Source organism: Curcuma longa, chromosome 4 (assembly GCF_044706935.1).
Source record: "Curcuma longa cultivar G26 ecotype Majalengka, Jawa Barat chromosome 4, ITB_CL_G26_1.1, whole genome shotgun sequence".
Taxonomy (NCBI): domain Eukaryota; kingdom Viridiplantae; phylum Streptophyta; class Magnoliopsida; order Zingiberales; family Zingiberaceae; genus Curcuma; species Curcuma longa.
Window position 1 is genome coordinate 2664229 of NC_133864.1, and position 65477 is coordinate 2729705.

The following is a 65477-nucleotide window of genomic DNA, read 5'->3' on the forward strand; positions in this document are numbered from 1 at the left end:
CGAAAAACTTACGAAAAATCAGAGTACGAAGTGCAGCGAAAATAAAAGAAGCAAATACTTTTATTTACTTGATTCACAACCACAGGCTGCTACTCCAAGGCCCACGGTCCTTGACTATTTTTAACGGGCAATTCATTATTACAATCCCCTCTTACAAGATGGAGTTTTCACTTTTACAAAGGATCTTAAGAACGGCAAACTTTTATCACCCTAAGAATTTAATTACAAAAATAAATGTAAATTTTATTGACAAATAAAGTATATGTGTAGTGCAAAAGTCGATGCAACTCCTCGGCGTTACAATGGCAAATCGAATGTGTTGGTCGTGCGCAAAAGGTCATCGTAGTAGCATATTAGTTGTGTTATAGGATTTTCCCTCGCAGTTGCATATATAAGCCGATCTAGACGCCTAGAACTCCTTCCGGGCATCTCCATATCATCCCGTCGATCAACTTCCAATGCTGACTCAACATCTTCCCAGGCCTATATCTCTTTCGAGCGCCTGGATGCTAATGTGGAGGTTGTTGGATCAACTATGACTCTGTAATGCCTTATCCATATCCGAGCTCCTAGAGCCTTTTCGAGTGTCTGGAAGCTGAGGTGTTCCGACCATTAGGAACTTGCCATCTCATCTGCCTAGCTAGCCCGATCGACTGACATCCGGGCGTCTGGACTGTCCAATTGCCTGGATCCAGATTGGGGCATCTAGAACTCAAAGTTTTAACTCCTCCTATCCTACATCACAAGGTTAGTCCAGAACAAACAAAAGCAGGAACTTGACAGTTTTAGCAAACTATCTAATCTTGACTTTTTGGGTTTCTAGTGAAATCCTAGGTCAGATCAACGTCTATTGTTCCCTTCCCAGTAACGCATCCTCACCCACTCCTCTCTGGAGAATTTATCTTTGTTAATCCGGTCCTCCAAACCTATTGGACTTTTGCTCAGCCTTTGACCCTCGGCCCCTAGGACTTCCACTGCTAGACGTCTAGTCCTCCAGACCCGCTTAGACTTTCCTATCTGGTGTTTTGATATGTCAAATCTTTCTGCCTAGTCCTCCTAACCAGGACTTCCTTTGCATAGCCACAACTAGGACTTTTCTGTGCTACTTGCACACTTAGTTTAGCTCATTAGTCAACTTCACAAACTTAACTTAAATCCTTTATCGTTATCAAAATCCTAGTTCGATCATCTGGTGTTCCCTGCGCCAACAGGTCACAGTTGATCAGACACTTAATTAAAAAAGAAGTTTGATCATAATTAATCAGATGTTAGGCATGAGATGTCAAATCCCAATAAGTCAAGGTTAATCGGGCATTGGACAATGAAAAGTCTCGACAAGTCATGGGTGATCAGATGTTGAGCAAGGAAGTATTGGTAGGGTGAGGTCAACCGGATACCGAGTGAGTATTGGTGCAGGGAGCACTAATCTACCACCAGAGTTTCGATGTTTGATAATATACCTAGGTCTGATCAGTTTGGCCAAGGGTTGATCAAAGCAAGACCTAATATTTTGATGTGAGTGAAGTCTAGTTTGGTCAAAGTTGATCAGAAAACTAGCGAGAAGTCCTACTTGTTAAACCAGATAAGAAGTCCTAGTTGGAGGCTAGGTAGAGGAAGTCCTGATTAGAGGCTAGGCAGAAGAAGTTCTAGTTGAAGGCTAGGCAGAAGAAGTCCTAGTGAATGAAACTGGGCAGGAAGTCCTGATCTGAGAAATTAGGCAGGTGGGAAGTCTTCTAAGTGACCAACTCTAACTGGAGGTTAGACAAGGAGAAGTCCAAGAAGGTCAAGGGTGATCGGATGTTTGATAGATATGAAGTCTACCGAGTGACTAATCTTAACTATAAGTTAGGCAAGGGTAAGTCTAGTAGGTTAGACCTACAGGGTAAGGTTTAGGTAAGCCTAGTAGGTTAGACAGACTATAATTAGACTTAGGTTGTTTGTTTGTGTGTATGTTTATCTTGTAGGAACCAAAAGCTAGAAGTAAGAATCAGGAAGCATAAGAGGAGCAAATAGAAGCAGTCAAACCAAATCTAGAGTTAAATCAAAGTTGAGTAGATCTGGATGCTCGGATCATGCTCCGAGCGCTCAGATCATGCTCCGAGCGCTCAAACCATCCAAGCACCTGGGGTCGCCCCAAGCACCCAAATAAAGTGGAATTAGCCTCGATAAAAATTGACAAAATCAGATCGGATCAGATCGGTCCGAAGCACTCGTTAGTGTTAGCCCTTAGATTAATTATGAGATGATTGAAAAAAAAATTTTGTATCATATTTCATTAATAAAATCCGTGTAAAGTTTATGCAATTATTATATTTGCTTCAGATTTGTGATTTCAGATGAATAAGTATAATAATGTTCCTAGGGTAGATAGGTTCTAGTCTACAACATATCAATTGGTTGAATTGATAGTGGGAGGCTATAGATATATATATATAGAACACTACTCTTAACTATTCCTAGTCAAACTTTAATATACAAGGGCAATATTAATGCGTTGAGACTAGCATATAGGTCAACTGATGACTTAATCTCACAAGTCATGGATATAAGATATCAAGTTGACACATGGGTATATATTAGAGAATATGTACTAAATTGATCCGCCATGAGAATGTTTCATGGATCGTTATATGAGTGTCATAAATATTCTCATAGTGACTATTAGTATAAATAGTCCTTAGACCTGAAGTCACTACGGTTTCCTACATAAGGAGTTGTGTACTTTAGTATTGACAAACGTCACCTGTAACAAGGTGGACTATAAAGTCGATCACTGGGTATGCAATAAGTTATGCGGAGGGATGTGAGTGATGTAGATGAGATCTATCCCTTTCATATGATGGAAGTGATATCTATGGGCCCCTTGATTAAGTAGGACTACTAAAATGCATGATCATGCTCAAATAAGTCAATATGAGATATTGAGCTCATTTGGTTAAGTGAGTCTACTTAGAGATCAAGAAACACAAAGATTGATAAGGGGATGACACGGTCTATGTCTCATGGATCAATCTAGATATCGAGGATAGAAGGACCAAGTTATACAAGATAATAGACACAGAAAGGTTAGGTCAGATCTCGACATTCTCATCACTTGGGTAGCAATGATGCATTGCTAGATGTCACTCATTGCTTATGTATCTAAAATATTATTTTAGATACATTGCTAACGTTATGAGAACCTATTGGGTCACACACAAAGAACATGTTGATTTGGAGATGGATTTATTTTAGTTTGACTAAAATATGATGGACCCTAAGATTATAGGGTTAAGTCTAATCCGAGTTAGACTCATTGAGTTAGACTCAAATGAATCCAACTATTGGATTATTGGATTGAGTCTAATCCGAATTAGACTCATTGGATTAGACTCAACCACTAAAGAGGATTAATGTCCATTAATAGAGATTAATGGAGTATTGATGAAAAGGAGAGCAAAAGGTAAAAACCTTTTGTATTCATTGGATGACTCTTTGTATTCATTGGATGACCCTTTGTATTCATTGGATGGTATTCATTGGATGACCTTTTGTATTCATTGGATGAGTATAAAGGTCAATTTTATACATTTGGTGGATGATCACTTCTAGTCTCCTCTTCTTCTCCTCTTGGCAAAACCATCCAAGTTGCTAGCACAACGAAGGTGGTTCTTCTCCGAAGGCTAAGTTTGTGTGACGAACGAAGGACGTGTTCATGTGGATACCGAAGAGGCATGACCATTTTGATCATGCTGAGATCTACCGAATCAAGTTACTGCCGGGATTGTTCTGTTCATGCAACAAAGGTGACAACTCGATCAAACATGTATACTACATTTGCATGGATCTCTGGAGGGATCAATTTTGTTCCACTATATTTATTTATTATTTTTTGTAAAAGATCCCTACAATGGTATCAGAGCCACTTGCGAAATGCGTATACATCATTTTAGTTATGTTTCATATGTGATATAGATAATGAGCATGTGTTTATTATGATTTGCATGATTGTATGAGTGGTTTTGTCGAGCAAACAGTTTGTGTTGATCAAACTAAAGGATTGTAGCATCTTCATACATAATATGAACGTGTGCTATAGTCCGATTTCGTTCGATAAATCTTTCATGACCTTATGAGCGGGATTGCAGTTGTGTAAGGTTGTGGCTCATAAATCGTTATTTAGAATCATAATAAAAGTATGTTATAGTGCATGGTTAAGATCTATTATGAATGATGTATGTCATGGTGCATGGTTATGACCCCTTTTACCCAATGTGATTGGATTATATGTGTGTGCATATTGTAATTCATAATACAACCTATGTGTCGTGCCTTTTACCTTTATACTTTTAGTTGTAAAATTAGACTCCCCTCGAATGTAACTCAAGGTTTCTTTAAATTTGTAATGTACAATTAAGAATAGTACTAGTTTACTGGACGACAATGGAAAGGGAGGAGGCCAACAACACACGACAACCAAGGAAGCACTTGGAGAAGATGCAATTCTCTAGGTTGACCTTTCGATCTTCTCATTGGCTTGAGAAGATCGTAGTAGATGGCCATAACCATGTCATGTTTCTAATTATGCATATATGTTGATGTGTGTCATGTTTGTATGTGATGCATGTTTAATTAGTAGTATTATGATAATTAGATTCATTTTTATATGCCTACCAAAGTTTGGTACTCACTTTTACCTTGATCAATTGTAGACATGTTTGCCAAAGCAAAGTGACTCAATTTATCTTGGTAGAGTGTGACAGGACAATTGTGATGTCTAAATATTAAACTTTGGGTGAGACTTAACTAAGTTACCTCAATTGGATTGAGAACTTAGAGGCATATCCCTTGCGTTGGGCAAATGAACAAATAGTCTTGTTCACATAACTATACAAGAGTTACATACGATGTAATTGGTACATGTTGCCTACCTAAATTATACGAGTCTTGGCGATTAGCCAAAGTTAACTCAAGATGAGGTATAATATGGATCTTGTCCCACTTGAATGTCATTGCTATTGGGTTTGGAGCTAGTAGTGTGGGTAAACTCCGGTTGCCCACATCCATGACTTGCTCCTACCAAGCTTTACAGTTCAGTGGGAGAATCATTTAATTAAAGACCTAATTAAATGATTTAAATATGATATTTATTTTTGCATTTCTTATTGTAGATTACCATATCATCAAATACGTCTAATACTCTCTCTCTGTGATATGTCCTTGATAAGGACAAGCTCAATGAAGCTAATTTCCTGGACTGGTACAGAAACTTGAGAATTATTCTCAAGCAAGAACGAAAATTGTATGTCCTAGAGCAACCTATTCCTGAAGCACTCGCCACTAATGCTATTCATCCTAATAAGGATGCTTATAAGAAGCATTAAGATGATGCATTGGATGTGTCATGCCTTATGCTTGCTATCATGAACTCTGAGCTTTAGAAGCAACATGAGAACATGGATGCTCATGATATGGTTGAACATCTTAGACAACTATATCAGGGAAGGCAAGGCACGAGAGATTTGAGATATCTAAAGCTCTATTTCAATGCAAGATGCAAGAAGGAAGTCCCAGTAGAAACTCATGTACTTAAAATGATTGGGTACGTTGAGAACCTTAAAAGATTAAGATTTTCATTGGGCCAAGAATTAACCACTGACCTTGTTCTGCAATCGTTGTCAGAAGGCTATAGTCAATTTGTCATGAATTATAACATGAATGAAATTGACAAGTCAGTTGCCTGAGATGTTAAGTATGTTGAGAACTGTTGAACTCAATCTTAAGAAGACTAAGCCTAGTACCATATTGATGGTGCAAAAGGGCAAAGGCTCCCCGATATGGAAAGACGGAATATAGAATCTAAAAGGATAATGAAAGTTGTTCGTCTTTGAATCGGGTTGGACCTGAAGAAAAAAGAATTAAAATAGAAAAAGAAAGTAAAAATTCTATTTTTCGATAGATTGTGGGGCACCTTTTTCTTCTTTTCCTTCGAAATATTATGTTATGGGCAATTAAGCAACCTATTACTGGACTGAGTCCAATGAAAAAAATAAAAAGGTAATTAGTATCAGGCATTCGTTCCAAAACGGATTATATCCTCTTGAAAAAGAAGGGAAATGATCAAAATTTAATTTTCAATTGGAACTAAACTAATTCTGTCAATTGATTTTTTATTACCGTCATATTTTCTAAAAATTTTAATTTAGGTAAGTGCTTTATCAGCATATGTAGCAAAGGAACATATCTAATTTAGCTCTTTCATGCTTACTATAACTAGTTATTTCGGTTTTCTACTGGCTGCTTTAACTATAACCCCAGCTCTATTCATTGGTTTAAACAAGATACGACTTATTTGAAATAAATTGAATGAAAAAATTGATAAAAACGAATATTTCTCTGAGATTCTTGGTATTCTATGGTTCTTTTACACATCAATTGTCAATTCTTGGTCATTGAGATTCATGGATAATTCAGATTAATATTTTTAAATGTATCTTACCTATTTTTTTATCCCCTTAAACAAACCGAAATGATTGAAGTTTTTCTATTTGGGTTGCAATTAAACTTTTTTGTTTTTTTTTTGTTCAAATATTTTATTGTGATTCGACATCAAATAAACTGACTCACGCTCTGTAGGATTTGAACCCACGACATCGGGTTTTGGAGACCCGCGTTCTACCGAACTGAAGGGTATTTCTAGATATATTACTCAAAAGAATCGACACAATACGCCTGGTCGATTAGAATTGAGAAAATTTTGTCGCTATTGTCACAAGCATACGATTCATGGGGATGTTGATTTGGAGATGGATGTTTAATGCTCGGGGATGCCTATCCCAAGCCACTTCCCGAGACCGATTGGGATGTTATTAAATGAAAGTTAAGTGTTCAAGCAAAGATATTGATAATCCGGGAGTACTCCAAAAATGAATCTAACTGATTAAGAAGCAAGATCAACCACACGAGAAATAACCTGAGTAGCATCAATCATCATTTACATGATTTTCTCAAATTGCTACTTCAGGCCAAATATATCCGCTCAACAAGGTCGATAATTGTTCCTTGTGCTACATCGATAATTGTTCCTTGTGCTACATCGATATTTACATGATTTTCTCAAATTCCAAATCATCATTTACATCGATAATTGTTCCTTGTGCTACATCACTTATAAATTTGGGGTCACATATTTTACTAACTAAATGAAACTAGTCTTGATTTGGAATCGCTTAGGTATCTAGCTAGTAAGAGTGTGCGATAAGACAATTGGAAGAATATCTTATCTAGTAAATGAAACTAGTCTTGATTTGGAATCGCTTGGTTTAGTTTTTAGCATTGCCAACCTAAATCTATTTGTAAAATTCCTTTAGAGAAAAAGAAATAACTTATTTGTGTATTTCAAGGGTATAAAGAGACTCTTAGAACAGTAAATAAATCAAACATTAGCAAATTTGATATTCCACTTAATACAAACTTATTTAGATTTATACACGAGGTCAATTCAATGAATAAATTTTAAATAAATAAATTTTAAAATATATATACGTTCAACTTGTTAATATTCATATATAATATCTATAAATAAAAATTATAAATCATATTCAACAAAAGAAGCTCTCAAAACAAAAATAAAAATAAACTTGCAATATTAAATTCACTAACCAATCAAACAAATTTAAAAATATTAAAGTTTCAACAAATCAAACACATTCAAATTGATAACTCGATAACATCTAAAACAAACCAAGTTCAATCTCATCAAACAACAATTAAACTAAGTTTGAACCATCATTTTAACAACTTAGTTCGTTTTAATCTTGACTTAGTTACCTTAAAAACAAACTCGAACAATACAAAGTTTGAATTTACTTGACTTGTTGACACCACTAAGTAATCATTTAACATAACTGTGTAATGATATATCACCTGGTTCCACTTATGGCCTATTTGGATGGGATAAAAGAATGTTCATTAACGGAAGGGGAAGGGAGGGGAAGGAAGAGAAAGAGAAATATTTATGTTCATCTTGTTTGAGAGGAAGGAAAAGTTCATTAACGTAATATGTGTTACCTTGGTTGGGAGGAAAGGAAAGGAAACGAAGGTTAAATGTATAAAATTATAAAAATACCCTTCTTAAAATAAATCTACATGTGAAAAAAATATGTATAGTTCATTAAATCAATATAAAATTTTTCTTGTCAAAACTACCTTATGAGATCAACTAAAATAAATATTTACGATTTAAATAAATAAAAAAATTTAAAAAATAATGAATAGACATACAATAAACATGCGAAGTATAGAATTTGTATACTTTGGTACGATAAAAGATAAATCAGTATTTTTATATATATTTTTATAAAAATTTATTAATATAAGAAATGAGTGAAAAGATCGTGTTCAACTAAAAAATTTTAAAAATTTTAAATTAAATAAATTATTTGAGAATTAATAGGTTAAAACATGAATAAAATTGGAACAAATAATATTTAGAATTAGCTTTCCCTTCCTTACACCCCAAATTGGAGTGTAAACAAATCTTCCTTTTCATGGGTAAGGAAGGTGAAGACTTACCCTTCCTTACCCTTCCCTCCTCTTCCCTCACCTCTTTACAAACAAGGTTTAAAATTTTCCTCCCCTTATTTATCCTTCTTTCCCCTTCCCTCACTTCCTCCCAAACAAAGCATTAGTTGAGATCTGAATTTAATATTGAGATCCTGCTTCTTTGGGATTTGCCATATAATTTGGATAAAAGTTACATATTAGAATTCTTTTCAACTTAAGGTGATCAATGAGATATCTCTTACACTTTAATTTTGTATAAATTAATTTTTTATCCTTAAACTCATTTTCAAATTGACTTGTAGAAAAGTATTAATTCCGATGGTACAATAAGGTATTACATAGCACTCCCTATAGAAAATCATCTACATAAGTACAAACTAGGCCCCACTTACAAAATCTTAAAGTTTATACTAAGATTAAAAAAACACTTAAATCACAAGTCGATTGAACTTATTCGAAAACTCGACATTGGCTAGCCATTCTAAAAAGATAAGAGAGGGTTGATTATTTTTTTTTTCTCTAATGGGGAATAGGACTAAAACCCAATAGAAGAATCTAACAATGACAATCCAGCTATGCTGATTGAGTATCCCCAAATCATGATTCAAAAAGTAGAAAAAAAAACTAAACTACAAGATTCAAAAGGGCCCTAAAAGTAATTACTCGAACTCATTTTCACACCGATATAAACATGTCTTGCAAACGGATAGAGCTTAAGCAAAAGTCATTGTGTAAACAGCCTTCTCCCACTTCGCCCACCAAATGTGATAGGCTGAAGACAACTCTTAGAGGGCTTTTGTTATAGCCTGCTAATTGGGCTTCTCATTTGAGGCCCACTAAAGCCGCTCATTTGGGGGCCGTATCATATTAAATTAAATCATTCATAATTCTCCTGATCTTAATTGAACAGGATTAGATTTAAACCAGGTTTAGTGGATCGTTCGGCTATATCATCACCTAACACGTGGTTGCACGTGGCCACTCACCGACTGCGCCTATCGCGATTGCTCGTGAGGGAAAGCAGAAAATAAACTTTTTTTTTTAAAAAAAAAGAATATTTCTCTTTTATCCAAAAATGTAAAAAGAACGCAGAATTGAGCCAAAGGTTTTTGTAACCCTGATCCAACTTTCCAATACTAGTCCAGGACGAGTCCATCAACGCCGGCGCCACCGTCCATCGGGGCTTCGTCTTCGACGGGAACGGCGGCGGCGGCGGCGGTGGCGTCCAACCACTGTTCAAAAGGTACGCACTCGGCCTTGTGCGACGACCTCCAGTGCGTCGCCTGGCACGCCCTCGAGCAGTACCTGACGATGCTGCACGCAGCGCACAGCCAGAACTCGTGACGCCGCGTCTCCAGGCGGCCGCATCCGCCGTTGGAACACAGACTCAACTCCTCTCCGTTCAAAACCTCGCTCCTCGCTGTAAACCACTCCGCCAAGAAACGGTTAGCCGGGTGCGGCTCCGGCGGCGGAGTGGAACGCATCCATAAATCTAAATCTTTAAGAAGAGAGCACCGGCGATTGGCATGGCGGTGAAGCGGGGAAGAGGAGGAGGAATGCAGGAAGGCGGCGAACTCACGGGCATTGGCCAGGAGGAGGAAGCGGCGGCCCTCGGCGAGATTGCGTCGCACGCCGTAGCCGTCCTGAAGGCAGTGGCCTAGAACTCGCATCGCGTCCACGTAGCCGAGGGAGGCAGCCCGCGCGCAGAGCGCGACGCCGGCTTCGGGATCCTTGTCGATCTTGGATTTTCCGCTTCCGTTGAATTGGATCACCGCCAACGAGAAGAGCGCTGGCGCGTGGTTTTCTATCGCTGCCTGCGCAATAAGCGAGAGTCCACTCTTCCGATTCCTTAAGCAGTAGAAGCGGATCTGCAAACGCAAAAGAGGAAAACGATCGATCGAAACCCTTCAAAGCTCGTTCCATCTCAACCAAACAGACAAACAGAGGGGCAAGAAGCCTACCATGCCCAGGATGTAACGAGCTTCCAGGTTTCCGGAATCGGCGCAGCGTTTCAAATATCTGTGGGAGAAATCAGACCAGCTCTTGGCTCTCACGGCGAGCGACTCCGCCGATGCCCTCGAAAGAACCAGAGGATCAAGTCCAAGACGATTGAGTCTCCTACATCTACCAAATCCAAGAACAAAACCACGATTTCCTCAGCAAAAGCCACAATATCCTTCGGAGAAACGGAGAAGATGAGAAAGAAAGATAGCGTACACTACGAAGACGGCAACCAGATCGGCGGGTCTCGCGGCGGAGGCGCTCAGCTTGCAGAGGACCGCCACTACGAGCTCGTCCGGAAGGACGTCGAACAAGTCGCCCTTCTCCGCCGCTCGCGTCCTCTTCCGCCCGGCATCCACTCCTCCTCCGGCGACCCCCATCGCCCTCTTCCTTCCTCAATGACCTCAGCTCAATCTCCGGCGACTCGGCAGTAACAACGAAGGCGACGCCGTGATTCGAGGTCGCGTCTTCTCTATCTCATTCCCTCTCGTCCGAGAGAGAAAGCAGCTCCCTTATATGTTAAGCATCGGAGCAAAAGGGAGAAGACATTCCGTCCGCGCACTCCGCGTACACCCACCAATCATCACGAACATTCCAACGGGTGCATTGATGGGTCACGAATTTAAGTTTTTTACGAATGCCAAGGTCGCAATATCGTTACCCACTCCAATACCCATCACAGTCAAAGGAACCCGAAAGAATACAGCGACTATCTAACCGTCAATATATATTTTCATCGTACCAATGCGGTGGGTATGATTGGGTGAAAATTAGATTGCGAGAGAGGGTTGGCTAGGAAAACGCCGGCTTGTGACGCTGGTCATTTGAATAATTGCGCATTTTAATTCGATACCTTCTTTTTTAATTGTGTGGGCCCTGTATATTAATTGGAGAAGACGTTAAATATTTATATATTTGATTCGATAATTTTTCTAAAAATCCCACAGTTGCACGTCTCTATTTTAATTTTTTATTTTTCATTTTTAAAATAATTTTCTTATTTTTTAGAGAACTAAAGATATTTTATAAAATAGAATTTCAATAAAGCGTTAAATAAATAGAAAAGATTTGTGGGGCGATTTGAATAATATTAAATATTAATTGCATAGTATGATCAAAATTAAAATTAGCCCACTTAAATTGAATAATATGAATTTATTTATCTTCTTCTTTTCTTCATTTTTCTTTTTTCTTTCTATTATTGTGGATTCTCTATCCCTTTTTTTATCCGTCCTTTAAAGTAAACAAGCATGAGGGTATATTCTTATTGGTTATTAGACTTCTAATTTATTTCAACTCAAATGGTCCTTTTAATTTTATATATATTATGAATGGGACAAATAAAGATAATGATTCTCTCTTAGGAAGAGAGTAAAAGTCATCTTCTCTAGTAATTTCTTTGAATTTATTGTTGGAAGATTTAAACAAAAATTAAATGAAGGTAAAATTTTTCTTTCAATAACCATTGAAAGTTACATTGTCCGCTACTAATATACTATAGTCTTTATGTTATTCTACTATTATAGTACAATTTTTTCATATGATTCTCTAATTTTTCTATTTAAGTATCAACTTATCATTAGTCAATTGATACAAATTAATTGATATTTCAATTGACTCCATATTAAATAAAAATATTTTGTTTGTAGATTGATTTATTTGAATTGAGTACTTGCTCGACTTAGCCATCATCGACCAACTATATATTGTTATCAATTAACTAACCCTAAACTCAATTTTAAATAGAAATATTATGCTTATTAGGCGATCTACTTGAATAATTAACTACTTAATTAGTCAACTAAATCATTTACTGTGATATTCCTAATGATCAAAATCTTATCTAAGTTGGGATAAACCTTCTCTTAGGTACATGTCTCTCAACTCTCAACTCACTTAAAAATTTACCTTTAATTCCTTTACCACTAAACCTTCTTCCGTCATGTTATTTATCCCTTGGATGCACCTACACCCATGACTCGCTTCATTTGTTATTCTTCAAGCTTTACTTACGTAGTATGTCTCCTCCAACCCCACTACAGTTAGATGTTCTTTATCCATCGAACCCTTGAATGTCCCATAATATTTTTCTTCAATCTTCATAATCCTCGAGCCATCGATAATCATGACCATGCCAAATCTCCATGTGTATCATAATCGAGTCCGTACAATTTCATACATATATCAAATACAAATATAATCTTAACTTAAACTTTTTATTTAAACATCAGAACTTATAATTGATCTGGATCACAAGACGCATAATTGCACTAAAAATATATTTTTCAAAAAACTTATTTAGAAGTATGTAGGATACCATATTGAAAATGACTTTGTTATTGATAATCAAAGATGTGAACCAAAATATTAGTATTGGAGGATGGATAGTGTCTTGAACTACAAATTATAATTTTACTTTTTCTTGCACTTGCGCAATGCAAAATAATTTGTTAATATATAAATATTAGGTATTCAGCTTATACCGACTAATCTTAGGATAGAGATCCAGTTCCACATTTCGACCGAGGTGGTTCTTAATGTGACACTCCAGCATCACTAGTTGTTCGAACATGCACTGCATGGATTTCAAATCCTAATTTGCTTATGAAAAACATCTCACCTCTTACTATCATACCACTTGAGAGAGAGGGGGAGTAATTTATTAATGATTCATATCATGATTGTGTATTTATTCAAATTAGAGAAAAAAAAAGATAATACTAGAATACCATCAAAATCTTTGAGTTAATTCAAATGTTTTTGATTGAATCATATAGATAAGATCACAAACTTATCTGCTAATAATAGATGTCATATCTAGTCAACTTAACAAGATTTTAGTTATCTTTAGTCCAAGTTAGTTGACTCAATTGACCACTTTAGTGAGCCTATCTATCTAATGAACTTTTGAATTGACTCAACTAACGTTTTATTTCAATTTGACTCAATTCAAACAAAAAGCAAACATTTCTCAAATAAAGGATTTTAATTGACTCAACACTCTAGTCGACTAGAGTTATCATCGGTCGATCAATCTATTTGAGGATCAATTTTGTTTGTCTTAAACCTCATAAGCCCACACAAACCGCTAGGATCAAACTTGATCATAAACTATGACTGAGAACCAATTGATCCTTAGTCACTAGCTCCCAATCAAACCAATTAACCCTTAAATATAAACTTTGAGATTACACTTTCATATAATCTCTCACGACTCATTCTCTTTTAAGCCTTCACTTTGTTGTAACTTTTAAGTTGCCCAAAAGTAGACCCCCCTTCATATCCTCATTCTTTGAGATGCATTGAGTCCTCAATTTGTTTTACATGTCATCGATAGGTCATCTATATACTATCGTCAAAGTTATCAAATTAATTTTATACTCCGGTCTTGTGATCCTTTAGATATTTCATGTTATCTTTCATTAATCTCTAAAGACTTTATCGCCATTAGGTCAAACCAACTTATCTACTATAAGAGACATGAGTCATTGTGAATTTCATGTGCATCCGGTTTAGTCCTTGTAAATTTCACATAAGTAATACAAGCAAACCTAAGTCATAATTTTTTTTATCAAATAAATTAAAATATTTTGATAGAATACGATCACTTAAAATACTATTGAATTAGAGACAGATCAAAGATAGAACTGTCCTAGGCTCTAATCTAGTGAAAAAAAATTTACATTGATATCAAAGAGAATTGATATGTTTTATTATATTTTTCTGTTTTTTTTTCTCTAAAGTCCAATCCACCTTTAATTCTTGGATACGTCGTGATTGGAATAATAATAACTATAAGCATAAATGACTATTTTTTAAAATAATTAATTTTATCTCAAATATAAAGATAAGAATAGGTATGTGTGAGAGTGAATCATATCTTATTATTTTATCTAACAAAAAATAATCTCAAATTACAGTTCTTTTACTAATTCGTGCAAAAATAAATCTTTTAAATGATCAATCAACACAAGAAATCATTTTTTAACTTCCCCCTCTAAAGCACAACCACGAATACTAAGAATAGGGTCTTTGATTTCTTGTCAAAGTGCATGCAAACCCTAATTATTATACAAACCAAAGGCATATGACTAAATCATATGAACTCAGTTTACATGTTTTGATGGAATTTGAGATAATTAATTATTATTTAAGATGGTTATTCAAATTGAGTTTAAATAATGTTTGAATTTGATAAAATTATTTTTCCTTTACACATTCTCTAAGTTATTCAAATGGTTGAAGCCTCACAACTCTTATAATCATGGCTTTATGGTGTAGTAAACCTTTTACTAAGCATTAAAAAACTATTATTAAATCTAATTATTATTGTTTGCCTAGTGCAATCACCGACCCGGGTAGCGGACCTCACGCAGCCATGCGTAGGGCCCCCACGTGAGGACCACAGGCAGCCACGTGCAATGGACCAATCCTCTATTTTAATTTTTTTTCTTTTTTTTTAGTTCGCTCTCTTTTTTTCCCCTATTTTCTGTCTCATCCTTTTTTCATATTAAATAATATCTAAATAAAAATGAATTTATAAATAATTTTTTTCATATTAAATAAAAAATATCAATATAAACTAATTCCAAAGAAGTTGACAAAGTGCAGAAGACGACAAATGGATGGAGCGTGGAGCCAAATTGGGAGGGGGACAGACTGGCTTTTGCTCGAGTCGAGTCGAGACTGCCCCGTCGAGATCGGACCGCCGCAAGAGAGTGAGCCAAGGTGCGAAGGATCCTGCCTGCCTCGTCCGCCTCCGCCTCCGCCTCTTCGCCGGCGGGGGATAAGGTTCAGGGAGTTCGGCGGCGTTTGAGTTATGGCGCCGCGGCGAAAGAAGTGGACGGAGGAGGAGGAGCGCTCCCTCCTCGAGAAGTACGCCAGGATGGTGGCGGATGGCTCCCTTTCCTGCCTTCGCAGCAGGGAGCGCCGCTTCCGCCCTGTCGCGGCCCATGTCAACGCCGCCCACCACGCCGTCGACCCTGCCTCCTATCCCTTCCTTTGGTCATGGAAGGACGCCGCCACCAAGGTCCACAACATGCGCCATCAGTACCTTCTCGTCAAACGCAAGTTGCTGGCCCTCGACCCGTCGCGCTCCGCGGTTGTGGATTGGGTCGAGCAGCGAGGGGTCTCCCACTGGCCCAATTTCGTCCTCTACCGCTCCGTCTTCGGCGACGCACCCTTGCCCGATCCAGCCCCCGGAAGCGCCTTCAACAACGACGGCGAACTCGGGTTAGGGCTAGGATTCGACTCCGAGCCTGAAGGCAGAGACGAAGGATCCGATCAGGAGGTTGAGGAGGAGGACGAAGGTTTCGATTACAATGAAGTGGTACCCATCGTGGCGGAGCTGCCTCCGCCTCTGCCACCGGCTGCGGATATGAGTAGTATGAAGGCGAGAAACGCAACGCGGGCCGAGATGCGGCTAAGGGAGTGGGAGGCGAGGATGGAGGAAAGGGACGAGGAGCGGGAGAGCGCGAGGAAGGAAAGGGAGACAGTGGCGTTGGAGAAGGAAGAGGAGAGGGAGCAGAGGAGGAGGCAGGCACGGCATCAGTGGAGGGAGGAGGAGCTGGAATGGGAGGAGCGGATGGATGGAAGAAGGCAAGAGTGGAAGAAGCGGGTGGAAGGGATGCTTAGGGAGCACAGAGCCGAGATGGAGGGGATCCAAGCAAGGATCCTTCACGAGCAGCAGAGTCTGATAGGGCAGCTCCTCGGCGTGCTGTCACAGTGGCCTCCCAGCCCTGTGTTTGGGGGGCTCTCGGATGGTGGTGGCAGTAGCACAGCATTGGGAAATCACCACCAGCATCAGCAGGCACACAGCCAGCCAGTTCCCTATCCGTCTCAGATGATACAGGGGCTGCACCATGTGACCGGAATTGTTCCAGGCGAGCATCGGGCTGGCGGAGATGGGCCTGATGATCACTTCATGGTTGATTGACTTCTTCGATCCAGATTAAGGATTGCAAATGGATTTCTCCAATAGAGAATTCTTTGCAAATGGATTTCTCCAATAGAGAATTCTGATGTCAGATGTTCTTCAGAACCAATAGAGAATTCTGATATCAGTGTCTGTTAGGCAGGCCTCTGCCATGGTCATTCTTTCATGTCTAACCTGTAAGGTATGATGCTATGTATTCATTAGCTGTCATATTCATATTCGTTATACTCCATGTGAACTAATCTCTATATACAAGTTGATTGGCTTCTCAGGGTTTTCTAGTAGCTCAGTTGCTTGATGCCATTGTTGCAAGCGAAGAATGACCAGGTTGGTTAGCTATAGTCGGTAGTTATGGTTTTCATATAGCTATATATGCAATTGCTGCTTCTGTTCAAGATCTAGTAATTCATGGACAAGCTTATGCCATACAAATTTCATAGAAGAAAGAATTATAGTGAAGACATGCGAGATTCACAATGATCAGTTGCTATAGTTTCACTGTTTTCGAATTAATTGCCATGGAAACTGGTTTATTATTTAAAACAGGACTGGCAAACTGCCCGTCTCACAGCTCGGAACAACTGAAAACCCCTTCAAATGCCTGGGTGGATATATCTGGGTAGTTAGGCAACCATTTGTTGTTGGCCTTTTAGAACTTAGAAATATCCAAGTGAGTGAGAAAATTTTCCACCTTATCTGGAATTGAAATTCATATAAAACTCATGGAATGTGGTTTCATGCTTAGCAAAGGAAGTAGCATTGTAGATTTTGGTAAGTTGCAGATTGCTTATTTATATGAAAGTAGACACCAATCGATTACACTTTCACATTGGCAGTCCAGTAAACATGGGAAAATGAACAATAAATTGCCTTTCTTATCTAATTATATAATAAATAATCTTTTTGATTTTGTTCGGTTGAAAATGTTTTCTTGTTATAATGACAAAAATTATGATGCATTTTTATAATGGTCTTGTTTGAAAATGATGTTGCATACGTCATAACCATCTTTCTGATACATTATTTTCCTTCTAATTGCAAGGTAAATTGTCTATAAGAATTAAGCTTATGCTTCGTCTACTCGGAAGCAAGGATGAAAAAGGGAAAAGAATCAATGGTGAAAAAATATCCTTAAAGAAAGGGAAGAGAAAGGAGGAGGATAGAAGAGAAAGAAGGAAAATGTGAAAGGAAAGGAGGAAAGGAATCCTTTGGCAGCCATGACTGGTCAAGTGAGCTTGAACTTGTGGCCGCAACGATATGAACTCGTGACAACCACAAAGAGGTCAGTTGCGGCCTTGCCACGAGTTCGTGACCTCTCCGTCATTGGACAGAATTTGAATATGTTCGTCTATTTGTTTTTCAATAAATTGAATAGAGCAAAGTGTCTCAACTGTCATGCAATCCATCATTTCTCTAATTTGCACTTCCGAGTAAACAAAGCATTAGTGTCACATAAACACATGCTTAAGAAGTGATGGTTTACATTTGAGTTGTGGTTGACTAATGATTTTATTTTAGATTCTTAGTATGTCATAACCATTTTTTCAGTTACATATTTCCTTCTAATTTAAGATAAATTGTCTTTTCTTGTTAAATGGTAAAGTTGTTTCCATGTGACCTTGAGGTCATGGGTTTGAATTGCGAAAATAACCTTTTACAAAATATAAGGTAAGATTGTGTATAATTGATTCAATATGATCCTACCCTTCTTCGAGATCTCGCATTGGTAGAGTTTTATGCATTGGATTCTTCTTTTGTTTTTGTCTTTTCTTGCTAAAGGAAGTTGACGATTCTGCAAGCATATGATGCATTGGCTGTATGATTCTTGTGCCAAGGAGAATGACATTTTAAAGAGTTCTAGTTGAACATGAAATTGGTCCTCCTTGGTCATTGTGAAACCTAATTTGCTTGAAAACTTAAGTTGCAGTTTCTATTCTAACACCATCAAGTCTAATCATTGTATCCATCCTGAAAAGATTAGGCTGATGGGTTGGATGAACATTACAATTACTGTTGCTGTAATTAATAAATCTTTCATATTGTTTACCTCATGCTGTAGGGTATACACACTTTTATACACCTTCACCCAGTTGTAGATCACACTTCTAATACTAAACCAACTAGTTGAGGCAAGGGAGAAGTCGATTGAAGAGCAGTACCAAGAGAGAATTTTGAACTTGCAAAACTTGTGATGATTGTTAAACCAACATTGTTTATCACTTTTTGACAGAGTAAATGCATCTGAGTTCTCCATGCAATATGGACCAGCTAACTGCCCTGCAGTACTCCAACCAAACAACATGAATACACTGGAAAATCACTGATTGTCCACGTCAAGGTAACTCTCATATGAAGTTTTGCTCTTTTGAAATGTCATTAGCCTACACCCACTTGTGACAAATGTTTAATGTTTTGCTTTTTCGAAATGTCTGTTTGACGTAGTCAATAATTTAATTTATTAAAAGTTGTCTGAGTTGTTAATTTTTATAATTAGTTGGGGCTTTTAAAAAAGTTGTTTATTTGTATAAAAAAGTTTGTTAGTTTTTTATTAGAAAAATTAGGGCTTTTTATTATTTTATAAAGAATTGATCGTGGCCTCGTACTATAAAAAGAGGTTAGGATTTCATATATTCTGCACGTTTTGAGTTAATGCAATTTGTAAAAGCTCACATCAACTTGATAACGTAGTTCTCATTTAAAAATAATTTTTGTTAAATTTAGTAGGTTAATTAATTTTTGGGCATTCTCAATTTGACTCGCATATTATTTTTTTCAATGCTTATCATTATCTTTTAGTAACCTACCTCTTTTGTCATTATTTTCAAATTCCAACTTGCTTTTTTAAAATTATTGTGCTATTTAATTTATAAATTTCATTACTTGTCAAACCTTCACATCGACGATGATGAGAAACCCCACAATTAGATAGGTAGATAATAGGTGTGAACTTTTGAAAGATGAGCTTAAAACCCTTTGATCTAAAGTGGAAGACTTAGAATGGTTTAAAGTTTCTCTTGAAAGCGTGATCAACAAGTTGATAAAGGACACAAGTTCTGAATCTATAGATTATATATCACATATAGCCCAACATTCACTTAGACAAAATTCACATCGAGGCTATTAATCAATTATTGACGAAGGAAACTACTTCTCAGACATTCAAACTTGATCTAGACCTGGATCTAGATTTGAAACTAGACTGAAAATGGATACTACCCATCAAAACTAGATTCTCCTAGTTTTGATGGTTGATTAGACCCAAACACTTTCTTTGACTGGATCGTTGAGATTAAGGATTATTTTGATTGTCTAGTATGACCAAATTGAACAAGTGTGATTTGCAAAAGTCAAACTCATAGGTTCGGTAAAAAAATATCCAAAATCAATGTCTTGCTAATGGGGAAGAACCAATTACCCTCTTGGTAGATATGAAACGAATTTTAAGTAGAAAGTATGTTCCAACATACTTTAGAAACCAAAAATATACTATTTGGATCAATCTAAAACAATCAAACATGAACATAATTAATATCTAAATAAATTTGAAACTTTAAAAATGCTTTGCAATCCCAAATCAGACCCTAGGGAGACATTGATAATTTCATTAATGGGTTGAGACTTGAAATTCAAAGACAAGTAAAATTATTTGTCCTAATTTTGATCAAAAAAATATGTCAAAAGGCTGAAGAGATTAAGCAATTTATGGAAACACCTACCTTGCAACAATCAGCCCCCTAATAGATAGTGCTCCCATAGTTTGTAAAATCGCGATCTAGATCGTATGATCACACGATCTTACAATATGGAAGCACTAAATCACTCCTCGATCGTGTAGAATCATTTTTTATGGTGGAATCGGAGTAGGATCGATCAGATCATAGAATCAGAGCAAGATATGTAGGATCAAAGTAGAATCAAAGTAGGATCGATAGACTTGGAGCAGAATCAGTAAGATTATAGCAAGATCGGTAGGATTGTAGCAATATCAAAGAAGTCATAACTTTTGACTCGGATTGAATCACAGGATCCGTAATATATCAAATTGAAGCTCATTAGAGATCTACATTTATTATAGGGTATAACACGTAATGATCCACTCTTAGGCCCAAAAAATATTATTTAAAATATTTTTGGAGGTTACGAAGAATTTTAGTCCTTTTACTAAGATTATTTTTGTCTTTTGTATCTTTAGGGTTTAGAAATTATTTAAACATTTAGTTAGTTAATGTTAAAGTATTATTTTTATTTTGAGTTAATATTATTCGGTTAAACTTAGAGAAGAACTCTGATGTTTGATGATTTTATATGTCTTCCTTGAAAATTCTATGTTAGAACTAGTCTACAGAATAATCATTATTCTGTCTGACGTTAATTATTAGTTAATTTAAATTTGTATTGGTTATAATCTCATATGTGATGTCGAATGTCAGCGGTAACTTATATATACAAAATTATTAATCTATTTATATGCAAGTGACTTTTTTAGATTTTTTTTTTCTAATTATTAATCATGTACTATAAAATTTCAAGGAGTTTTTATTAGGATCATACAATTCTATGATCCAATCCTAATCGATTCGATCTCGATCGATCCAATCTTGATCCTAAATCGATCTCCCATGTACTGTCATATAATGAGTAGAGGTGGGTACACAAACTCCTAAGAAAATAGAAAATTCTAATATTTAATGTTTTAACTGTCATAACAAGGGTCATGTGACATCTGCTCATATAGAGTCTTGACCTTAGAATAAGAATACAATTTTGAGGATGAAGTGACATATAATCCGATCTAAGGTAGTGATGAGGAAGTTGACTCTTTTGACCAACACTAAGAAAATTGAAGAATAAATCATTGGACTTAATGTAGTGCATCTTATCCTGTCAATACCCACATCAGATAACATATGGAAACACACTAGCATTTTTCACACATTTGCTAAATGTGAGAGTAAGGCATGTAAGATTGTGATCGACGATGGGAGTTGTATGAACATAGTTTTTTCACACAAGCCTTTCTAGGATTCAAGCCACCCCTGAATCACACCTAAATCCATATAAGGTAGCATAGGTAGATCAAACTTCCCTTCTTGTAGCACAAAGGTGTTTAATTTCTAGAGAGATGGGTCCGTATAAAGATAACATATGGTGTGATGTTCTTCCTATGAGTGTAGCTCATATCATCCTTGGTTGTTTGTCTTTATGATCTCTCTATTACTCACTACGGACGTGAAAACACCTAGTTATTTAAGCACAATAATCAAAATATTCAACTATACCTAGCCAAGCCTAGAAAGTCATAGTCTAAACCTAAGTCGACAACCAAACCAACCCAACCAACATTTCACATAACCTCTTCACCTGCTCACGCAATCTCAATTTGAGAAAGAAGGCAAGGAATCCAAAGTGATGATAGTATTAGTAATCTAAAACCTCACAATTACTCTAAAGATTCACTAAAAGACCTTTTCCTCGAACTCAGAAATATTAAATGAGTTGGATCATATAACTAGTGATAAATTACCCATTGAACTCTTGCCTCTGCGTATGATCCAACACTCTATTGATTTGATCTCATGGTTACAATTACCTTACCTACCACATTGTCATATGAATCCTTTAGAGTATGTTGAATTGAATAGGCAAGTTGAAGAACTCTTACAAAAAAACCTTTATTAGAAAAAGCATGAGTCTATGTGTTGTCCTCACCTTATTGGTTCCCAAAAAGGATGGCTCTTGGAGAATGTGCATAGATAATCACACCATCAATAAAATCACAATTAAGTATAGGTTTCTCGTATCGAGATTTGATGGTAGGAGCTTGTTGATTTTCCAAGATTGACTTGCATAGGAAAATTATCTTTAAGATATAAGATGGGTTGTATGAATGGTCAATCATGCCTTTGGGACTTTCCAAGGCCCCTAGTACTTTCATAAGGTTAATGAATCAAGTCCAAAAAACTTTCATAGGAAAATTCTTGATGGTCTATTTTGATGACATTCTTATTTGTAGTGTGACGCGCGATGACCACTAGAAGCACATTCATCTTGTCTTAGAGACCCTTAGGACTAAAAAACTATTTGTCAACTTGAGAAAATGTTCTTTCTTACAATCTCAGGTTCTATTTCTTGAGTTTATTATTTCTGCAGAAGGCATTTCAATAGATCCAAAAAAGATTAGGGTAATCCAAAAAAGCCAAGGTCACTTTGAATGATGTAGTTTTTATTATTGTTAATTTCCCTAGAACGTAATGAATTAGTTGCTAGTTTTTCAGAAAAAAATATTAACTAATATGATAACTACTTACAGATATTTTTCTTCAGTGGGATGATAAACTTAAGATGTTGGAGCTATTGAGCCGTCCGCCGCAAGTACTTTCGGATTTAATCTAATGGTTGGTGGAAAATTTTTGAAAGACTGGATTGATCATCTCCAAAATTAATATTTGATGTTAGTTTAAATGGGTCAAGTTTAATCTCATGTGACAACTATACAACTTAGTGCATCTGCTAATTTATTATCCACGCTAGAACGATATTTAGAACAAAAATAATACTCTTGGAGGATCTTAACCCACCTAACAAGTTTAATATTTAATTTATTTTGAGATTGAATGAAACTTAACGTTTTATGGTCTAAACGAACTGTAGGCCAGTAGCCAGACTCATAGTGAGACGGATTAACCCATCAGAAATTTGCCATTTAACGGGTTGGGCCGGACCGACATGTGGTAAGAGGGGGAGGACGATTGTTTTACAAATGATGCATGAATTGGTTATTTTAAAACGAGTGATGATTTAGGTATTTGAAAAACACTGTGGTTCAGTAAAAATGCGCTAACGCAGTCGAACCCCAAAACCAAAACCCTCGGTGGGGGGACGACGAAGCAGCGAAACAAACGAAGACTTCGGAAGCTGGCCGGTGACCCGAAGAGTGTAGGGCGCGAGCAGAGGGGAAGAGAGCGAGAGCAAGGATGAGTACGGTGGACAAGATGCTAATCAAGGGCATCCGGAGCTTCAGCCCGGAGAACAAGCACGTCATCACCTTCTTCAAGCCGCTCACCCTCATCGTCGGCCCCAACGGGGCCGGCAAGACCACCATCATCGAGTGCCTCAAGCTCTCCTGCACCGGCGAGCTCCCGCCCAACTCCCGCTCCGGCCACAGCTTCATCCACGATCCCAAGGTCCGTCCCGTCTTTCCAACTTCATTCTCCATCTGTTATATCTTTGGTTATTCCCCGACGTTCCTTCTTTGATTCTTTGGCAAGTAAAGGTGGCGGGCGAGACTGAGACCAAGGGGCAGATCAAGCTTCGGTTCAAGACAGCAGCCGCCAAGGACGTTGTTTGTATCCGCTCCTTCCAGCTCACCCAGAAGACCTCCAAGATGGAGTTCAAGGCCATCGAGAGCGTCCTGCAGACCATCAATCCTCATACTGGAGAGGTTCCTCCCGTCTCCTGTCATACAGACGTGCGTTGTTTGCGATCCTTATTCATGTTTATCCCTCCTTACCTGCTATAACGCAGAAGGTCTGCCTTAGCTATCGATGCGCTGATATGGATAGGGAAATCCCGGCATTGATGGGCGTCTCCAAGGCGGTTTTAGAGAATGTGGTATTTGTACACCAGGACGAGTCCAATTGGCCTCTGCAGGATCCTTCGACTCTTAAAAAGAAGTTTGATGACATATTCTCTGCCACTCGGTATTTTCCTGCTTCTTATCTAAATGCCTCTTAAGCTTCCAGGTTGCTGATGCTCCGTGAGATTCTGTGTCTAATGCAGAGACTAATTTATCCATTCACTCTGGGAGCTATGTTATGAAATAGAAAATGGTTTTCTTAGATTTTCATTGATCACATCCTATTAAAGAACTTCCTATGAAGCTTTGTTGAGGCATCTACTCAACTGTGCTTGCCTTGTGGAATAGTTCATAAAAACTTAACTTATGCATAATTTTCAAATTAATCATATAACTAAATTTGAATTTCCTCACCTAGTCCTGAGTGGATATTGATGTGCTTCTCAAGAGATAATGGAGAAAATGTAGCAACCTCCAGGTGTTTCAATTTTTTTCTTTCCAAATTTTGAAATTGTTTCTATTGCAATACTTGAGAAGTTTAAATATGAGACCAGTCAATAATTTCCCCCCTTTTTTATCTTTCCCAACTTATGTTTTTATATTGAATTGGAGTTGAGTCTTCACTCGATCTCACTGTATTATTATATATTCATGATACATGGCACTGCTGTTCTATTCATGTTGTTACCTTGTATGTTGTATCACAACATCTCTGACCTTGTTTATCATTATCCTAGCTACACCAAGGCTTTAGAGGCAATAAAGAAACTTCACAAGGATCAAGCACAGGAGATAAAAACCTACAAATTGAAGTTGGAGAACTTACAAACTCTGAAAGATGTAGCTTATAAGGTTCTATAACTATCCTATCTCCTTTTGCATCTTATATCTCAAGTAATAGATATGTGATCTTTCCATTGTACAAAATAAGTGCTTCTATTTCATGGACTACATTGGCAAACCTCTTCCAATGAGAAACTTGCCTCTGTTGGAGAAAATATTAGTAGCTATAATCTCAGATTTTGAATCTTTAGTTTGAAGAAGGTTTAAATGCTCAAATTTGACATTTTCTCATTTTTGTTTGAATTTGAAATGACATTTTTGGTGCTGTCTCATAGTTTTTGGAATATTCTGAATGAAGATTAGCATAAAATTTTATCTCATGTTCAAATATGGTAGTAGTCTGGATTATGGAATAAGCTCATTAGGTCATCTAGATCACCAAAGAATCACATACAAATATACAACTAAAGGGATTAATAGCTAATCATTATTTGACATGAACTAAAATAGATGATGCATTTTGATCCCCTAATCTACTCATGCTGTTTGCAGTGGTGCAGTGTGCCATTGTTTGATTTTTATGTTCCAGAGATCTTAGTGTGGCTTAACTGAGACCAGAAAATCCTTTTTGCACGACTGAACTAGTTGGCACAAGAGATCCTAAAATGGTCCCTTGAATTTGAACATTTATTTTTATGTTCCAGAAATCTGTGTCTAGCTCAACTAAGACAGGAATATCCTCTTTGGATATCTAGATTAATTAGCACAAGAGATCCTAAAATGGTCTAACTTGAATTTGAACATTTATCCAATCCTGATCCTGAAATTGAATAAATTCTTCACCAGGCACTTCTTAATTACTTAATCTTAGCAGTTCATACAAATTTTGCTGAATGGGCAAATTATTGTTACCATATAACTTTTCAGAGTACAGACTGAAAGCAATAGCAATATGATACATCGGAACTAAATCAATGATGCATCTTAACAGGATCAAGCTTATCATCTTTAATAAGGCTACACAACTGAAATTGAATGCCAGTGGCAAATGAAGGCTAACTTGAATCCAACGCAAGAGCCATTGATTCTTACTTGTCGCCAGAAGGTTTTTTGCAATGTAGTGGAAGTCTTCTTTATCGAGCAACAATTCGTATCTTGATCTCAATGGGGAAGAGTCCAAGGAAGAAGAAGATCAAAGTCAAGATGTCAAATTGAATCAACTTTTCTCTTCTTATACCAAGCCCATCTAGTAGGGACCATCCACCATAAAGCCCATAACCTGTTAATAACTCATTAATGTTAACGAACCGGGTTATTGGATCTACACATTGAATCCACATCCAATATCTAAATCCCCTTTAATGCCACAAGCATTAGATCACTTAATTGAGGTTTAATTTTCTTAATGGCAATTAGTTGTGTGTGTGTTAATCAAGTGTAAGCCCATCTTATGGAAATTCAAGTTGTGGACTTGATGAAGCCTACCCATGTGGACTTAATTAAGCCCACCCATTATACACCATACAATTCCTTAGTTGAGCTCAACATTATGGGTTAAACAACCGCTTAAACAATCTGGTTCATTAATTCAATTAGCACAGAACTAAAGAAGTCAGTTACTATAACTGTAACAAGATCCAACAGTAATCACAGTTTTAATTTAATTATGGCATAGATCAAATGTGGATGTGTAATATGAAAATGACACGAAATGTGATATGTATATGTCCACTTTTAAGAGTCCTTATGACCCAAAATGGATTCGAATCATGTTTACTTAACCTTATACTAAATAGCAGTAGCAAACTATGATTCAACATTATGACTCATATTTACAAAATCATATGCAAAACCGCAATAGTAAATAAAGTCCCATATCATATTTATAAAATCGTATGTAAAACTGCAATAGTAAATCATGATGTCCTTATATTCAGAGAGTTAAAGCCATATACACATATAAAACTTTAGTATATACAATAAGTAAAAAAAATACATGTGTTCATTAATATAGAGCATTACACCAACATGCAGATTCCTACGAAATGGGTACTTTGACAAAATGAATAACTCCCATATTTAGCACATGCTGATGAAACACTTTGTGTGACAAACCCTTGGTGAGAAGATTCGCTAATATGAAATCTATCCTTATATGCTCTATCATAATTTGACCACTTTGAACTCTTTCTTTAATCGCCAAAAACTGTGTCGATATGTTTAGATTTCGACAAACTGCAGTTATTTTTGGAAAATAATTCTGCAGTTTTATTATTACAGTTGATCCTCAATGGTCTGCCAATGCCCCCAATAATGTATAATCCTATGATAAGGTTCCGCATCTATATCCCGTAATTGGAAGCTTCGTTGTAGGTTATAAATTCTGCCTCTATAGTGGAAGTGACTATTAGTGTCTAGTTGACACTTTTCCATGATATAGTCTCTCTCGCTAACATGAAGACAATATGAGGTGGACCTCCTGTTATCTAAGCATATAGTAAAATCGGAGTCTGAATATTCAATGATCTTTAGGTGACCTGATCTTCGATAGGTGAGCATATAATACTTTGTTCTTCGTAAATACTGCATAATCCTCTATACAACTTTTCAATGTTCTGATCTAGGGTTACTCAAATGTTTGTCCAACATCTCTACAATGTATGCAAAATCCGGACGCGTACATACCTGAGCATACATCAAATTCCATGTTGTCGATGCATAAGGGAATTGTTGCATTTCCTTAATCTTAAGTTCATGGCACGAACATTGTTGCAAGCTAAATTTATCACCTTTTGATACAAGAGTGTCTTCAGGAGCATAATTTTGTATGACATACTGAATGAAAACTTTTTCTATATAGATCTTTCGTGAAAGTCCATGTACCTTGAATGATCATGAATAATTTGTATGTATCACCAAGATCCTTTATTTTAAATTTACCTGATAGAAATGACTTGGTTTCTAGCAGCAGACTCTTATCATTGCTTGCCAATAATATATCGTTCACATACAGAATAAGTATGATAAACTTGCTCCCATTGAATTTGATATACAAACATTGATCAACTAGATTCTCCTTTAAACCGTATGAAGATACCACTTGATCAAACTTCCGGTACCATTCATGAGATGCTTGCTTTAACTCATAAATGAACTTCTTTAATTTACATGCTAGGTGCTTTGAATCTCCTGACTTAAAGTTCTTCGGCTGCACCATGTATATAGTTTTCTCAATGTTTCCATTGACAAATGCAGTCTTAACATCCATTTGATGGAGCTCTAGGTCATAATGAGCTACAAGTACCATGATTATCTTAAAGTAGTCTTTCGTCGAAATCGGTGAAAAAGTCTCTTTTAATCAATGCCTTCTTTTTGAGTGAATCTCTTGGCGAACTTTATACTTTTTAACATTACCATATGAATCCAGTTTGATTTTAAATATCTATTTACAATCAACAGGTTTCGCCTCTTTAGGCAATTCGACAAGTTCTCGAATGTCGTTGTCCGCCATAGACTTCATTTTTTTCCTCATGACTTCGATCTATCTTTCCGGATGAGGACATTGCTTGACTTCTTGGAAAGATGAGGGATCATCTTCTCTTCTAACTCAATGTCAAACTCATGCTCTTGAAGATAAACATAGTCATGAGATATTGTAGATCTCCTTTATCTAATGGATCTCCTTAGTGCCACTTGCACTTGAGGTGGTTGGGAATCATACTCAACCGTATGAGGGAATACCTCTATTTGAGTTGACATTCCATCCATTTGAATTGGAGGAGATACGAGAATATCATGGTCAACTATATCTTCCTGTTGTGCAACTTTAACTGTATGTGAAATGGTAATTATTTCACTATCAGTTGCATCAGTAATTACCCTATTAGGATCACTAATGTTCTTCTCAAATGATATTTTCCTAATTTTATTACTCCCACCATCCTCAATAAATTTGACATTATCCGTCTCGAAAAAGGATCTACTCGAGGGGTTAAAAAACTTAAGATCCCTTGAGTTTTCAAAGTATCCTACAAAATGACAACTAATAATTTTTTAGTCCAATTTTCTTTCGTTCGGCCTATAAGGTCTAGCATGAGCTGGACAACCCCAAACATGTAAATGCCTAAGATTAGGTGCTCTACTTGTCCACAACTCATATGAGGTTTTCGTTACTGTCTTACTAAGAACTCTATAAAGTAGGTAAACTGTAGTCTTGAGTGTCTCACCCCGTAAAGACTTTGGCAGAGAAGAAAATGCAATCATAGTTCTCACCATGTCTTTTAGGGTCTGGTTTCGTTGCTCTGTCACACCATTCTACTGAGGGGTTCCAAGTATGGTGTATTGTGCCATGATTCCGCACTCAACAATGTAATTGTAAATGACCTAAGACATTCACCTGATTCATCAAATCTACCATAGTATTCATCACCATGGTCTGATTTGACAGCTTTAATCTTCTTACTAAGTTAATTTTCAACTTTGACTTTGAAGTTTTGAACATGTCTAGGGATTGCAATTTTTCGTGAATAAGGTACAAGTATCTATATTGGGAATAGTCGTCTATAAAGTTTATAAAGTATGCTTGATGGCTCCAAGAAGCCTTAGGGAACGATCCACATATATCCGAATGTATAAGCTCTAAGACCTTATTACTCCGTCTTGAACTCTTATTACTTTTGTTAGTCGTCTTCCTCTTGATACACTCAATGCATATTTCAAAATCTGACATATTAAGAGAATCGAGAATTTCTAGTGATATTAACCTTTCCAGACATTGTTTAGAGATATGCCCTAAATGCCTATATCACAACATGGATGAATTCTCGTTTGTCACATCACATTTTACACCTATACTATGCATCACAAAATTGTCACTATGAATTTTAGTGTCTAATTTATATAGTTTGTCAATCAAGAAATCAGTACCACACAAAATAGAATTTTAAAAAATATTAAATTTTCCATTTCCAAATGAATTGTATCTGGATTTGTCCAAACATGAAATAGAAATTAAGTTCCGTTTAAATGATGACACTACAAATATATTTTTCAAATTCAAAAGTATATTATTCCTTAAATAAACTTTAAAGACACCTATTGTTTTTACTTTCGCCTTCTTGCCAATTTCTATATAGATGAATCTTTCAGCATCAATTGACATTCAACTCCAGAGGCAACTATGCATAGTTACATTTATATAAATAGTTGCATCAGTATCTATCCATCAAGTATTATTATGTACAGTAGCTAGGTTGACTTCTGAATTGACAAAGTTGAGAAGTTTATCTTTCTTGACTTGCCAGTTGGCGAATCTGGGGCAATCCTTCTTCAGGTGACTTTTCTTTTTACAAAAAAAATAAGTTGGGTCAAAATCTTGTTGTTTTTGTACCTTATGCCCTGAAGCCTCAGTCACTGCAAGTTGTTTACCCTTACTCTTATCCTTTTTCTTTTTCTTATTCAAATATTGAGATGAGGATGCAAAGTGAATACTTTGAGATGTGTCGTGTCTTAATCTCTCTTCTTCTTGTACACTCTGAGTTTTAAGTTCATTTAGTGCCCATTTTTCCTTTTAAGTATTATAACTAATTTTAAAAGTAGTGAACTATGTAGGCAGAGAGATTTAGACAATGTTCATGAGTACACTTTTGGATATTTCAAGCTTTAGTGTCTTAGGCCTTGTAACCAAATTTGACATCTTCATGATGTACTCTCTTATGCTATCATTCCCGTTATACGCAGGGGCACCAACTTCATAAGAAGTGTGGTAGTCTCAACCTTTTCGTTTGAGACGAATCGGTTTGCTAACTCTTTAATGAAAGTTTTGACATCCTCATTTTTAGTTATCGAATTCCTAATGGATTCCGAAATAGACATCTTCATGATGGCTAGACTCATGCGATTAGATCACTTTGACTTTTTAAAGATCACCTTTTGATCCATTGTGGAATTATTAAATAAAGGTGTAGAGCGATCGTGCCTAAATGCAAAGTGTAGGTCTATGCAACCTAAAAGTACCATAATATGCTCTTTCCATTGTCTATAGTTTGTGTCGGTAAGTATGGGGATCTTGTTCAAATTAGCAGATATTGAGAGTGCTACATAAACAAAATCAAAGAACATAACTCAATTTAACAAATAATGCATGTATCTTTATAGTCGTGCATTAACAATATGCAACAAATAAGCGTCCAACTTTATGGGCATTAATTGAGATACCTAGTACAATATTACATAAAGTCTTTGATTAAAATATAACTTGCTAGTGGTACTCTCCAAACAACTCATAATTACCTTCATCTACCTATAACTCGCCTTCTTTTGAGCTGACATATTATGCGAATGATACTTTATTTATTAGCTTCCTTAATTAGTTTATGTTTTCAATTAACACTCATAATACTTTTAAGCTGCCACATAGTGCCTTTTTTTTTTGGGCCGACACACTATACGCATGACTTAGAAGCAAAACTAGATTTATGAGTTTCCTTAAACATACATTTGGCATAAAGAATGACTTTCCTTTAGGCTAACTATCTTTAGCATGGATATACATCTGCCTACACAAGTACCCCTAACCTCCCCAGTAGTTCTCGCTTTGGCGATAGTATTGACTCGACTAAGTAGCAAGTATGAAGAAAAATCTAGGAAAAAATTATTGAAAACTCAGCTTATCGGTTATCAATCGATTGATGTCAGCTACCAATTGATTGATACATTGCTCAATCGATTGCCAACAATTAGCAATCGATTGATACATCTTATGTGCCATTTGCAGGACATGACAATTGATTGTCCACCAATGCCAATCGATTGGTCAACAACAGTCGAGTTCCCTAATTGATTTAGAAGGTTATTATTCGCGAATTCATCCACCCCAATCGATTGACGTCTCTCAGCAATCGATTGGTGAACACTAATCGATCACATCAATCAATTCGGAAACCTTCTGTGGGCAACCCATAAACATCAATCGATTGGTGTGAACCAATCGATCAATCCAATCAATTCCGAGACCTTCTGTATCTAACTCTAAATTCAACAATCGATTGGCTTCTCATGACAATTGATTGGTGTCAATCAATCGATCCACTAATCGATTTGGAATCCTACTGTGCCCAAACTCAAGTTCAACAATCGATTGGTGCTTTTGGCAATCGATTGGTAACCAATCGATCAACCCAATCGATTCCAACCCTTTCTGTTTGCAATTTTGGGCATCCCAATCGATTGTTACTTATGAACACCAATCGATTTGGCCCAATCGACTTGGGAGCATTCTGTGCCCAAATTTGCACCTACCAATCGACCAATCGATTGATATCAGAAAATCTGATTTCTGAATGCGATTTTTCAACTCAGAAGCATCTAAAATCACACCGTCAATCGTGCTCTTCGTGGATAATGCAAAAAACTCGATCCATAGGTTAAATCCTAACCTATCCATGCTACATACGACGTATACACATTAATTTCACTTATCCAAATGGAATCGAATGCAAAATCGATGCATATTTACCTAAGCTCTGATACCAATTGAAATCAATGATAAAAGCAATCCTAAGCTCTGATACCAATTGAAAGCAATAGCAATATGATACGTTGGAACTAAATCAATGATGCATCTTAATAGGATCAAGTTTATCATCTTTAATAAGGCTACAAAACTGAAATTGAATGCCAATGGCAAGCGAAAGCTAACTTGAATCCAACGCAAGAGCCATTGATTTTTTACTTATCGCCGGAAGGATTCTTGCAATGCAGTGGAAGTCTTCTGCAGGGATCGGGTAACAATCCATATCTTGGTCTCAATGGGGAAGAGTCTAAGGAAGAAGAAGAAGACCAAACTCAAGATGCCTAATTGAATCAACTTTTCTCTTCTTATAACAAGCCCATCTTGCAGGGACCATATATCATAAAACCCATAACCCGTTAATAATCCATTAATGTTAACGAACCGGGTTATTGGATTTACACATTGAATTCACATTCAATATCTAAACCCCCTTTAATGCCACAAGCATTAGATCACTTAATTGAGGTTTAGTTTACTTAATGGAAATTAATTGTGTGAGTGTTAATCAAGTGTAAGGCCATCTTATGGAGATTCAAGTCCACATAAGCCCACCCATGTGAACATAATCCTACACATACACTTTCTTTCTGGATTTAGTTGCACAGTTTCATCGTGAGAATTACTACTGATATCCCCATTCTTTCATGCAGTTCAAGTTGATTGCTGATGCAATATCCTTATTCCATGGTGTTTTATACCATTAATTTCAGCTTCGTGAGAATATTGCTCAAGATCAAGAGAAATCTGAATCCTTGAAAGCTCAAATAAAGGAGTTGGAGAGGACTGTTGAAGGCGTTGAGAATGATATACTACATGCTGAAACCACTGTCAAGGAATTGCGCAAGTTGCAAGATCAAATTTCAATGAAAACTACTGCTAGAAGCACATTATATAAACTTCAACAGACACAATATGCTGCCCTCGCTGAGGAAAATGAAGGTTCATTAATCCATCAATATAAACTTGATAAACTGTTTGATTTTTTTCCCTATAGGTGCAACTTTATTGACTCATATGGGATGTTGGTATGCTGAATGTCGAAAGATCCCTTGTAAAGTATTTACTCACATGTTTAGTTTGGCACTCTTAGCTTGTTGAATCAATATACCTCTTTAACATTCTAGCATATATTATTGATTAGAAGCTGTATGCATAAAAAAGTATAAATGTTGCAGCAGCAAAGGTATTTTTAAAATTTTAGTCACTTCGTCCCTTGTTCCAGTAAGTGGGTTGTTGGTATATAAATGTTAAAAATTTTATTTTTGAATGTGACAGATCATTCAAGTGTAATTGTTGGGGTTTTATAAGAAAAGCACCGTTTTAAATTTAAATTATACTGCCATTACTGGTCAACGGTGCATTTCTTTGAACCAAACGTGGTAATCATGGATGCTTGATAATTTATACAATCATATTACATTAATCACATACATTTCAGAATGAGTTGAAACCTTGAGCTGGCAAGACATACCAGCTGATATGGGTTGTTAATCATTGAATTTGAAGTCCTTGGGCCAGTTAGTAATGCTTAGTTATTCTTTTCTCTCTTTTTATTTTATTTTATTTTTCTTGATTATATGGGCTAACTAATTATCTGGTTTAATACTTTGCTCAACGGCTGTCCACTGTCTGGCAGGTTTACTCAGCTTTGAGGGTATTTTTTATGATAAACTTCTAATGCCTGTCATTTGTGCAATTAGATACTGATGAGGAACTGAAAGAATGGCAATCAAAATTTGAGGAAAGAATCACTTTGCTTGAAACTAAAATTAATAAACTGGAAAGGGAGATGAATGATGAAGAAACCAAAAGTTCCTTGCTTTTGCAAACAATAAATGACACTACACGTGAGATAGGAAAACTTCAGGCCGAAGCAGATGTATGTTACCAAGATTCACGTTAAGCTTTCTTCATATATATTCTTTCTAATGGCTTCAGTTTACAGATTGATACATTTTTTAGGCTCATATGTCTTTGCGGCGTGAACGAGATTCAGCAATACAGAGGATATTCACAAAGTACAATTTCGGTTCACTTCCTGATGCTCCTTTTAGCATTGATGTTGCTCTGAACCTGACAAACCGAATAAAGACAAGACTGTCAGATGTTGAGATGGAATTACAAGAGAGAAAGGTGCATCACTTTTGTGTTCTATATGTGACTTCTGTTTTGACAAAACATGTTTATATTTATCTATTGCAGTCAACACACATTCTCTAAATTCATGCTTTTATACAACGGATCTCTTCATATTATGTTCTGCTTTGCTATGTAATTGGGGCACTATATGGTACACTTAATTATATTTGGAGTTTTATTCGAATAAGAGGAGGCAACTAGGTAACTGGAGGAGCTATTTTGTGGCATCTTCCTCAATCGATGAAAGTTAATTGAGACTTTGGCCCTTTCAGAGGTCTTCACATGTTGAAGAAAACATTCATAGAGGTGTTTGTGAGCTGAAGAAAACTTATGCTTAGCTGTGTTTCAACTTGTGTGATCATTAAAGAGCTATTAGTGAGTAATCGCAGTCCTTGCGGAGTTCTACTGATTCATTTCAGAGCTTGAAGAGGCCCCTTTGCTTGTAGAAGATGTACTCAAGTTGTGCGAAGCAGTTTAGAGTTGCCCCAGAGGAGAAGCTATTTTGAGTGCTCTCGTTTGCAGAAGATTCTCACAGAATGCTTGCATGTCATGGAAGAAAACCCACAGTTTGCATATCTCGACCTGTTCTGCATGCTGGTTATTGGTGGAACAGATTGTTTCTCTTGTGCTGTCCAGGAAAAAAAAGATATTTCAAAGCAAGAATTATTGGTTTAGTTCATTTTCTCTCTATTCCATCCAAGTAACACAACATAAGTTGTGTTAGTTTATGTTAAATTTGATTGATTGACTATTAGCTTGAAAATCGAAAATATTAGAAACAGAGCCCAATCTATAATTTTATATTTTTAACATTCCCATTTAATTTTGGGTGGATGAACTGGATAGTTCCAGCCATAGCCCAACACCTTGGTGTGCATTTTTTTGAAACCATAAACAAACTGATCTGAGCTTGACCATATTCAAATTTGCTTATTAGAAAAATAAACGAGTTCGAGCCGAGCCCAAAATTAATAAAGCTCTCACTTTTCAATCAAAGATGGTTTACTTAAAAACCTTTTCAAGCTTGAACTAGGCTCAAGCTTTTATAAGCTAAATTAGAGATAATGTTGCTCTTATATGTTATCTAAAACTTGATGTGTCATACCTCTTTATATCTTGTTAAGGTCCCCATATACTATGCATTTTCAAAGTAGATAGCAAATGGCACCATAATGCCAGTGTAGCTGCATATTGCCCTTCAAGTTGATATGTGGATAATGATTCCCAAGTTCACTAATCTGCGCATGCTGGGCATACACTAACCTATAAGTTAGGTTTACGTGCCCTATGATTTTGGCAAAGTTGTGGCATTTTTGCAACATCATCAAATAGCAGGGTATTAAGGTCCTTGTACTGTTGCATCTAAAATGGAACTTTTCCCCTTAATTGTTGCAGTCCAAGTATGCATTTAGATTCAATTCAACTATTTTTGACTAAGACTATTTTTGCTTATATAGAATTCAAATGAGATGGAGCTTAAATTTTTGTGGGATCGTTATGTTACTGCAAATGCTCGTTGTAGCGAAGTTGATAGCCAGAAACAGGCCAAATGCGAGGCTAAGGTTTGCTATGAAGAATATGGTTCATCTTGTTGAGGTCTTTATTTTCTTGCTGAAATTAAATATTTTCTTTCCTGCAAGCATTTATCAGTCAGGCATTTTGAGACGAATGAAAGAGAAAGAGAATGAACGAGATCTTGCAGAACGTGAGTTGTCAAGCCTTAATCTGTCTCACATAGATGAACGAGAGAGAAACTTGGTATGCACTCAGTGTGTTTTTTTACTACAATAATCTTGATTTTTTTTCTTATGAAATAAGTGGAACTTAAAATGCTAATGATTTTTTATGTTGATAGCAAATTGAGGTTGAGAGAAAGACTGTTCTACTAGGAGAAAAGGACTACGAATCCATCATCAGTCAAAAGCGCACAGAAATATTTAGTTTGGACCAAAAGATTAAATCTCTATATCGTGAAAAAGATATATTGGCCAGTGACTCAGAGGATAGGGTTAAGCTGGATATGAAGAAAGAAGAGTTGGAGAGTTGCAAGAGGAAACTGAAAAAACTGTGAGTTCTTTACTCTTTCTTATATATTTTAATTTATTGCTAACTGTATCATTCATGCCTATTCTCTATGATGTAATTATGTTCTTTCAGATTGGAAGATAACAAGGAAAGAATCAGAGGTGTGCTGAAAGGAAGAGTTCCTTCTGACAAGGATCTCAAAAAGGAGATAACTAACGCACTTGGGTTGGCTATTAACTTTTCCATATTACCCGTTTTACTCATCATATGTATGTAGTAGGAAGGTTTTTAAAAGTGTATGCAGAGTCAGATGACTGCTTAGTGCATATGAGCTCTATATGTGATTGACTATGGAGATGCATCTGAGGAGCCCATCTAGGATTCTTTTAACATTAGCAATCATAATAAATAGTGTAAATCTACCATTATAAATAACAAAAAGCAAATAAGATCTGTTACTGTCCTTCCTTTAGAAAGAAAGATACCTTCTTTGGAGTAGGCAATGTCAATACCTAGGAAGTAATTTGACTTCCCCAGATTGTTGATTTCAAACTCATGAGCTATTTGTTTTTTGAGTCGAGTATGCTTAGCTCAATTCTGTTACAATTATTTCATCAACATAAACCAAGCAATTTCACCTTTTTTTGAATGCTTGATCTATAAAGTATGATCTCCCCGTGTTTTACCCGTGGTTCATATTTTCTATTGCTCATGTAAAGTGCTCAAACCACATCCGTGGAGTTTGTTTTATGCCATATAGTTCTTTCCCAAGTCAGCAGATTGTCTCCTTTGAGATTCTTATGAAATTTTAGAGGGAGTTCCACAAACACCACTTTCTCTAGGTCCCCATGAAGATGCATTTTTGACATCATATTGCTATAAATTTTAATCGAAGTGAGCTACCAAGGATTAAATTACTCACTGTTTCAATCAAAGCATTCATTCCTGTATCTTTGTGATATGCTTTATCTACCAACCTTACCTTGCATCACTTAAGAGACCCATCAATGATGAGATATTTGGATTTGGGTGCTTGGTATAAGTTCTGCTACTCTTTCATAAGGTTAAATAAGTATGAGTACTTGATTGTGGAGATGGTTTCAACTCAGTTCCAGAACTCAGATCTGATAATTGATTTTGCAGTTGAGCCTGATCTTTCTTCCTAGTTCTTGTCTAGGCAATAATTTCATTTGTGGGCCCCATAGTGGGCTCAAATGGTGGCTTAAAAGAAGAATAAGATGGTTGTGACAGGGCATGTTCTTGTGAAGGAAGATATTCAGGTGCAGGAAGAAATGTTGCTGAAGGTACAAAGGCCATTCATCCTTTATCGTCCTGAAGATGCTTCCCCTGGCTACAAGGAAGTTGAGGTGAGAAATAGGGTACCATTTCACAAAAAGCTACATTCATGGATGTGGGTAAGAGGATGTGATTGGATTATTCTAAGAAAACACACTTTACATTGATCTAGTTGACTCCAACGTTGGATATGAACAAAGGTTAAAGAACTAAAGACTCCGGAGGTAGTAAACTTCTGAGATGAGAAATCTGGATAGACTTGGACAAAATTGGAGAGGGCCATGACTGCAAGGACTTTAGGTCAAATTCTATTAATGAGGTAAGAAGCTGTGAGGACTGCCTTGCCTTTTTTCTTGTAGCACTCATCTGAAAGAGAAGTGATCAAATCATGTTAAGGAGATGACAGTCTTGCAGTCTGCAACTTCATTTATTATGAGCTATCAACGTAGACTACAAATTTTGGTAGAACAAGACTCACATGAAGAGGTAAATCCAAGTGTTTTAAGAAAGGGGGTGGGGGTGGGGGGAAGGGGTACGATCATCAATAAAAAATATGAACCAATGAGTTCCATCAATGCTTGGGAATTTTGAAGGGCTCCATATGTTAACAAGTAAATGAAGGATGACCTAGTCTAAAATGTTTTAATCATATTCCATAGCAGGAGAACTAGCTGAAGCTTTTACTAACAATGAAGGATGAAGAGAAGTGACTCAACATCCCTAATCAACTAATGAAGGTCTTTTGAGCATCCCAGTTTTAGCTGTTCTTCACTATGGCTTTGAGCTTTGTGTCACTTGTATCAGATTCATATCACTCGGTATCACCTTTTTTTTGCTTGTGCATTGTGTCGATCTCAGTGGTTTCTTGGACTAGTTTGTGTTTGCTTGTAGCAATAGCTGAAAGTAGTGTAGAGGGAGCTATAAAGCACAATCTAATTAAAATTAGGTAAATTCCTGCTAATGCATACATTCAGTAGTTTCTCTGATTAATTGTCTCATCGATTATTCATTTTAATGAAGCAAAATCTTCTACTTGATGGTCTAATTGATTATGTTCTTCTATGTTGGTTACTTGGTTGCCACTTAAATTTGTTTATTCTAATTAAGGTCTCTAACGAAAGAGTATAATGACTTGAACTCAAAAACTATGGAAGCAGAAAAAGAGATGAAACTATTGCAGATGAAAATACAAGATTCTAAAAGTCACATTGTGAAGCTTCAAAAGGATGTGGATGGTAATTTATAATTTTTCTTTGCAGCTTTGATTTTCAGTACTCTTCTCTCTAAAGACCGGAGAAGTCAAAATTGAACTTTTCTCTATCTTTATTGTACTATCTAAATCATCATCCTAAATTTCTTATTTTGCTGGAATATGAAGCGCATCTGATTATTTCTAGAATGAAGATTAATAATCAGATCAGCGAGTGATTGAATTGGCCATGTTAACATGCACAGAGACAAAAAAAATCTTTCCAATACCTTCATGTTTGTTAACATTTTGTTTATACACAATAAGCATGTATTATACAATAGCCAACTAGCCATATGGTTGAAAAATTGAAAGGGAGGAAATTTTCATATCTGGGATGTTAGGGGACAATGTAACTTTGTCATTTAACTAATATCAGAATGTTAGTTTGTGCAGAGTACAGCATGCAGAAAGTCAAACATAATTTTCTTTTCTGACTTTGTGAATGTTTGCTGTGTTGCTGCTTAGATACTTTTGTCAATTCTGAATCTTGCTTTTGATGTATTGAATTCTAGCAACTACAAAAAATTTCCTCCTGCATATGTAGATCTGGACTGTATGTGCATCAAACTATTCACAAGGTCACTCTGAATTGTGAAATATCTTGGTGGCCATTAGCTTGTTTTTCTTCTGTAATATTTTTCATTGTTAACTAATTTGTTGAGTATTACTTTGAATGTTAACCTCATGCAGCAAAGAGGAGGTTTCTTGACTCAAAGCTCCAGTCTCTACTCCAAACACCAGGAGATATTGATTCATTTCCTAATGTTCTTCTTGAGTCTATGGAGAAAAGAGATGTGCAGAAGAGGTTTACACTGCATATTGTTTTGATATTCATGTATCATATTTCATCTGAGATAACATCAGTTTTTGTTTGGTTCTGATTCTCCATGCAGCAAATATAACATTGCAGATGGTATGCGCCAAATGTTTGATCCTTTTGAAAGAGTTGCACGTGCACATCATATCTGCCCATGTTGTGAACGGCCTTTCTCTCCCTATGAAGAGGATGAGTTTGTTAAGAAGGTCAGTGGGTTAAAATATAGAACTAAGCAGATGTTAATTTGTGCTTCTGATGTTCCTGAAGTATCTTTGATGTGCCTTTTTTGATACCAGCAAAGAGTTAAAAGTGCAAGCTCTGCTGAACACATGAAACTATTGGCTATTGAGTCTTCAAATGCTGATACAAATTTCCAGCAGTTGGACAAACTCCGAATGATTTATGAGGAATATGTTAAGCTTAAAAAGGAAACAACACCTTTAGCAGAGAAAAACCTTGAAGAACTGATGGAAGATGTCACTCAGAAGTCTCAGGCATTTGATGATGTAATATAACTCATCTTTTCAATCTAGTGCTGTTGGTTGTCTGCATGATGATTCGTCACTGATCAACTGGAATCATCTTAACTTTGAATTTATGAGTTTCCCTTTAGCTCCCTTTTGTATAACCTATTTCTTTATCAGCTATTGTAAGTTACTTCGAGCCTTCATAGATTATTCATCCTTTTCCCATCATACCTTCACAAATTTGTTCAATCATACACCGGCTTGTGTTTTTGTTTACTATTTATTGTTAATTTAGATGTTTCTATACATCATGTTTCATATGGCCTTTTTGGAGCTAGTGCTTTTGTTGTTTGTCCTCGCACACTTTTCTTCAGTACAGCCTGTTTGTATTCCTTTAACCACAACTAAAAGTATGCTGATTTGGTTAGAAGCAACGTTCTGAGTTTCGAGTCATGGTAAATTCATGTTCTTAATATGATCTATGTATATACTTGTGGTTCTCAGTTATACATGTTCTCAGTGTGATTGAATTTTGTTGTCTTTCTTCAAACTAATATTTCAAGTATTGAAATATGCCAAATTTGGAAATGTCAAATGTGTGAATTGATATTTTAATTGTTAAATTCTGCCTTTTTGTTTGACATGTGAAACTATTACCAACTTTGTCTGAGCTATTGCAAAATGTATCATAAAATTTTTGCCTCTCTAAGGTTGTTATTGTGCTCAAAATGCAGCTTGTAGGTGTTCTGGCTCATGTTAAAGCAGAGAAGGATGCTATTGATGTTTTACTTCAACCAGTAGAGACAATTAACCGACTTTGGCAGGAAATGGAAAATTTGAAACCTCAAATTGAAGATCTAGAATATAAGCTAGATTCTCGAGGGCAAGGTGTCAGATCTATGGAGGAAATTCAGTTACAGCTAAATTCTATACAAAATAAAAGGTAATGTATTTCTGAGTCGATTTAGATGACCATGTCTTTAAATGCTGTTGCAGATTACATGTAGCAGACTGCACTATTTGTTCAATATATTAGTTGTACAAGCAAATTGAATTAAATTCTATGAGATCTAGACATCTAGTATATAGTATACCAAGAATACAATCATTTTAATCCCATGTCTTTTTCTGTTGCTTATCTTTAGGGAGTGGTCCTGTGAGAATAATGCACATTAGACTATTTTTTCAACTGTTCATTCTGATGATGATAATGCTGCTGCTGCTGATTGTCTAAATGAGTGTTAAACTAGTTACAAACTGACATTCGACTCCTTTAATTTTGAGGTTCTTATGTTTCTTGTCACTAGGGAGTCACTAAGTGCTGAAGTAGAGAATCTGAGAGAAGAACAAAAATTCCTCACTTCTGATTTATCAAATATTCAAATGAGGTGGCATGCCCTGAGAGAGGAGAAACTTAAAGCTTCCAGTATATTGCACAAAGTCAAAAAGGCTGAAGAAGATTTAGTTATCTTAGTTGAAGAAAAAGCTCAAGTTGAACTTGATGAGAAGGTATCTTATAGCTTATTTGATGCTTATATACTTTCTCATGTGTTATATTTCTCTTTGGACTTTCAGTTTAGTTGTCTGCGACTCTTCCATGTTAAACAATAGTCTAGGCGGTTGTCCTAGATTGCTAGTTCATATTTTGAATCTGTATAAACATCAAATCATCGATGGTTTTTTAGAAATCACTCACTCATTCTTGACATAAGAATATTATTATTGTTGTAAATAAGATTGTTTTGTGTTCTTTATTCAGTTTGCTGCTCTCTGCCTAGTTTCAGAAAATGAATTTGGTTTTTCAAATTAAACAACATTTTAGCCAATTAGTTCATGCATTACTGCTTGATCAAATTACATGGCCTCTACTAGATACATTATGTAAACAAGTCCTGGATGATTTTCTTGATATAATCATAGCTTACTTTTTGAAGGGGAGCCTTGGCATAATAGTAACGTTGCTACCGTGTGACTTTAGAGGCCACGAGTTTGAGTCTCGAAAAGAGCCTCTTGTAAAATAAGGTAAGACTACATACAATAGACTCTTCCCTAGGATCCCGCATTAACGGGAACTTCGTGCACCGAGTTGTCTTTTAATCATAACTTGCCTTTTCCTTTCTGTACTTAACTAGGTGGTTTTTATACCACAAAGTTGTTAAATTTGTATTATTTCTCATGCTTTATGTTAACATGACTTGCATGGTTTTTACAATTCTTCATATTCTTGTCATATGCTTACCTTTCCCTTTTAACTATGCTATGTGCTAGAATCGGAAAACACATTATCCTTGTGGTTTTCAAGTTCTACATTCCAATTCATTTTTCTCTTATAGTTGTGAATTATATCATAGGTGTAGTGTTAAATATGCTAGGTTTGTTAAGAATAAATATTATAGGAAAATTAGTTGTTTAATATTTGAAACATGGAATCTAGGAACACACTGGTAAAACCATAGAGGTAGTAGATTCGATGATTAGGAGAAGAATTAATATTCTGTGTGTACAAGAGGTAAAATGGATAAGAGAGAAGGCAAAGATGATAGAGAATTCGGATTTTAAGTTGTGATACATAGGAAGAAGTAAAACAAGAAATGGAGTAGGTATTATTGCATATAGTTCGCTAAAGGATGAAGTAGTAGGAGTAGTTAGAAAGGGAGATAAAATTATATCTTTCAAGATAGTGGTGGCGAAAGAAACTATTAATGTAATTAGCATATATGCACTTCAAGTAGGATTAGATGAAAATTCCAAATCTAAGTTTTGGGACGATTTAGATGAGGTATTACAAAATATTTTACTAAACGAAATGATTTTAATAAGAGGAGATTTAAATGAGCATGTTAAAGTGAAAAATGAGGAGAGTATGATAGCGTGCATGGGGGTTATGAGTTTGGAACAAGAAATGAAGAAGGAAAAATTATATTGGATTTTGCGATAGCATATGACTTTATATTAGCAAATACATTTTTCAAGAAAAGAAAAGAACACTTGGTCACATTCAAAAGTGAGAATAATAAGTCACAAATTGACTTTCTTATGATAAAAAGGATGAAAAATTTATAAAGATTGTAAAGTTATTTCTGAAGAAAACTTAACTATCAAATATAGATTAGTAGTATTGGATATGCGCTTCAAGCATAATATTAATAAAAGGCAAATGTGCATGACTCTTAAAATTAAAAGGTGGAAGTTAAAGGATGGAAAATAAAACATATTTAAGGACAGGGTAGGAGAATAAGTATTAGTAGAAATATACGGTGACTCAAATACGATATGAGATAAGATAACATTAAAGTTGAAAATAATAACTAAGAGTCTATTCGGTGAGTCAACGGGTTGTGCGCTACCAAGTAAAAAATCTTGATGGTGGAATGAGAAAGTATAGGAGAAAGAAAGTTAAGAAAAAACAAACAACCTATAAAGTTTTGTACACTTGTAAGAATGAGGAAAAATAAAAAAAGTATACAGTAGCCAAGAAAGAAGCTAAGAAAGTAGTGAATGAAAAAAAAATGAAATCTATGAATGCTTATATTGGAAATTGCATACAAAAGAAAGGGAAAAAGATAGTTACATAATAGCTAAAGCGAGAGAGAGAGGAAGACAAGAGATCTTATCCAAATAAGATGTATTAAAGATGAATGCAAGAGGATACTTTTGAATGATGACGAAATAAAAAGGCGATGAAAGAAGTATTTTATTAACTTTTTAATGAAGGTTTAGGTGAACAACTTAACTTAGATAATTTAAGTAGGTCAAATGAATGTAAAAATTTAAATTTTTATTGTAGAATTGAAATTTTAGAAGTAGAACAAATTTTAAATGAGATGCAAAATGAAAAAGTAGTTGGACCTGATGATATTCTGATAGAGGTATAGCAATGTCTAGAAAATAAAGTATTGAATGACTTACAAAGTTATTTAATTTGATATTGAAAACGAAAATAATATTTGATTAGTGGAGGGTAAGCACTCTAGTTCCCTTATATAAGAACAAAGGAGATATATAAAATTGTGTAAACTATAAAAGTATTAAACTAATGAGTCATACCATGAAATTTTAGGAAAGAGTAATAGAAAAAAAATTAAGGAAGGAGACCATGATGATCGAAAGTCAATTTGGATTTATGCTTGGAAGATCGACAACATAAACTATACATCTTCTCAGACAACTAATTGAAAAGTATTAGGAATATAAAAACGAGATGTGTTAGCATAATGCATGTTGAACTAATTAAGGATATATATGAGGATGTAATAACAAGAGTGAAGATTTTAGACGGATTAACCGAAGTGTTTCCCATAAGAATATGGTTACATCAAAGTTCAGCTCTAAGTTCCTATTTTTTTACATTAATCATGAATAAACTCACTGGACACATTTAAGATACAATACTGTTGTGTTTGTTTGCAGATAATATTATTTTGGCAGATGAGACCCGTGAAGGAGTATATGTTAAACTCAAATCATGTTGGGAAATGCTAAAAGTGAAAGATTTTAAGATTAGTAGAGTAAAGACCTAATATATAAAATTTAAGTTTAGTAATATTAGACCTAATGAGAAAATTGTTAAGACAAGAGATGACGAATTATCGCTTTAAGTATTTAAGATCATTTTTATAAAAGGATGGCGAGATTAAGAGATGTTTTACATAGAATACAAGCAGGATGGTTAAAATAGAGTAGAGCGTCAGGTGTTCTTTGTAATCGTAAAGTACCTCTAAGACTAAAAGGAAAGTTTTATAAAGCGTCGATTAGATTTGCTATGTTATATGGAATTGAATGTTGGGTTATGACTCGAACATATAAGTAAAAAATGAGAATTGCAGAGATGAAAATATTAAGGTAGATGTTCGAATATACAAGATGGACAAGATAAGAAATGAAAATATTAATGAGAAAGTCGGAGTTGCACCTATTAAGGGAAAATTCCGACAGATATGTTTAAGATGATACAAACATATATGTAGATGACTAATGGATGTTTCAGTTAGGCGATGTGAAACTATGACAAATGTATACATCAAACGAGGAAGAGGAAGAGGAAGACCAAAGAAGACTTGGTTAGTAACAATAAAATAAGATAAAATTTATTTAAATATAAATGATGATATAGTAGGGATATAGTTCAATGATGTAGAAGGATCCATATAGTCGACCTCATCTAATAGGATAAAATTTTGTTGTTGTTGTAGTTGTAGTTGTGAATCATACAAAACCATACAGGTCACAATTCCTATCATATGATATGTTATGATTTGTTAGAACCGATGGAACTAAAATATCTTCATAATGACATGATTTTGTCCACTTTGGGCCTAAGTCCTCATGGTTTTGTTCTTGGGCTCAACCTAAAAGGCCTCATGCCAATGAAGATATCTTTCATCCTTTTAAACCCATGATCTTTTCCATGTGTTTTAGATGTGGGACTATGTTTGCACCCTTGCAACCCAACAATCCCCCCCTCAAACAAAGGACCACAGGTCCCTCTCAAACGGAAAGCTTTCGTTTGATGTTCGAATCCTCGACCCACCAAGACTTCCTGCCCCTCGGTCCACCCGATCTACTAGGACTTCCTGCCTAGCCGCAACTAGGACTTTCTGCCTGGTGTCTGGTCCTCTTGATTCAGACACGGGAGCACCCACTTCCTTTGTTTAAGGTTCAACCCTCATGGTTAGATCTGGATCATGGCTCTTTTGGCGGTTAGTCCGGTGAAGAGCGGTTTCGCTCTGATACCACTTATTAGAACTGATGGAATCAAAATATCTCCACAATGACATGATATTATCCACTTTGGGCCTAAGTCCTCATGGTTTTGTTCTTGGGCTCAACCCGAAAGACCTCATACCAATGGAGATATCTTTCATCCTTTTAAACCCATGATCTTTTCCATGTGTTTTAGATGTAGGACTATGTTTGCACCGTTGCAATCCAACATGATTCACATATAAAACAATGCAGGTCTTATTTATGAATTGGAAATAAAAACAACATTATGATTATGACATTCTAGTAGATGCAATACTTCAATAGGGATCTTATTTTATACTATTCTAATATATCAATAAGAACCAAACCTTATCCCATTAAGTGGGATCAACTACATAGATCCTCTTATGCCATTGGACTTGATCTTTTATTATATCTTTATCTATATTTAAATGAATTTTATCTTGATTTAATATTGCTAACTAAGTCTTCTTTAATCTTTATTTTTATTGATTAATGTGTGTATGGTATCACATTAGAGCATTTATTTGTCACTTAGGTACATAACCATGTCATCTTAAATATGTTTCTCGGAGTTTTTTCTTAATAGACGTAAGTCTAACTTTTTCTCTAATATTCTTATTTTTTATCCTAACCATCCTTGTATGTCAATATATCTACTTTAACATCCTTATTTATGCAATTTTCATCTTTTGCTCGTCTATCAATTCATAGTCCAATATTGAACTTTATATAACATAATAGGTCTAATTATCATTTTGTAAAATTTATTTTATACTATTCTAATAAGAAAGAAAATTCATTAGAAGATAAATTTAACTAATTAAAGGTAAATTTAACTTATTAAGAATTAATTTAAGTCCAATATATTAGGGATTAAGCTGTAATTATTATAAAAGGAGAAAGAAAGAAAATTATCTTATATGATAGAAATATAAAACACGAACAGAATGAAAATGAAATATCAAAGTTAATCATTTACTACATGGAGATAGTGTCAAGGATAATCAAGATGAGAACTTGACACAGAATTAAAATAGATAGCTCGGTGCACGAAGTTCCCATTAATGCGGAGTCTCAAGGAAGAGTCAAACTACTTTGGATTTATTGTATGTAGCTTTATGTTGTATTGCAAGAGGTTGTTTTCGCGACTTATACCGATGACCACATGATCACGCGGCAACAATTTTATTGTTGCATCAAGGTTTTTTATTGTTGCACCAAGATTCCCCTTCAACTTGACACTTAAGAATAATTAAGAAAAATAAATATTGTCACTTAAATACAACTGTAAGGGTAGAATCTAATCAATTGATTGTAAATTCCAACCAATGAAAATAAATTAAACCAAATATATTAGAAATTAAACTGAAATCATTACAAAAGAAGAAAGAAAAATAAATAAATCTTATGTTATATGATAAAAGTATAAAGCTTGAAGAAAGTGGAAGTGGAATATCAAAGTTAACAATGATATAAAGTCAAGGATGGCCAAGATGGATATGATATGAAATAATAATTGAGAAGAATAAATCTTGTCTTGTCATATTAATATACAATGACAGTGAAATCAATACCGACTTAGAGATTTTTGCCTTTCATTCGAAGACAATGACTTTTTTATGTGAAAAGTAATGGTGGAATTTTTTTATTGTGTATTTCTTTTCAATTCTTAATGGAATAAAATAAATTATAATTTATACATTGTCATCCGTGTAGGATATCCAGGTAGGATACGGACCAATATATTCTTGTTATGAGCCAAAAACAACTTCACCTATACTATTATGCAATTAAATGGAAAATTATATTATTTTTACAAATTTTTGGAAATCAAAACTAAGCTGAATAAAATAAATTCCTTTTTAACATAGTATATGATTTTTATTTGAACATTACGATTCATTATTTGATAGAATTTGCAATTCTAAAACTCAAATATTCTTGATAGAAACTTCAATTTGACAACCTTACCTTAAGACAATTTATTCACATCTCTGTAATTAATAACTGAGGAATTCTGAATGCTTCCAAGACCTTTGAATAAGGTTATAGATATGCAAATTCTGTGTAATTTTCTGTTATTGTTGTTGAATAATTCAGTTCCATAAAATTCATGCACTAACAATAATTTACTGTTTACCACTCTTGAAATCTTATAAGTTGGACCCCCATGCATCACTTGTAAGGCAACCAAAAAAAAAAAATTGAGACCAGTAACATCTCAAGAGAAATGGAAGCAACTCTTTTATACACAATTCCATATTTTGCAGTTTAATTCTCCTTGAACATAATTCTATTTAAGCATGACCTTCTACATATATTACTTTTCTAATTCTTAGTTTTCTAACAATTATGCTGCTCAAATTAGTAACATTTTGTTTTTTGCTGTTCTGATTGAGGATCACATCTTCTCATGACCTGGATGAGTTAATACTTAATAGGTTCTAGTAAGATAAGAAATCTGGCGCAGACTTGGGTATCCAGTGAATGATACTGTCATAAAATGCTCAAGACTAACTGGGCATGACTGCATAGCGAAAACTCTCATTTACCTCAATTGAAATGGATATTCCACAGGTTTTTGAGAATAGCATGTGGCCTATAGTCCCCCTGCAATGAAAACTAAAGATAATAACTAGATATAATGCAGAGATGCCCCATTGGCTGGATTACAATCATACTGTTGATGCCTTGACTGTGAAATGGTAGACACGTAAGACTCAAAATCTTGTGCTGAAGTGTATAACATCAAAATAGAATTATAACCTATTGTCAGATATAGTTTGTATCTTGTCGGTAGTTTCCCTTTTCCCTTTATTTAAGTATATGTTGAAAACTACAGACAAAGTGATTTTGTTATCCCTTTCTGTTTTCCTGTTTGCTGAATCTAAATTACAAAGAAGGACAAATGTTTGGTATGTTCTCTTATCTGACACTTTCTACTTCATTGAATTCTGTGAAATTTCAGCATTTGCTGGAAGCTGTTGTTCCATTGATGAAGGAAAAAGAGAAGTTATTGCAGGATTATGAAGCTCTCAAATTGAAACTTGATCGAGAATATGATGAGCATGCAGAAAATAAAAGAGGTTTCCAGCAGGATATTGAGATGCTTATGACACTCAATAGTCGGATCAAAGAGTGTGTTTGATTTTCTTGCATCAACATTTTTTATTTCCTATGTTGTTTCTTTATCTAACACGTTATGGTCTAATACTTAATCTTAGATACCTTGACTCAAAGAAAGTTGAGAAATTAAAGGACTTGCAAGAAAGGCACAGATTATCTGAATCACAACTGCAAAGATGTGACACAAGGAAGCAGGAAATTTCAACTGATTTGAACAAGAGTAAAGAGTTAATGAGAAATCAAGATCAGTTAAAAAGAAACATTGATGACAACTTGAACTATAGGAAGACAAAAGCTGATGTAGATGAACTTACTCATGAAATTGAGAGCCTAGAGGAGAAGGTACTATCTATTGGCAGTATGTCCAGTCTAGAAGCGGATCTTAAAAAACATCTACAGACAAAGGAGAGACTACTTTCAGAGGTAATATGTGCACAAATTAGTTTCCCGCTTTATTGCCAATTAAGTATTTAAGCTTCAAAAATCAATTACCAATTGAAATTTATCCATGTATTATTATCATCAAATTAATTGCCCATCTGCCTTTTACCATCCCATTATGCATGCTAAATTTCAATATTATTGCTAACTATTAAATGGGTGACTTTGGGTGCATCTAGCAATTGTTATTCTCGTTATCATTTATTCATGTAATTCCCACCTCATTAACTTTTTTAATGCTCATATTTATCCATATACAGACATTTTTCTGTGCATTTGATTTCCTTTTTATTTTATTTTAATTTAAAGTATCTTTATTCTTTTTAATATTTTGTCATTCTGATTTAATTTGCATATATAATTATGTTACACTATTTTTTATTTATTTCAAATAAGTAATTATTTTAATTATTAAAATTGATTAATCTTGAGAAATTCTTATTTTGTATTTTATTTGTTTACAGTAAATTGTTCCCGTAAAGTCAATCTAACTAAAATATTCTCTATGTTTATAATTTAGTTATGTAGGGTTTACATATTGTAGAATATTATTAGTTATGTATACATATAGAAAAGTGTTTTCAGAATTGGTAAATTAATTTTGTGCCACTTTGAGCCCATGCAATTTCAAGGTTGACCAGTTGAGAGGAAAAATGAAAAAAAAAACTTTGAGATTTTTTTAAATGTTAAAATTATGAGAGATAAATATAGTAGAGTTATCGAATCCAATAAATTTATTGATGACAATAAAATCATATTAAAAATTTAAATCTAAAGTTAAAAAGTTATTAATTTTTACACTTAGTGTTGACTTATTCCTGTATTAAAATTACTTTAGGAGATTTTTTTTTCTTTTTGTGTTTGTTCATGTTTTTGTGTTTTCTTTTTTGAGTTAGATAACCTTGAGTTTTACCTACTATTTTTCTAGTATCTTATCATGATAGGCTTTGCTCAAGGTTTGAAAATGGTCATATAGTGGGCAGTGTCTAGCAATTGTCTAATGCATCTATTGCTTCTAGTGTAAAGCATGTAAAAGAGTCCTTCAAATAAAAGAAAAACTTGTAAAAAGATAAAAGTATTATATTTATAATCACATTCATAATACTAGCACTGTGAGAAAATAGTGTGAAGCATGCAAAAGAGTCTTCCAATTAAACAGAAAAGCTTCTAAAAATATATAAAATATATCGTATCTAGAATCACATTTCATAATCCACCCTGTGAGAGAAAATAGTTGAATGAGAATAAGTATCATCCATGAGCAGGCTAGGAACTGGGCAATATGTAAACTAATACACCCTGAATCATGAGCATTTACAAGTACCAGTACGGAGCTGGAGAATGGAAGAATTAGAAATACATAAAGTATGAATCCTTATTGATTCCTCAGGATGGTTAAGAAAATTTCTTATACTGCTGATATAATTCTCTATAGAATCTTTTTAGTCAATGCTTAGTGGGATGTGAGACTGATGATAATTATGTGTTCTAGATTCCTATGAGCAATATTTTACAGATTGTAGTTGACGAAATTAAGGTAGTAGTTCATTGAAGTAATAGACTCGTTAGTAGAGATAAGACCTTGTGAATAGTATAAAAAAGAAAGAATGGTGGTTGCAACTACAACATTGCTTTTAATTACTGTATTTTTACTTATTGTGCAATTTCTCCTGCTAATCATGTTTTATCTTCCTAATTCAAATAGGCAAACCATTGGCCTTGAAATAAATAGTAATTCTATATGTAATTGTTTATCATCAAGTATCCTAAATTTCGGCTGTTACATCGACAGGTGAATAGGTGTCATGGAACCCTATCTGTCTATCAAAGTAACATATCAAAGTACAAGATCGACCTTAAACAGGCTCAATACAATGATATTGATAAGAGATATTTCAATCAGCTGATTCAACTTAAGGTATGCATTTCTCTTGATGTTATCTCAGTTTACATTCTTCAAGTGCATTATAATCTTTACTAATAAGTTTACTTGCAGACAACGGAAATGGCAAACAAGGACCTTGATAGATACTACAATGCACTTGATAAGTAAGCACTTTGATCTCACCATAAGTTAGTTTCCTTTGTACTTCGTGTTTGACAATATAACCAACTGCCATGGACTTGAATATTGTGATATAAGCCTGAAACTACCTTGGTTATACCTTCTTGGAAACTTCTGGTGGGTAATTCATGGGGATCTCTGGGAGCATCATAATCTTAACCAATGAAATCTTATCAAACTTATGATGACTTAATTACTTGGACATTCATGGTTAGCACTGTATGTCCACAACTGTTGTTATTGTATCCTGTTGACAAGAGATGCCTTACCTAAATCAGAAGTTCATGAGAATGAAAGTACAAAACTATGTGAGATGCACCAACACCAGAATTTTGGTAGAGGCAGTGGTTAATTTGTCACAACTACAAGCATTTTTCCTTGCCTGGCACATATTGTGCATTTACCATGCGTCAGTGAAGTTAATTTTTTCCCCAAAATAAGCTATGGCATTATGCTGCCGCTTATTTCAAGCAGTTTATGCTTTCATTGTATAATAGCTGATGCTCTAAAACCTATACGGCTTTTGGTTACATCATTATCAAACTGTGTTTGTCCCAACTATTTGTACTTGGCTACATAAATTTTCTATTTCCATTTACCCATATAATAAGATTTAGTTTCATGTTCATGGGTTTTGACAAATATGATGTTGGCTATCTAGGCCTAACAGAACCTTTTATTAAGTTTTAAATTGGACTGTTAACTAGTTTTATTTTTCTTGTTAACAATGTCAACACATGCTAATAAGATAATTCACATCTATCACATAATGAATATTCAAATGCCAATAAGATATATTCTTTTAAGACAACTGATGAATACATATATTGATATTCAGAAACTAAACATTGATGCACAAATTTGTTTACCTTCCTTTTGGAAGGGTGGTAAAGATATAATCACACTGTCAATGGATTTCTGACATCTTGTCTGCTATGAACATTTAGATACAGTCATGGGATCTTCTATTGTAGACTACTAACTAGCCTTCGGCACCAGGATCAATAATAATTAGGTCAAATCAAAGGTTTTAAAGCTAGCCTTTGGTAGCAGGCTCAGTAATGATTGTGTCAAATCAAAGGTTTTAGAAAAAGTTTGCAAGTTGCTTGTAATTGAGTCGCTGCCTAGAGTATATGAAATATTAAAGGACATGCACAATGTATATGAATTCATTTTTACTGTAGATTATTTAACATTAATTTTATTCATAAAAAATGCATTTTAATCACATTTTTTAAAATTTACTTCATAATAATACAATATGCAAAGACCCAACACCACCTAAGCCAACACAGTGAACAAAATTTAAGTTTCTAACATTTGTCCACAAAGCATCTAGTGATCCATGCAAAAAGTTCCAACAATTTATATGCAAAATTAATAATAATTTTTAGTAAATATAATCAAGGTTGTTGAATCGAGCTTCAAAGTGTGAATTGTCTTGCTGATTTTGTGAATATTGTATTGAATTATGCATCGTCACATTCACGTATATTTTAAGTTAAAAAATACCTTTCTAAAATGTATAAAAGTGTTGGATTTAACATAATATGATTAATAAAACACATTGTCATAATAATAAAATTTAATATAGGACTAAAGATCCTAAAGGTCATATCGAGAATAATATGATTAAAACTTTCATCTATCTTTATATACAATTGAAATATACATAAAAAATCGTTAAAAAGAAATATCGTAATCACTCTATATCCCCATTTGAGATGTCATCATCCTCATCTCGATGGCATAACTATTTTCTTCTTTACCTACAAAGGAAAGAGACCTTAATGTCTTGGTCAACAGGTTAGCAAGTCATCAACGTTGGTTGCTAAGGATGAGGGCTGGGAGATATGGACATCTTATTGTTGAAGAGACTTGAAGAATAGGGGAGGGTTGTTGTCCATGGAGGGGTGATATTTCTATGGTGGAAGATGCTCGAGGAATATAGACATCGATTAATCTTGCATAGCATGAGAGCTGAGAGACTTCCTGTAATCAACGTTGATTACTAAGGGAGCTCAAGGAATACAAACATCAGTGTTGGCATCCTCTTGTCTATGATTGATTATTGAGGGCAGGTGTTGAAATATGTCCTTTGGTCCAAGATGCATCAGGAAGAAGCCACTAAAGCTTCGAACAACTCTGATCGCTTGAGACATGTTCATTGATGGTTCAGGATAACGAGCCACTGTTGAAGAAATAACATTTGATGAACAAAGGGTCATAGACAATAAGCCATCATCGAAGAAGTAAACTTTGGTAAGCAAAGAGTCGAAGACAATACGGTGTGTGAAGGATCGAAGATGAATCATTGAATAGAATAACACACGAGATTTTTCAAAGCATAAATTAGTTGTGGAACAAATCATTTACCCAATTACATTTAATTAATGGATAAGTTCAAGAATCAGTTGATTGACATTGAATCAGGTTGGAATTGTATTGAGGCAGACCAATTTTTGACACAAACGATTTACCTATATGCCGTTTTGGGTGCAAGTCCAATTAAATTGTGCCATTTGAATTGTGAATCATACAATTCTGATAACTATGACATAGTAATAAAGTTCTCAGTTATGCCACTTACTCCCTCTCTGAACTAACTTTTGCATTATTAGTTTCTATGACATAGTATAAATGATTTGTTATTTTTCGTCGGCTGTTCATTAGCATTCAAAACTTTTGCTACTAAATTTTATGTAAAACTTCACCTAAATGCAACATCTGTTTGTTCTAAATCACCTAATGTCATTCCTTTGCACTCGTGAATAGTTTATAATTGGCTCCAATTAGCTTGTGTCTGTTTGAGAGGAGGAAGAAGGGAAAGAAAGAAAAGAGTGTTGGAAGGGAAGAGAGGAAGGGAGAGGGAGAAATTTCCTTTGTGTTTTGTCTCCTTGAAAAGAGAGGAATGGAGTCATAAACTTAATCATTTCCTTGTATAGTAGCCAAGGTCCTAAACTTAAAATCTTGGTTAAACCTTTAAATTTTTGTCATTCCCAAAACATGCATGGTTAAGCAGGTCTTTTCAGCATTTTACTTTTTCCCTTTCCTCTTCCACTCACTTGAACACCCCGCCCCCCCTCTTGTTCTTCTACTGAAGTAGATAAGACTGCTTTTCCTCCTCCCCTCCTTTTATTTGCCCTTTCCCAAGTAGAGACAGCATTAAAGATAAACTATGTTGTAAACTGTTGGATTGGACTTTGGGCTGCCAAATTGAAGATGAAAGAAATATTTGATTGCACATGGATACGTGATGCACTGAAGCATAGGCTGGTTGAGTCAATTGATGATTGAAGCAATCAAGAATTTGCTTGTGCTCTTTATGTCTGTTTAATCTTTTATAAAGTGCCTATTAATCCAATTACCTAATAACATCAACAAAGCATATCAACCGTTTGAGGTTTGAACCACTGGATATTGATATGCAGCTACATGGATGGCTTAACATGACACCTGCCCATCAGAAAATACTCAATGAACTTTTCATTTTATGTAAAGAAGACAAAGATGTTAATGTGATAATCCAACTCAGGCTATTATTTGCAATGCATTAGATGTTTTCCCTTTTGTGATGATTAACGACATGCAATGCATCTCCTTTTGACAGTTTGCTCTTGAACATTTTCTCGTTCTCTATGACACATTTGTTAAACTGCAGCTGCATGCCACACCTCTCTGTGCCAATGTTTTTGTGCAATGAAAGAAATTAGAATTTTAGTTCCTCTCCTATTGCTGTGCCTGTATTTTTTTTTTTTTTTTAGCTTCCTAGTTGATCAACTATTTTCTGTCACCAGGGCACTCATGCGTTTTCATACAATGAAAATGGAGGAAATAAATAAGATCATAAAAGAATTATGGCAGCAAACATATAGGGGCCAGGATATAGATTACATTAGCATCCACTCTGATTCCGAAGGTGCTGGGAGTCGGTCATACAGCTACAGAGTAAGGACAATAATATTAATTAAAAGATTAAGCAACAATTCTAATCTGTGGTGATTATTCAGGTCCTGATGCAGACTGGTGAAACTGAGCTTGAGATGAGGGGAAGGTGCAGTGCTGGTCAGAAGGTGATTTCTTTTATTTTGTTTTGTTATTTCCTTTTTGTATATTATTTTATAGATGCCAAATTTGATCACTGATTGATAAGTTTGGAATGTTTCATTTTGTCTGGTTTGACAAATAGGATAATTTTGCTTATCTTATGTTGATTTTTCAGGTTCTTGCTTCTCTTATCATAAGGTTGGCACTCGCTGAAACATTTTGCCTAAATTGTGGAATACTTGCACTGGATGAGCCAACCACCAACTTGGATGGGCCAAATGCAGAAAGTCTAGCCGCTGCTCTCGTAAGGTAATTTATCATCACAGAAGTGATAGTAGTTATACCGATTATAAGTTGCCACACTATTAAATTCAATCATTGCTTGATTCTCAGAATCATGGAAGATAGGAAGGGTCAAGAGAACTTTCAGTTGATAGTCATTACACATGATGAAAGATTTGCGCAGCTGATTGGTCAGCGCCAGCATGCTGAGAAATATTATCGGGTCACAAAGGACGAACAGTAAGCTTAAATAGTTGCTTTTTCTTTTCAGGCTTTTACTTTGGTGTTCTTCCTCTGCTTATTTAAACTCTACTGTTCCAGTCAACACAGCATTATTGAAGCTCAAGAAATTTTTGATTGATTTTGTTGCGTCAAGATGGAGATCATTCGCTTACAAAAATTCTCTTAGTTGAATGTTATCAGTCGGCCTATCTCAAAACAACTGTACCCAAGAACTTACTGTAGATAAGTATGTTTTTAATTAATCTAGTTTTAACTGATACACTGGCTGCATTTTGGATTAGCAGCTATCTATTTGTCTTCATAATTTGTTTCTTTTATAATGGAAATCATAACTTTAGGCATCATCCAATGTTATTACTACTGTAGTGCTAATTAAATATGCGCTTAATATACAAAAGAGCAGATGCACGAAAAAGACCATAGTGGAGTGCAATGATGAATTCCTCATCGAACCAGTCAAAAGGAAGAAGGCTGGCCTTGGGTTTTTTTTTCTTAATTTTTTGTAATAATTCAGGTGTTCAGATTTTATATGACTAATTTAGCAGGTAGATAGATATTCCTTTTTGATTTGCTTATCAAATAATATAGTTTATATATATTTACAAGTTGATCTCTAAAATATTTATTCTTGCTTTTACCATCGCATTATATCTGTAAGGGTAAAGAAATGGCATTCATTTTAGTACATTATAATAATTATGACCTTTTATTAGGGTTTCTTTTTTATTAGAATAGCTGTTACAATATAGATTTAACATATTCATCAAACATTCACATGTAACAATTATGAAACCGAAGTTGTTAGAATATTTTAATAATTATGATTTCGTAATGACTACAACATTATAATAATTAATGTCTCTCACGTTTTTTATTTATTGTTTATAATATAATGTGATCAAAGTTGAGATGTTTATATTGTAGGAGATGTTATAATTTAGGGTTATATTAAAAAAATCATCAAAGGGATATCAAAACTACTGTGGAGGGAGGATAATTATGTCATATTTTACCAGGGCTAATGGGATGAAACTTCTTTTTTTTTTTTAATAAAAATAATAAAAAAAGAAGGCATCTATCTCTTTAATGATTTCAATAATAAAAAAGAGGAACGCCACATGTTGTCCTTACGCCTTACCTGGCATTATTGTCCTTGCTCCTTACCTACAGATCCGCGACTAAAGTTTTATATTATTTAAAACACAGACAACAATTTATGAAAGCGTGCATCTTGTCGAGCGAGCATGCACCGGAAATTACACATTTGCCAGCTTGCGGAGGCCGTCCAGCAGCCCTGCGGCGAAGCCCTCCTGCGCCTCCTTGTCCAGCAGGAACTCCCTCCACTTGGAGTGCTTCTCCTTCACCTCCTCGCTCGCCGTCACCTCCCTCACGGCCGCGCACACCGCCTCCCTCGTGAACCCCCCGTCCTCCTCCCGCCTCTCCACCTCCACCCCGATGCCCATGTCCCCCGCGAACAGCCTCGCGTTCAGGTACTGGTCCCCCTTCTGCGGCAGCATCGCCAGCCTGCACCCCGCTGCCACCGCCTCCATCACCGAGCTCAGCCCCGCGTGGCACAGGAACACGCCCACGCTGTCGTGCCGCAGGATGTGCTGCTGCTGGACCCACCCGCTGTGGACCAGCCCCCGCCCCTTCACCCGCTCCGCCCACCCCTCAGGAAGAAGCCGCCCCACCTTCCCCTCCTCCCCCTTCGCCGGGTTCAGCACCGCCAGGAAGGGCATCCCCGTCATTTCCAGCCCCAGCAGCAGCTCCCGCACGCCTTCCTCGCTCAGGAACGTCTCGCTCCCGAAGGAGCTGAACACCACCGCGCCGGCCGGGAAGCCGCCGAGCCACTCCACCCAGCGCGGGTCCAACTCCCCTGTCGGCGGTTCCGGCGTGATCGGCCCCGCCAGCAGTACTGGCTTCCCGTGCTCCTTCGCCACGTAGTCGACGTAGGGCCCCTCCATCTCCGCGCAGGTCTTCGCCATGATGGCGCTGCTGCCCGACATGCACGCGAGCACCCGCTCGAAGACGGAGGCCCCCGCGAAGGTCCGGAAGATGTAGAGGAAGTCGGCCGCCTGGTAGGCCGGCACGCCGCGGATGGAGGAGGCCTCTGGGAACTTCGCCGGTGGGGACTTGAGGTCCTCGACGGAGGGGTTCGGGCCGTGGAGCCGGCGGGCGGGGACAGTGAGGTAGGCGGTGGAGACGGCAGCGAATACGGAGAAGAACACAGAGCGGACTCCGAGCGGCTCCGCGACCTCCGGCAGCCACTGCATGGCGAAGTCAAAGACGGCGACGTGGGGACGAAGTTCGCGAAGGATCGCGTCCACCTGGGGACGCGTCCCGTCGACGGCGAGCTTCAGAAGCTCCACAGCAGGGGAGTCGGAGGGGAGGTCAGCCGTGCTCTCGGCTCCCGGGGGGAGTCCCGGGACCGCGGGCAGGCGCAGCGCCACCACGGAGACCGACGACGAAGAGGGGATCAGCGACCGGATGCGCGCCACGTTGGAGGCGGCGGAGAGGAAGGTGACGTGGATGTTCCCAGCGGCCGCGGCGGATATCTTGGTGGCGAGCTGGATGAAAGGGCTGATGTGACCGAAGGCGAGGTAAGGGAACATGAGCACGTGGAGAGGTTCAGGGGAAGATGACGATGCGTCGGACGCCATCGAATGATCGGATCGATTTCGCAGCTCTGTCGGTGGGATGGCGTTGATGGCGTTCTTGGTCTTATAGCGAGAGTTAGTTAGCACTGGAGGAGAAGGCTTGGCCACCCCTACTTTCTGCAAACGACAAGCATTCAATGGGGACGGATCGGAGAAGTAGTTGAGTCATTAATTCTTGATGTTAATGTAGTGTAAGTGTACCTTTATTCCTTTCGCTACTGAACTTTCTTCCATCTTCCTATACTGAACTTTCTTCCATCTTCCTATGTAAAAGATGAAATCTATCATCCTATCAATCTCATGATCATCTGTAAAGAGGTAAATCGAGAAGCTGCAGTTAATCATGACCGAGGAGGACATTGTCTCGATTTCACCGAGATTCGACCTTTGCCCACTACAACAATTCTATTTCGTTATAACCAAATCAACTATACCTCGGGGGCAACCTTCTCTCATCTTCCTTTTAGGGTTAAGGTGAATTGAACATTTATTTATGAAATAAATTTGATGTTAAATTTGATAACTATTTATTTATATTTATTCAATATATAAAAAATCAATTAAATAAATTTAAATAATTTATTAAATAAAATAAAATAAAATATTTGAATACATATGTGTTCAATTCGTTAATATTTTAAATAATATTTATGAATAACGTTCTTAAATAATATTTGAAAAAAATATCCGTGAATAATATTTATGAATCAGGATCATTAATAAACTCTTATCAACATGCTATCTAAATAAAGAAGCTTTCAAAATGAATAAATAAATTTATATTATCAAGCTCAATAATCAACTAAATAAAATTAAAATATAAAAATTTTAAACAATCATAAAAGCTTGAATTGAAAGCTTCGATGACATCTAAACAAATTAAACTCAAGTTTATAACAAAGAAATCAACTTATGATTAAACAATCATTTCAACAACTTAATTTATTGTAAGCTCGACTCAACTATCTTATCAAATAAACTTGAACATCATTGTTCCTGTCTGAGATCGAGGGAGTAAGTGAACCACCAATGAGCTGTCTTTGAGGTTGACAAGTTTCTAATGATCTAGTGAAGGATGGATTCTGTGGATCTTTGTACAACTCAACAAGAGTTAGAATGAAGATCAAGACAAACCTTGACTCAACCATTTCGATGCTTAAGTCAGGTCTTTGAGGGCAAGGAGGAGGAAAAGAGCAGAAAGTAGAGGAAAGGTTCTAGATTGCTTGTGCTCATACCTCTGCCGTGAGAGCGAACTTTCTTTTATATATTACCATCGAGCGGAGAAATGGTGCCCACGTTCTCCATTACAAGATGCCACATCTAGGTAGAGATGGTGTCACATCACCTCATACTCCTCACTTTCTATGGATCACGTCATCCCATTGTTTGTCGACTATGTCATCCCACATTTTATTGACTATGTCATCCCACATTTTCCACGTTCAAGTGGAGGGGGACACATCACCTCATGTTCCCCACGTTCTATTGATCATGTTGTCCCATGTTCACCACGATCTTCATACCAGAAACATTCAAGTATATCGGATTCGAGACCTTAAAGTCATATATCAAGTGTCGAGTCATAGAGATCCCAAAGTTAGGAGTTGGTCATAGCCGAGCTGAAGGAGTCAAGTGTAGCTGAGCTAAAGGAATCGGGCGTAGCCAAGCTAAGGTGGTTGAGCTAAAGGGATTGGGCATGACCAAGATGAGGTGGTTGAGCTGAAGGGATCAAGCATGACCAAGTTGAGGTGGTTGAGTCGGAGGAGTCGGGCGTGGCCGAACTGAGGTAGTTGAGCTGAAGGAGTCAGGCGTGGTTGAGCTGTGGTGGTTGAGCTAAAGGAGTCGAGTATGGCTGAGTTGAGGTTGATGAATTAGCTCGAGTGCTGCCTTAGATCGGACTTAATCTGGAGTTGACAATTTTTGCTTCCTTTGACTTGATTGATAGCTCATCTTGTCTCCTGACCAACTCGATAGTGCCACGTGTAGGCTACATATCTCGCCACATCACAAGTCTCCCCCGAGTCTAGTCGAAAGAGGGCTTAGTCTGACTGATTGGACTAAAGTAGTCTGGGTCTCATCCATCGACAGGGGCCTAGGACTGACTTGGTTGAGTAGCGTAACCACCTTACTGCATGACGCTTCAGTAATCTACAAGTTAGGCACCATTAAAGCAAGCGATATGCAAGATTACGTGTCATGGCTATGATTTAAACGTTGTGTTCGGCGATTAATGTTGTCATGCTCTAAGGACAACATGTGTCCAAGCCAGTATGGGGGGATCGACTTGAGATGATTGTTGAGATTCTATGGATCCGGACGTCTGATCCAATGACGGAGCCATTTACACTGCCTTTTCACCTTCGGCATCAGATGGTTGACCAAGGTTGAGCTAGAGGCACGCATCGTTCTTCCTGCGGGCTCATTGATCGATGCAGCCGCTAATACAGAGGATATGCCACCACCCAACCCTTTGATGAGGGTTGAGTTCATCTCATCAGGTGACTCAAATGAACAACTTCAACAGAGGAAAATGCACCGACCTCAAGAGCACTTCGCGAAACTGCGTCCGCTGCCTGCCGAACCCGGCTTCGCAACTCATTAAGTTGAGTTCCCAACCCCTTGAGTCTATGCCCCAAAGTATTGAGTCGAGTTCCCAACCATTGACCATAGGGCCAGGTTTGTCCTCGTGACCTTCTGATCGCAGTTCCTCGACTCTATCCCGAGGCGAGTTGAAGCAAGGACTCTATCGACAGGCCTGGGGCATCGTCATCCATTCAGCGAAGGCCAAGTGAGCGGTTGCCCTCTTTAGTAGGTGCATCTAGTGGCCATGACAATTCCCCAAGTGCCCCAGTCTCTTGTTGTGCAAGGATGTGTATTGGTGCGGGTCAAGGATGCTGTCAAGGAAGCCATGAAAAAGAAATCATTAGAGGCTCTAGGCGACTCGATGATCATGACCATGACCCAAGCATACATTCTTTGGTTTTTCTTCTATAGGAATGAGATCTGACTTCTATTTACAATTATGGGTCAAGATCCTGAAGATGACCATGTGATTTCCGAACTTGTTCTGATCTTATCAGGCAATGCAAGATCGATTGGCCAAGGTTGAAGCCCAACAGGTCCCAATTGAGAATTGGAGGAAGCAAAGGTGACGACAGAGCAATGCAAGATAGAGTTTGCAACCTCTCGGAGCAATTGGATCAGGCTTTATAAGAGTTGGAAATGGTGAATGCAAGGGTTGCATCCCAAGAGTCCAAGGTGAGCTCCCTCAAGGTGCAATTGGCTGAGCTTCTAGCCCATCTGCAGCCGGCAAGAAATCAGAGTCATAGGCGGCCTTGGAGAGGAAATGAAGGAAGAAACTATCCGCTGAGCTGAAAGCAATGAAGGCCAAAGGGGATCTTCATAGGGCGGAACTAGAGGCCTAGAAGGCCGAGCTGGAAGCTCGAAGGGCTAAGCTGGAGAGCCAGAAGGCAAATTTGGAAGCTACAAGGCAGGGGAAGAGGGTCGATGGGCCAACAAGAAGAAGGAATTCTTACAGTTGAAGGAATTCTATGACTTTCTCGGCGGTCACACCATCAAAATGTTCTCTTATGGGTTTAATGAGGTGCTTCAACAAGTTCAAGAAGCGGGGCACTTGCCGACAAGCACTCCCTTTGATTTCCTGAGCCTGCGGAAAGTCTATAAGGACATTCCTGTGGAAGAGCTTGCTGATTAGTTATAGCTTTTTCCCTTTCTCTTTTTGTAACCCTTGTATATTGTAATCTGGCAATTTGAAAATTGAATGAAAGACAATACTTTTGGTGTTTGTTAAATATTGAGTAAGAACTCTAGGTTGAGGGCACATGCCGGAGCCCCTGAGTCGAGAGCTACTTTAAGCCGAGGTTGGGGGATAGTACCTTCACATGGGTCTGAGACCCCTGAAGAGGGTAATTGTTAATAAATGCCTCAGTCCAAGACCAAGTGAATTTAGACCATGAAAAGGATAATTGTTGATGGGTGCCTCGGTCCAAGACCGAGTGGATTTGGACTCTGAAGAGAGCAATTATTGATGGATGCCTTGGTCTAAGACTGAGTAATTTTGGATCCTAAAGAGAGCAATTGTTGATGAGTGCCTCGGTCCGAGACCGAGTGAATTTGAAACATAAAGAGGGTAATTGTTGATGGACACCTCGATCCGAGACCAAATGAATTTTGGACTCTGAAGAAGGCAATTGTTGATGGACTTCTCAATTTGAGACCGAGTGAATTTTGAACCCTGAAGAGGGCAATTGTTAATGGACATCTTAGAATCAAAATCAAATTCTTTGAATCACAAGGTACTTGGGAAGAATAGAACAACAATTTACAATGAAATATCAAGTGCTTCTTCTAGATTTTTTTTTAAATTAGAAAACTGCAGCTAGAATTCAATAGATGAAGAATCCATTTGAATCCAGCAGGATCCTTTTCTAAAGCTTTTCCCACAATATTTTTTCAACAACACTCTGATGTTTTAGACATCCTCATGATACAAATTTCTATCACAGCTTAGAATTACTTAGAACCCTTTAATAGCACAACACCCTTTGCAATAAGGATTTCTAAAACTCTTCTAGCAGCGATATCTTAGCTCAACTCCAACTGATCTGATAAAATTTTCCAGCTTCTATTTCTGAAAGTTTTTGCAACATACATTTTGTTGACAACTCAAGAACAATTTCCTTCGAATCAATTGAAAATTACTTCAAACAATCCAACCAAGTTGTGTCTCTTTCAAATTTCAAATTATATTTAGTACTTTCACCAAAATTCCTTAATTTCCAACCAACTTGAATTAGGGAACCTCCATAACCTCAAGCATATGAAATCCTCTCCTGCACTTAAAACTTTGTCCGTCTCAGGAAATATAACTCATCAAGTTACCAACTAAACTCTCATGAAAGTAGGGCAAAAATAATTATGACAAAAGATAAAATGACCAAGTGGATTATTCAACTAGAATTTGAAAGGACAAGAAATCAAAGAATGAGAAAAGAAATATCGTTCATCGTGTTCACACATACAAATGTTATTGTGATTTCAAAAAGAGTAAAGCAAGTTCTAGAGTTGAATTGTCACAATTGCATATCACACAAAAGAAAATAAAGAATAGGCTTGTGTTAGTACTCTCTAGGTAATTTTGACAATCAAACTCAATTAATCAAAATAAATTTCATCACCACACTAACCAATAACATGCAAGTATAGAATCCAATCATGTCAAATGACATAAAATGTGACGATCAAATTTAAAAAACTTTTATGATCCTCAAGATTTTACTAAGAAACACACATGAGATGTTTATTCAAAATCAAATGTTATATAACAAAGTGCAAAGTATGAAAGAAATTTATGAAAGCAAAGTGTGAAAGTAAAGAAAAATATGAAGTAAAAAAGAAAAGCAAAGAACAGACTCCTCTTTATTCTTGGCGGTTGAAGACGATTCATAAGCCAAAGCCACTCTAGCAATGGGATGGTCCGAGTAGAGAAGAAAGCTATCCTGGTGTGCTTAGTGTCGTGATATACCGTTCCCTCCTTCGTTGTCTCCTCGTTGGTCTCTCCAAGTGGTTGGAGTCGATTTAGATGCAAAATCCACTATAGATGTGAAATGCTATGAGTTCAAGTATACACCTCTCCTCCCACCATTTGCTATTAAAAAATTCTTCTTGTAGGTCAAAGACAATTCAGTTGAAGTGTCCATTCCGAAAGCCTATAGAAGGGAAAAGAAAACATCTCCTATACGCATATGGGGGTAAGAAAAAGATGGAACAAAATCAGTCCCTACAGAGCATATATCAAGAAATAAATCACAACCAATAAAATCAATAACAGGTACCTTTATAAAATTTCATAAAAGATCATAAAAGATACTAATCTTTCCATGCTGAAAGATACCTAGAGGCTCTAGAAAAGTAAATGTAGCCTCCTCCTACCTCCTCCTAGTCAGGTAAGGGCTCCGACTCTGACTTTAGTTTTGACTCTAACTCTGGTTTAGGTGGTGGTGCAACCAAAAGAAATGATTCTTGGGGCTCTGCCTCCATAGCACAAGTCCTACAATCTCCTCATCAACAAATGTATGGAAAGACTCAATTGACTCTCCATCATCATTAACAACACCTGTATCATCAATAATATATGCAACAACATCATCATAGTTAGAATCACCTACAACTGTAACTTCATAACATAAAAAGTAGAGGAGTTCTATAGAACAGTGGAATCAAAATCAGAGTTGTCACAAACTCTACAATCCATTTCCTTCAACATCTTGATACCAGTCAGAATGACCTATGAGGAAAGTGACTGGAACGTTGTGCTAACATCTGGTTGATGGATGACATCATTTGATCCACCTAGATCTGACAATTCTGTAGTCATGCTTTAGTCTTCTACTATTGTAAATGTTGGGATTACAATTTAAGTCTTACATTGAAAATACATAGAGAAGATCATGAGTTT

The 65477-nt window shown here is 36.3% G+C and overlaps 4 protein-coding genes across 6 annotated transcripts; 2 read left to right on the top strand and 2 right to left on the bottom strand.

Annotated features, from left to right (window-relative positions):
* Positions 1–9622: 9622 nt before the first annotated feature.
* On the bottom strand, positions 9623–11064 carry LOC141827937 (F-box protein At1g67340-like). The gene is made up of 3 exons (XM_074715284.1): positions 10762–11064; positions 10506–10668; positions 9623–10412 (listed from the first exon to the last, which is right to left on the bottom strand). The coding sequence occupies exons 1-3, from the start codon at positions 10923–10925 to the stop codon at positions 9681–9683; spliced, it is 1059 nt and encodes a 352-aa protein (XP_074571385.1). The 5' UTR covers positions 10926–11064; the 3' UTR covers positions 9623–9680.
* A 4240-nt stretch (positions 11065–15304) lies between these two features.
* On the top strand, positions 15305–18749 carry LOC141827936 (uncharacterized). Of its 3 annotated transcripts, XM_074715282.1 has the most exons (4): positions 15305–16661; positions 16753–16807; positions 17523–17762; positions 18711–18749. In XM_074715282.1, exon 1 carries the CDS (start codon positions 15365–15367, stop codon positions 16478–16480), a length of 1116 nt encoding a protein of 371 aa, XP_074571383.1. In that variant the 5' UTR covers positions 15305–15364; the 3' UTR covers positions 16481–16661; positions 16753–16807; positions 17523–17762; positions 18711–18749. The 3 variants fall into 3 exon arrangements, with proteins under 3 accessions (XP_074571383.1, XP_074571382.1, XP_074571381.1); XM_074715281.1 differs by lacking the exon at positions 18711–18749 and having other exon boundaries at positions 16737–16807; positions 17523–17975; XM_074715280.1 differs by lacking the exon at positions 18711–18749 and having other exon boundaries at positions 17523–17975.
* Positions 18750–23449: 4700 nt separating this feature from the next.
* LOC141826846 (DNA repair protein RAD50) lies at positions 23450–56602 on the top strand. Its single transcript, XM_074714159.1, has 26 exons — positions 23450–23664; positions 23754–23921; positions 24005–24180; positions 24794–24908; positions 33123–33351; positions 34113–34291; positions 34375–34545; positions 36009–36113; positions 36202–36309; positions 36407–36618; positions 36709–36801; positions 38980–39107; positions 39815–39929; positions 40018–40147; positions 40238–40447; positions 41143–41351; positions 41716–41917; positions 49107–49276; positions 49363–49687; positions 51498–51623; positions 51702–51754; positions 55568–55718; positions 55781–55843; positions 55993–56126; positions 56211–56339; positions 56421–56602. The coding sequence occupies exons 1-26, from the start codon at positions 23455–23457 to the stop codon at positions 56458–56460; spliced, it is 3951 nt and encodes a 1316-aa protein (XP_074570260.1). The 5' UTR covers positions 23450–23454; the 3' UTR covers positions 56461–56602.
* An 814-nt stretch (positions 56603–57416) lies between these two features.
* LOC141828165 (anthocyanidin-3-O-glucoside rhamnosyltransferase-like) lies at positions 57417–59021 on the bottom strand. The gene has a single exon (XM_074715537.1). The coding sequence runs from the start codon at positions 59000–59002 to the stop codon at positions 57599–57601; it is 1404 nt and encodes a 467-aa protein (XP_074571638.1). The 5' UTR covers positions 59003–59021; the 3' UTR covers positions 57417–57598.
* Positions 59022–65477: the final 6456 nt, after the last annotated feature.

Bases quoted from the DNA above. Each gene is read 5' to 3' on its own strand.
- LOC141827937 (XM_074715284.1), bottom strand. From the start codon at position 10,925: ATGGGGGTCGCCGGAGGAGGAGTGGATGCCGGGCGGAAGAGGACGCGA. The intron at 10,669-10,761 runs GTACGCTATCTT...TGGATTTGGTAG, and splicing joins CTGGTTGCCGTCTTCGTAGT to ATGTAGGAGACTCAATCGTC. The intron at 10,413-10,505 runs GTAGGCTTCTTG...TTGCGTTTGCAG, and splicing joins CTCGTTACATCCTGGGCATG to ATCCGCTTCTACTGCTTAAG.
- LOC141827936 (XM_074715282.1), top strand. From the start codon at position 15,365: ATGGCGCCGCGGCGAAAGAAGTGGACGGAGGAGGAGGAGCGCTCCCTC.
- LOC141828165 (XM_074715537.1), bottom strand. From the start codon at position 59,002: ATGGCGTCCGACGCATCGTCATCTTCCCCTGAACCTCTCCACGTGCTC.
- LOC141826846 (XM_074714159.1), top strand. From the start codon at position 23,455: ATGAGTACGGTGGACAAGATGCTAATCAAGGGCATCCGGAGCTTCAGC. The intron at 41,352-41,715 runs GTAATGTATTTC...TCTTGTCACTAG, and splicing joins AATTCTATACAAAATAAAAG to GGAGTCACTAAGTGCTGAAG. The intron at 55,719-55,780 runs GTAAGGACAATA...GTGATTATTCAG, and splicing joins GTCGGTCATACAGCTACAGA to GTCCTGATGCAGACTGGTGA.